General features: G+C 54.2%; 1 protein-coding gene across 1 annotated transcript; it reads left to right on the forward strand.

The window, feature by feature from the left end:
- Nucleotides 1-17,599: 17,599 nt before the first annotated feature.
- GFRA2 (GDNF family receptor alpha 2) lies at nucleotides 17,600-45,648 on the forward strand. Its single transcript, XM_063175244.1, has 8 exons — nucleotides 17,600-17,907; nucleotides 23,047-23,130; nucleotides 29,338-29,686; nucleotides 43,035-43,144; nucleotides 43,219-43,359; nucleotides 43,441-43,616; nucleotides 44,412-44,465; nucleotides 44,577-45,648. The coding sequence occupies exons 1-8, from the start codon at nucleotides 17,601-17,603 to the stop codon at nucleotides 44,703-44,705; spliced, it is 1,350 nt and encodes a 449-aa protein (XP_063031314.1). The 5' UTR covers nucleotide 17,600; the 3' UTR covers nucleotides 44,706-45,648.
- The last annotated feature ends 24,385 nt before the right edge of the window (nucleotides 45,649-70,033 follow it).

Here is a 70,033-nt window from a genome sequence, read left to right on the forward strand (position 1 = left end):
ATGTCCAGGTCACCTCAAACTCCCCAAAATTCACTGAGAGCAGGGGGTGGCCGGTGCATCCATGGTGGCACTGGACATGTCCCCTCACAGGGCCACCTGCCACGTGCAGGTCACGGTTCTCCCAAAAATTCGGTGACAGGAGAAGGTGGCCACAGCATCCATGGTGGCACTAGGATGCCACCAGCACGGTGGCTCTGCCATGTGCAGGTCGCCTCAAACTCCCCAAAATTTGGTGACAGCAGGGGGTGGCTGGTGCATCCATGGTGACATTGGGTCTGTCCCCAACTGGGGCCGCCTGCCATGTGCAGGCAAACTCAAAGTCCCAAAAATTCTGTGACAGGAGGAGGTGGCCGCAGCATCCATGGTGGCACTGGGCATGTCCCCTCACAGGGCCACCTGCCATGTCCAGGTCACCTCAAACTCCCCAAAATTCACTGAGAGCAGGGGGTGGCTGTGGCATCCACGGTGGCACTGGGTCTGTCCCCTCACAGAGCCACCTACCTTGTCCAAGTTACCTCAAATTCCCAAAAATTCTGTGACAGGAGGGAGTGGCCATGGCGTTCATGGTGGCACTGGGCGTGATCCCTCACAGGGCCACCTTGCCATGTGCAGGTCACTGTGAGCTCCCAAAAATTTGGTGACAGGAGAGAGTGGCTGCACCATCCATGGTGGCACTGGGATGCCACCAGCGTGGTGGCTCTGCCGTGTGCAGGTCCCAAAAATTCGGCGACAGCAGGGCGTGGCTGCAGCATCCCTGGTGGCCCTGGCTCTGTCCCCAAACAGATCCACCTGCCACGTGCAGGTCACCTCAAACTCCCAAAAACCCGGTGCCAGGAGGGGCTGGCATTTCTCCCCGTGCCTCCCAATCCGTCAGCGAGCAGCAGGGAAGGGCTCGGATTCCCCGGCAGAGGTTAAAGAGGCAAAATCAGCTCGGCAACAGCAGCGAGGGCAAAAATAGCCTGAGCTTTGCGTGGAGCTGTCGGGGCCCATCAGCGTCGGGGCGCTCCAAGGACTCCCGTGGCCCGTGGGCACTGTCAGCAGCAGCCCTGGGAACGCCATTCCCGAGGAATTCCCTGCGGGAAGGGCGAGAGGCCGGGCTGAACCCCGCGGGTTTGGGAGCAGCGAGCCCCGGCCAGCCCGGAGACAGAGCGAGGACGAGGACGAGGACGAGGACGAGGACGAGGACGAGGATGAGGATGAGGATGAGGATGAGGATGAGGACGAGGACGAGGATGAGGATGAGGACGAGGCTGAGGATGAGGATGAAGGGCTTTCCCGGCTCTGGGAAGAGGGAGGGACGCGGAATGTCCCCAAGGGCGTCCTCGTGCCCGCACTGAACCCGCCGCGCTGCCGGGGCTGGGGGCAAACCTTGCCCCGAGTGAAAAATAATAAAAAAATAGATTAAAAAAATCAGAGTCACATCGGCAAGGGCAGGAATTGAATTCCAGGCCGGGCTCGGAGCGAGCTGGGATGGTGGGAGGTGGCACTGGGTGGCTTTAGGGTCCCTCGCAAGCAAAGCGAGCTGGGAGTCTGTGATGGGTGGGATTCCAGAGTTTGGGGAGGGGAATTAATCTGAGGATTTATTGGGGGAATTAATCAGAGGAATTAATCAGAAGGGCTCGGTTTGGTGCACATCTAAGGAGGGGAAAAGCCCCGATCTGGGAATTCCCAGCCTCAAACTGGGCTCAGGGAGGTGATGCCTCACTCCCGCTCCATCGCTGGGATTCAGGAGTGCCAGGGCTGGGAGCAGAGATGAGGCCCCACCTTCCAGCCATCCCTGAGACCCAAAAATCCCCAATTTTGGGGCTCAGGTTGCTGCAGGCGCCCGAAATGGGGCATTTCAGAGCAGAGCCAGGACTCGGCAGAAAGGGAAGCAGCATCCAGGTGCGGATGTCCCCTGTCGCCACCCAGGTGTCCCTGAGGGGGACACACCCGAGCTGCTGAGGCTCCTCCCGGCGTTTTTAGGATGAGGAGCGGGCGGGGAGAGCGGCTCCGTCCCCAGGGATTACACCGCTAATGCCTAATCCATCACGGTAACAACCTTGACTCCCATTAATGTGATAACGCTCGGCGGAATTAAAGCCCGGAGCCGGGAGGGTGAGCAAATCCCACCCATGTTAATGGGGCTTAAAGGGAGGGAGGGAGGGATCCGCCGCTCCCATCGATCAAATCCGGAGTGGGAACAAAGCCAGGGAGGGCTCTGCATCCCCAGGGGACGCTGGAGCCATCGGGATCCTCTGGAGCCATCGGGATCTTCTGGAAATGGGAGAGAGTAGCAAGCCATCATGATGCTGCTGGAGGAACTGGGAGCACTGGGAGCTGCCTCCCTATAATCGGCTTTGCTGATTAACCTCGTCGCCCCACAAAGGCTGGGAATAAAGTTGTGGAGTTTCTTGTGGTTTTGCAGGTTTTTTGCATTTTTTTTTTTGGTAGGTTTTATTTTTTTGCTCGTTCCTCGCCTCCACCACGGTGAGGCCTTGCCGGTCTGCTCTGATCCCAAAACCCGGATCTGCATCCCACCCTCACCCCTCCGAGCCTCCTTTTCCCTCTGGGCAGCTCCAGACAGAGCCCCCTTTGTGCAGGGATGGCCGCAAAGGGACTGTCCCCTGCGTGTCCCCTGCGTGTCCCCTGCGTGTCCCCTCCTGCCACTGATATGGGAGGATCCGAGCTCCCCTTCCCCAAAACCCGGCATGAGGAGGGACAATGAGCTGTGGGGCACAGGGACAACGAACTGTGGGGCACAGGGACAGTGAACTGTGGGGCAGAGGGACAGTGAACTGTGGGGCAGAGGGACAGTGAAATGTGGGGCAGAGGGACAATGAAATGTGGGGCACAGGGACAATGAACTGGGGCACAGGGACAGTGAGCTGTGGGGCAGAGGGACAATGAAATGTGGGGCAGAGGGACAATGAAATGTGGGGCAGAGGGACAATGAAATGTGGGGCACAGGGACAGTGAGCTGTGGGGCACAGGGACAGTGAATGTGGGGCACAGGGACAATGAAATGTGGGGCAGAGGGACAGTGAACTGCGGGGCACAGGGACAATGAGCTGTGGGGCACGGGGACAGTGAACTGTGGGGCACAGGGACCACGAAATGTGGGGCAGAAGGACAATGAAATATGGGGCAGAAGGACAACAAAATATGGGGCACAGGGACAAGGAAATGTGGGGTACAGGGACAACGAACTGTGGGGCACAGGGATAATGAGCTGTGGGGCACAGGGACAATGAAACGTGGGGCACAGGGACAATGGACTGTGGGGCACAGGGACAACGAAATGTGGGGCAGAAGGACAACAAAATATGGGGCACAGGGACAATGAGCTGTGGGGCACAGGGATAATGAACTGAGGGGCACAGGGATAATGAACTGAGGGGCAGAGGGACAATGGACTGTGGGGTGCTGCCCCCGGTTTAGGGAGCTGCCAGGCTGTAAATTGGGCTGGAATAAATAAATTTAATTTTAAAGAAATGGAATAAATTTGGCCTCTCCCCAAATGAGAGGCCGGGGAGCTGCCGGTTAAACACTTCCAGATTAACCCCACGGAATCCATGACCCCAATCCCACCCCGAGCTAATTAAGGCGCTCAGCTAATTAGAGGGGGGGTTTCCCCACTGGATCCCACCCCCGGCAGGCTCTGGGGTGGGGGCTGAGGGGATAAAACCCGGGTGGAGCTGTGGGGACAAAAATTTCCATGGTGTCTCCTCAGGGGGACTGAGCCGAGCTCTGGCACAGCCCTGAGCCTGGGAGGGGATGGAGAGGGAGAGCCCTGGTCTGGGAATGCTTTCCTTGGCACCGAGGTGGCTCAAAGATGCGAATTATCCAGGGATCCGGGCAGGAATTATCCAGGGATCCGGGTGGGATTTACCCAGGGATCCGGGCAGGAATTATCCAGGGATCCGGGTGGGATTTACCCAGGTGGGATTTACCCAGGGATCCAGGCAGGAATTATTCAGGGATCCAGGCAGGCGTTATTATCCAGACATAAATTAACCAGGTGGGATTTTATCCAAGAATTATTCAGGCAGGATTTATCCAGGGATCCAGGCAGGAATTATCCAGACATGAATTAACCAGGGATCCAGGCAGGAATTATTCAGGGATTCAGGCAGGAATTATCCAGACATGAATTAAGCAGGTGGGATTTTTTTCCAGGAATTATCCAGGCAGGATTTATCCAGGGATCCAGGAGAGCACTACCCGGGGATCCAGGCAGGAGTTATCCAGACGTGAATTATCCAGACGTGAATTAACCAGGGATCCAGGTGGGATTTACACAGAGATCCAGGCAGGAATCATCCAGGCAGGATTTTTCCAGGGATCCAGGCAGGAATTTATTATCCAGACATAAATTAACCAGGTGGGATTTATCCAGGAATTATCCAGGCAGGATTTACCCAGGGATCCGGGCAGGAATTATTCAGGGATCCAGGCAGGCGTTATTATCCAGACATAAATTAACCAGGTGGGATTTTTTCCAGGAATTATCCAGGCAGGATTTATCCAGGGATCCAGGAGAGCACTACCCGGGGATCCAGGCAGGAGTTATCCAGACGTGAATTATCCAGACGTGAATTAACCAGGGATCCAGGTGGGATTTACACAGAGATCCAGGCAGGAATCATCCAGGTAGGATTTTTCCAGGGATCCAGGCAGGAATTTATTATCCAGACATAAATTAACCAGGTGGGATTTATCCAGGAATTATCCAGGAAGGAATTATCCAGGGATCCAGGCAGGAATTATCCAGGGATCCAGGCAGGAATTATTCAGGGATCCAGGCAGGCGTTATTATCCAGACATAAATTAACCAGGTGGGATTTTATCCAGGAATTATTCAGGCAGGATTTATCCAGGGATCCAGGAGAGCACTACCCAGGGATGCAGGCAGGAGTTATCCATGTGGGATTTTTCCAGGGATCCAGGCAGGAGTTATCCAGACGTGAATTATCCAGACATGAATTAACCAGGGATCCAGGTGGGATTTACACAGAGATCCAGGCAGGAATCATCCAGGTAGGATTTTTCCAGGGATCCAGGCAGGAATTTATTATCCAGACATAAATTAACCAGGTGGAATTTATCCAGGAATTATCCAGGCAGGATTTACCCAGGGATCCAGACAGGAATTATTCAGGGATCCAGGCAGGCGTTATTATCCAGACATAAATTAACCAGGTGGGATTTTTTTCCAGGAATTATCCAGGCAGGATTTATCCAGGGATCCAGGAGAGCACTACCCGGGGATCCAGGCAGGAGTTATCCAGACGTGAATTATCCAGACGTGAATTAACCAGGGATCCAGGTGGGATTTACACAGAGATCCAGGCAGGAATCATCCAGGCAGGATTTTTCCAGGGATCCAGGCAGGAATTTATTATCCAGACATAAATTAACCAGGTGGGATTTATCCAGGAATTATCCAGACATGAATTAACCAGGGATCCAGGCAGGAATTATCCAGACATAAATTAACCAGGTGGGATTTATCCAGGAATTATTCAGGCAGGATTTATCCAGGGATCCAGGCAGGAATTATCCAGACATGAATTAACCAGGTGGGATTTATCCAGGATTTATCCAGGCAGGATTTATCCAGGGATCCAGACAGGAATTTTCCATGTGGGATTTTTCCAGGGATCCAGGCAGGAATTATTCAGGAGGGTGTTACCCAGTGATCCAGGCAGGAATTATCCAGACATGAATTACCCAGGTGAGTGTTATTTAGGGATGCAGGTGGGATTTATCCAGGAATTATCCAGACATGAATTATCCAGGGATCCAGGCAGGAATTATCCAGGTGGGATTTTTCCAGGGGTTCAGGCAGGAGTTAACCAAGGATTTATCCAGGGATCCAGGCAGGAATTTTCCAGACATGAATTAACCAGGTGGGATTTACCCAGGGATGCAGGTGGGAGTTATCCAGGCAGGATTTATCCATGTAGAATTTTTCCAGGGATCCAGGCAGGATTTATCCAAGGTTCCAGGCAGGGAAGGAGCAGGAATTTGCTCTCCTGAGGAAGAGGCAGAGGGACCTGGCCACGGCCTGAAGCAGCTCCTGCTGCTGGGATCCCATCGGAGCGGGAAGGGGAAGGAGAGCAGCGGGATCTGTGTGCCAGGAATGGATTTTGGGAAGGAGAGCAGCGGGATCTGTGTGCCAGGAATGGATTTTGGGAAGGAGAGCAGCGGGATCTGTGTGCCAGGAATGGATTTTGGGAAGGAGAGCAGCGGGATCTGTGTGCCAGGAATGGATTTTGGGAAGGAGAGCAGCGGGATCTGTGTGCCAGGAATGGATTTTGGGAAGGAGAGCAGCGGGATTTGTGTGCCGGGAATGGATTTTGGGAAGTCTGGAAAAAACACCCAGAGTGACCCAGCTGGGGCCTGGCCAAGTGAGAAATGTCCTGGTCACTTCAGGGGAACGGGGACACCCCCAGCACTGGGACCCCCCTTCCTGCTGCTGCCCAGGGCCTTCATTGGGGTGATCCCAGTGGAGCATCCTCCTCCTCCTCACTCCTGCTTCCCAGGATGGGATCTTCATCCCTGGGGCTTGGAGGGGCCTGACCCCAAATCAGGGGTGGAGTGAGAGGTTCCAGCACCCCGCTGGGGCTGGGGGATGAGGATGAGGAGGATGAGGAAGGCTGCACTGTGGCCCTGCAGGAGGTGGTGACCCCATTCCCACTCCCAGTGCGGGGCAGAGGGGTCGGGCACCGGGAAGGATGGACAGTGCTGGGAGTGTCCCATGGGAATTTGGGGCTCTCTGGGTTGTGGATGTGACCCCAAAAACCCCACAGTGGGGAGGGCACGGCACCTGCTGGGTGCCCCTTTCTGGGTGGGGAACCCCTGGCACCGGGTGGCACCTTGTCCCCTTTGTCCCCATCTCGTGTTCCTATGGCTGTCACCCACCCACCCACCCAGGGATGTGGCACCATGTCCCTGCCGCCCCCAGTGTCCCTCTGCCACCCCCAGTGTGTCCCCATTTCCCGTTCCCAAGGTCATCCCTCACCCAGGGACCCTTCCCCACCCCATAGTTTCCCCCCTTCCCCATTCCCACGGCTGTCACCCACCCACGGATGTGGCACCTTGTCCCTGCCACCCCCGTGGCTGTCACCCATCCATCCCAAGGATGTGGCACCTTGTCCCAGTGTCCCTCTCCCGTTCCCACAGCTGTCATCCATCCAGCGATGTGGCACCTTGTCCCTGCAGCCCTCTGGTGTCCCTCTCCCATTCCCACCGTTGTCACCCACCCAGGGATGTGGCACCTTGTCCCAGTGTCCCTCTGCCACCCTCACGGCTGTCACCCACCCCAGAATGTGGCAATTTGTTGTCCCTGCAGCCCCCTGGTGTCCCTCTGTCACCCACCCAGGGATGTGGCACCTTGTCCCAGTGTCCCTCTGCCACCCTCACGGCTGTCACCCACCCCAGAATGTGGCAATTTGTTGTCCCTGCAGCCCCCTGGTGTCCCTCTGTCACCTATCCAGGGATGTGCCACCTTGTCCCTGCCGCCCCCCGCGTGTCCCCTCCTCTCCCCCCCCCTCGGCCGCAGCAGCTCGGGGGTCCCGGGGCTGGAATTTGGGGAGGGCTGGGGGGGTCTCGCCTTGGGCTCTGCGGCATCGCGGGAGCCGCGGGGGTCCCCGGAGGGGCCGGGCAGGTGCATCCCGGGATGGATGGATGGATGGATGGATGGATGGATGGATGGATGGATGGATGGATGGATGGATGGATGGATGGATGGATGGAGGGAGGGATGGAGGGATGGGGACCCGGGGACGGAGGATAGCGAGCACAGCCCCGCACCGAGCCCCCCCCGACCCCCGCCCCGGGCGGAAGGGCGGCCCCGGCGGAGGGGCGGGGAGGGGACGGCGGCCCCGCCGGCTCTGCCCCTTCGCCGGGGCTCGGCGGAGCGCAGCCGCCCCTCGCCGCGCCCCCTCCCCGGCAGCCGGAGCTCGGCAGAAGCCGGCGGGAGCCCGGCGGAGCCCGGAGCGCGCAGCGGAGCCCGCCGGGGATGCGGGAGGCGGCGAGCGGCTGAGGACCCGGCTCCGGCCGGGCGGAGCATCCCCCCTTCCTTCCCTCCGCTTCGGATTTGGGATCTACCTGACCGCCTTGGGAATTATTCACATATTTTTTTTAACCCCCCCCTCCCCCCTCTTTTTTTATATTTTTTTTTCTTTTTTTTTGCCTGATTTTTTTTTTTTTAACCATAATTTTTTCGCACACGTGGAGGAGCGCGTGGATTTCCTACCATGATCTTGGCAAACGCCTTCTGCATCGTCCTCCTCGTAGGTGAGTGAGCGGCCCCGGCGGGGGTGCCGGGGGCGGGGTGGTGGTGGCGGCTGTCGCCTGGCAGAGGTGGCGCGTCCCCAAGCCATGGGCGAGGGGCTGGGGCGGGGGGCGAGCCCCTCGGAGATGGCACCGGCGCTGCGGCACCGCAGAGAGGGGCTCAACTTCATCCCCTGCTCCCCGGCAACTTGGAGCGGGGAGGGGGATGCAGGGGGCACTCGGGGGGCTCAGGGGACGAGGGGGACGCGGGGGACACCAGCCCAGCCGCCCCCTCGGAGCCAGGGCGGGCGGGATCACCCCGCAGCCCAGCCCTGCCCGTCTCCCATGCCCGCTCCCCTTGGAGAACCAGGATTTGCGTTCCGGGAGAAATCTCCGCTTCTCCCCCATCTCGCTGCCCTCCATCCTCCCCACGATCATTCCAGAGCTTGGGAACGCCGTGTGGGCACTCAGCGGGCAAAGTTGGGCTCGCGGCTCCGCTTCCTGCGTGCGGGAATCGCCGTCCCCGCGTTCGGATCGCGCCGGAGCCGCGGGCTGGGCTCGGCTCGGAGCTTTGTGCCCGGAGATCGCTCCCGATCCCCGGCAGCCGCCGCTGGGAAGGGGAGAACCCTCAGACCGCGCTGGGTTTGGGGTGAAAATGAAAGGAAACGGGCGATGTTGGGGGTTCGGGCGTGCCGCGCCCCCCGGAGCCGTCCCCGGTTCCCGCAGCCCCGCGGCTGCCGGGGATGCGATCCCGGCTCGCTGCAGCGCCCGCAGAACTTCGCGGAGCCAGCCTGGGCTCGGGGACAGGCACAGGGGACAAGGGACAGGGACAGGAGGCCGCTGGGGGACACCTGAAGGTTGGCACAGCCTCGTTCCGTGGGGCTCGGGGTCCCGGTGGAACGGGGGGCACGGGCTGTGCCCGGCTCCCAGCGCCACCCCAGCCATGGAGGGGTGCCCCCCAAAGCCTTTGGGGAGGGGGAGCCTCTGTGCCCCCCGCCCGGAGTGGTGCCGGGCTCGGGTGGAGCCCTCAGACACAGAGAAAGGGACACGAGTGGGGACACCCCTGTGCAGAGGGGGGGAAAGAGTGCTCCAGCCTGGCTGGGGGCACAGCTGGACATGTGTCTGAGCACATCTGGGCGTGTCTGGGCACATCTGGATGGCTCAGGGGGAAATTTGGGGCGCAGGTACCTCCAGAGGGAGAGGGGTGCCCCACCTCAGGCATCCAGCGCAGGGCCCACCCGCCCTCACGGTAGGGTTGGCACTGAAGCAAGACCTTGCCCCCCATTTCTGGGTGTCCCTCTCCCATCCCTGGGTGTCCCCAAGGCTCTGGGGGCCCCGAGCAAGGAGCCTGCACCCCCAGATCCGTGAGCACGGTGTGGCTCCATGCTGAGGATCCTGGAGCAGGGAACATCCAGCTCTTCCCAGCCAGGACCATTCTGCGGGGTTGGCATCGAAGCAGGACCCTGCTCCCCATTTCTGGTGTCCCCTCCATGTCTCTGGGTGTCCCCAAGGTTCTGGGGACCCCGAGCAGGGACGAGATTTAGGGATGGGGTGACCACAGACGTGGCCTCGCTCTGAGAACCCTGGAGCAGGGAACATCCAGCTCTTCCCTGCCAGGACCATTCTGCGGGGTTGGCATCGAAGCAGGACCCTGCTCCCCGTTTCTGGGTGTCCTCCCCACACATTCCTGAGTGTCCCCAAGGTTTTGGGGATCCTGAGCACCCCCAGATCCGGGGGTGGGGTGACCACGGTGATCCTGAGGGTCCTGGAGCAGGGAACATCCAGCTCTTCCCAGCCGGGATCATTCTGTGGGGCTGGCATCAAAGCAGGACCCTGCTCCCCATTTCTGGGTGTCCCCAAGGTTCTGGGGACCCCCAAGCAGGGTCCCTGCACCCCCAGATCCAGCGATGGGGTGGCTTCGCTCTGGAGATCCAGCTCTTCCCAGCCGGGATCATTCCCGGGAAGCCACAAAATCCCTGCCCGGTCCTGGCCGGGAATCTGCGCGTTCCGGGGCGATCGTGGCCAGGAGAAACATTTCCCTCTAAAGCTGCCGAGTGTCCGGAGCTCTCCGGCAGCAGCAGAGCAGGAGAACATGGATTGGAGCTCGGGAAGAGGCGGCTGGAGCCGGGAGGAGCGGCAGGAAAAGAGGCCAGAGCCTTGTGCAAAGCCTCGCTGTGCTCCCGAGCCTGCCGAGGATCAGCCGGGAATTCTCTGCGGATGTTTCAGCGCCGGCAGTTCGGCTCTGCCGGGAGGGGTTTGGTTTTTGGGGGATAGAAAATCATCATCCCCCTCCTCAGTTTCCCCCTCCACCCAAACTCCTCGGTGGGAATGAGGAGCAGGGGGGGCTCCAGGGAAAGCGGCCAGGCTGGGAAAAGCCCCAGTCCTGCGGGATTTGGGGGCAGCACGAAGGGCTGTGCCCACCCTTCCCACTCCCGGCTCCACCGGTGCCACCCAGGGGCTGGCAGGAACCCGATCCCTGCAAAAATTTGGGAAAACGGTAAAAACCAGGAGGATTGGGGCCAGCCAGCCCACAGCCCTCATCCCTGCTGCTCCTGTGGGGTTCCCAACACGGCCCAGCTGGCACCGGGAGGGCACCCGAGGGTGTTCCAGGTGGTGCCAGGGTGAGGATGTGGCCCTGCCCTGCCCGCGGGGACAGGAATGCGGCCGGAGGAGGGGATTTGTGGGGAGAGGCTCCTGGAGAAGTGTGAGCTGGAGCTGGAGATGAGCTGGGAGAGGTTGGAACGTGGTGGAGCTCTGGAAGGGTTCTCCACACCCACCGGAGCTCTGGAATGGTTTTCTGCATCCCCTGGAGCTCTGGAACGGTTCTCCAAGCCCAACAGAGCCCTGGAGGGGTTCTCCATGTCCAGTGGAGCTCTGGAAGGGTTCTCCACACCCCCTCGGGCTTTGGAATGGTTCTCCACATCCACTGGAGCTCTGGAATGGTTCTCCAAGCCCAACACAGCTCTGAAACAGTTCTCCATGTCTGGTGGAGCTCTGGAACGGTTCTCCACACCCACCGGAGCTCTAGAATGGCTTTTCACACCCACCGGAGCTCTGGAATGGCTTTTCACACCCATTGGAGCTCTGGAATGGTTCTCCAAGCCCAACAGATCTCTGGAACGGTTCTCCACACCCACCGGAGCTCTGGAACGGTTCTCCACACCCACCGGAGCTCTGGAACGGTTCTCCACACCCACTGGAGCTCTGGAATGGTTCTCCACACCCAGTGGAGCTCTGGAATGGTTCTCCACGTCCAGTGGAGCTCTGGAACGGTTCTCCACACACCCTGGAGCTCTGGAATGATTGTCTACACCCACTGGAATTCTGGAATGGCTTTTCGCACCCACTGGAGCTCTGGAATGGTTCTCCAAGCCCAGCAGAGCTCAGGAATGGCTCTTCACACCCAGTGGATCTGTGGAATGGCTCTCCATGCCTGGTGGAGCTCTGGGATGGTTCTCCATGGCCACGGAATTCTGGAATGGCTCCACACACCCGGTGGAGCTGAGGGATGAATCTCCAGGCCTGGTGGAGCCGTGGGATGGCTTTCCACATCCCATGGAGCTCTGGAATGGCTCTCCATGGAATTCTGGAATAGTCTCCGTGCCTGATGGAGCTCTGGAACATCTCTCCACACCCTGTGCATCTCTGGAATGGCTCTCCATGGAGTTCTGGGACAGCTCTCCGTGCCTGGTGGATCTCTGGAACGTCTCCAAAGCCCTGGAGCTGTTTCCCTGTGGCCATGGCTGCAGCAGGATCAATTTTTTCCCAGTTTCCCATTTTTTGGATGCCTCAGGATGGGATTTCCTGGTGTGGGAAGGTGCAGAGTCCCAGGCCGTCACCCCAAGGCCCCATCCATGGTGTGTGGGGAGGCTCTGACGTTCCCAGCTCCGGGATCAGCGTTGGGGGTCCCGTTTCTCCTGTAGCCCCTCCATGGATCCCGTGTGGAATACAATCCTGCCAGGCCTGGCCTGGCCTTGCCTTCCCGAGGGGAATCTGCTGCTCCAGCCTGGATCTAAGGTGGCTCTGGCGGCTCCAGACCTGTCAGAACCCAGCAGGGGACATCGACCGGACCTGTGGGACCTGTGGGATCTGTTCCTTGGAGTGACCGCAGCCAGCGGAGCTGTCCCCACCTGGGCACTGCCCACCCTGCTCCTGCCCCTCCTCAGAGGCCCCCGAGGTGGGCAGGGCTGCCCAGGGACCCACTCTGGTGCACGGGATCCACTCGGGTGCCCAGGGACCTGCTCCAGTTTTGGGGACCCGCTCTGATGCCTGCTCCGGTGCCCAGGGGACCCTCTCCAGTTTTGGGGACCCGCTCCAGTGTGGGATCTGTGCGATCTGTTCCTGGGAGTGACGGCAGCCAGGGGAGCTGTCCCCACCTGGGCACTGCCCACCCTGCTCCTGCCCCTCCTCAGAGGCCCCCGAGGTGGGCAGGGCTGCCCAGGGACCCGCTCTGGTGCACGGGATCCACTCGGGTGCCCAGGGACCTGCTCCAGTTTTGGGGACCCGCTGTGATGCCTGCTCCGGTGCCCAGGGGACCCTCTCCAGTTTTGGGGACCCGCTCCAGTGTGGGATCTGTGCGATCTGTTCTGGGAGTGACGGCAGCCAGGGGAGCTGTCCCCACCTGGGCACTGCCCACCCTGCTCCTGCCCCTCCTCAGAGGCCCCCGAGGTGGGCAGGGCTGCCCAGGGACCTGCGCCAGTGCCAGGGAGCCGCTCCAATGCCCGCTCCGGTTTTGGGCACCTGCTCAGGTGCCAGAAACCCGCTCCAGTGCTGGGCACCCACTGCAGTGCCCACTTCAGTGCCAAGGGACCCACTCCCGAGGGAAGGGACCCGCTCTGGTTTTGGGGACCCGCTCTGGTTTTGGGGACCCGCTGTGGTACCAAAGACCCGCTCCGGTGCCCAGGGACCCGCCCCGGTGCCCGCCACTCCCAAAGGACACAGAGGGAAGGGCCCGTGCCCAGCCCCGGGGGTGGCAGGGGACCCACCCCGCCCGCCGGGGGGGACACGCGGGTGGCCCCTGTCGCGTTCCTGTAGGTGTCACTGTCCCCCTGCCAGACCCGCGCTGGGAAGGGGCTGCCAGCGGTGCCAGGCGGGAGGGGACAGGGACGGGGGGTCACCCATGCCCGCCACCCTCGGGGGGCACCATGGCGGCCGCAGAGAGGGGTGCCCTCCTCCAGAGTCCCCTCCAGGTCCTGCCATTCCCATTTTTCCCTGCTCCAGGGCTTTCCCTGGGAGCTGGAGGGTGGAGGAAGGGCGGGTAATGACAGCGGATCCTGTCCCCATCACCCTGGGCACGGGGGGGACCAGCGCTGCCTGTCCCCAACTCACCCGAGAGCGGCCAAGCCAGGCTGAGCCTGGGCCGGATTTAGCAGCGATATCTCCAAAAAGCAGATGTGGAAACGCTGGGGGTGGCTGCGGGAATGCGGGGGCAGGGTCCGAGCGGGGACGGGGACAGCGACAGCGACAGGAGCCGGCCGGGCTGGCCCGGTGCCACCCCGGGAGGGGGGAAGCGCCTGTTGGGAGCCGCAGCTGCCCCGCGGCCCTGCCAAGGCTCCGAAACCCATGAGTCAGATGCCCTAAAAATCCCGTGACGGGGTTGGGAACGATGAGCAGCCAAAGGCAGGCTCGAGAGTCGGGATGCAGCCGCTGCTCCACCGGGAAGGCGATCCAGGAACGGATCGGGGTCATCCATCCCTTAAGGATGGAACAAGGGACATCAGATCCCCCAGCCGAGGTGTGGGGTTAACCCTGCACCTTCCCATCCCCACCGGGCAATCTCGGCTGCGGGGGGAGCAGGAGATTCCTCTTCCACTTCCCTGGAAGTGCTGCAGGACAGGCTGGAGGGGCCCTGTGGACCTGCCAAGGCTCCGAAACCCATGAGTCAGACGCCCTAAAAATCCCGTGACGGGGATGGGAACGATGAGCAGCCAAAGGCGGGCTCGGGAGGGGAGTCGGGATGGAGCCGCTGCTCCCCTGGCTCCGGAGAGCTCCGGGAACGCGATCCAGGAACGGATCGGGGTCATGGATCCCTTCGGATCGAGCAAGGGACATCAGATCCCCCAGCCGAGGTGTGGGGTTAACCCTGCACCTTCCCATCCCCACCGGGCAATCTCGGCTGCGGGGGGAGCAGGAGATTCCACTCCCACTTCCCTGGAAGTGCTGCAGGACAGGCTGGAGGGGCCCCGCGGCCCTGCCAAGGCTCCGAAATCCATGAGTCAGATGCCCTAAAAATCCCGTGATGTGGCTGAGACCGATAAGCAGCCAAAGGCAGGGGCTGGGGATGGAGCCGCTGCTCCCTGGGCTCCAGTGAGCTCCGGGAATGCGATCCGGGAATGGATCGGGGTCATCGATCCCTTAGGATGGAACAGGGAACACCAGATCCCCCAGATGAGGTGTGGGGTTAACCCCGCGCCTTCCCACCGCCACCAGTTTTTCCCAGTTTCCCATTTTTTGGGAATCTCGGCTGGGGGGCAGCAGGGACGTCCCTGGAGGGGCTCGGAGCAGCTTGAGGTAGGGAAGCTCTCCCTGCCCGTGCTGGTTTTAAGGTCTCTGCCCACCCAAATCCTTCCAGGATTGTGAGATCCCATTCCAGCCCCTGCCATGGGCAAGGACACCTCCCACAATGTCAAGGTGGCCTCGGGCACTTCCAGGGATGAGGCGGCCACAGCTCCTCTGGGAATTCCATCCCAGACCCTCCCAGGGAGCAATCCCTTTCCTTTCCCCCCTTTCCTTTCCCCCCTTTCCTTTCCCCCCTTTCCTTTCCTTTCCTTTCCTTTCCTTTCCTTTCCTTTCCTTTCCTTTCCTTTCCTTTCCTTTCCTTTCCTTTCCTTTCCTTTCCTTTCCTTTCCTTTCCTTTCCTTTCCTTTCCTTTCCTTTCCTTTCCTTTCCTTTCCTTTCCTTTCCTTTCCTTTCCTTTCCTTTCCTTTCCTTTCCTTTCCTTTCGCTTTAACCCAAATTTCCTGGGGGTTTTAAACTGAAATCCCCAGGGGGTTTTAACCTGAATTTCCTGGGATTTTCATTTGGGGTTTTAATCTGAATTTCCTGGGGGTTTTTGTCTGAATTCCCTGGGCTTTTAATCTGAATTTCCTGGGTTTTTAATCTGAATTCCCTGCCCATTTTCCTTCTCGGGGGTCCCCATCTGCCCTATCTGGGGAACTCCTTTGGGACCTTCCTCCCTAACCATTCCCTCCTCTCTCTTCCTCACGGAGTTGGGCTGCCCACCTAGGGGTTTTAACCTGAATTTCCTGGGGGGTTTTAATGTGAATTCCCTGCGCTTTCAGTCTGAATTTCCTGCCCATTTTCCCTGCCAGGATCCCCATCTGCCATGACTGGGCTGCTCACCTGGGGGTTTTAACCTGAACTTCCTGGGGTTTAATGTAAATTCCCAGGGGGTTCTAATCTGAATTTCCCTGGGGGGTTTTAATCTGAAGTCCCTAAAGTGTTAATCTGAAATTCCTGGTGGTTTTAACCTGAACTTCCTGGAATTTTCATCTGGGGTTTTAATCTGAATTTTCTGCCCATTTTCCCTCCCGGGGTCCCCGTCTGCCCTATCTGGGGCGCTCACCTGAGGGTTTCAATTCTGAATTTCCTGGGATTTTCCCCATCCACCCTATCTGTGGGACTCCTTTAGTACCTTCCTCCCTAGCCATTCCCTCCTCTTCCTCCCTGTCCCAGATGAGATGCTGCGCTCGCTGGCCGGGCTGCTCCCCCATGCCCATGGACCGCGTGCGAGCCATGGAGCTGGGCTGCTCTCCTGGGGTTTAATGTGAATTCCCAGGGGGTTCTAATCTGAATTTCCCTGGCGGGTTTTAATCTGAAGTCCCTAAAGTGTTAATCTGAAATTTCTGGTGGTTTTAACCTGAACTTCCTGGGATTTTCATCTGGGGTTTTAATTTGAATTTCCCGCCCATTTTCCCTTCCGGCTTCCCCATCTGCCCTATCTGGGGTGCTCACCTGGGAGTTCCATATGAACTTCCTGGGGGTTTTAACCTGAACTTCCTGGAATTTTCATCTGGGGTTTTAATCTGAATTTCCTGCCCATTTTCCCTCCCGGGTTCCCCATCTGCCCTACCTGGGGTGCTCCATATGAACTTCCTGGGGGTTTTAACCTGAACTTCCTGGGAATTTTCATCTGGGGTTTTAACCTGAATTTCCTGGGATTTTTAATCTTAATTTCCTGGAATTTTCACCTGAATTTCCTGGGGTTTAAATCTGAATTCCCTGGGCTTTCAATCTGAATTTCTCACCCATTTTCCCTCCTGGTGTCCCCATTTAGCCTATCTGGGGCTCTCCTTCATTTCAATGATCGCCTTCCTCCCTGACCTTTCCCTCCTCTCCCTCCCTGTCCCAGATGAGATGCTGCGCTCGTCCCCCGTGCCCCCTGTGCCCCCCGTGCCCGCCGTGCCCATAGACTGCTCACCTGGGGGCTTTAACCTGAACTTCCCGGGGATTTCAATTCGAATTTCCTGTGGGTTTCAATCTGAATTTCCTGGGATTTTTAATCTGAATTTCCTGGGATTTTAATCTGAATTTCCTGGGATTTTAATCTGACTTTCCTGGGATTTTAATCTGAATTTCCTGGGATTTTAACCTGACTTTCCTGCCCATTTTCCCTCCCAGCACCCCCATCCGCCCTATCTGTGGTGCTCCTTGGGGTCGGTGCTTGTTGCTCACCTTCCTCCCTGACCTTTCCCTCCTCTCCCTCCCTGTCCCAGATGAGATGCTGCGCTCGCTGGCCGGGCCGCCCCCCGTGCCCCCCGTGCCCGCCGTGCCCGCCGTGCCCATGGACTGCGTTCGAGCCACGGAGCTGGGCTGCTCACCTGGGGGCTTTAACCTGAACTTCCCGGGGATTTCAATTCGAATTTCCCGTGGGTTTAAATCTGACTTTCCTGGGGTTTTAATCTGAATTTCCTGGGATTTTAATCTGACTTTCCTGGGATTTTAATCTGAATTTTCTGGGATTTTAATCTGACTTTCCTGGGATTTTAATCTGAATTTTCTGGGGATTTTAATCTGAATTTCCTGGGGATTTTAATCTGATTTTCCTGGGATTTTAATCTGAATTTTCTGGGGATTTTAATCTGACTTTCCTGGCATTTTAATCTGAATTTCCTGGCATTTTAATCTGACTTTCCTGGGATTTTAATCTGACTTTCCTGGGATTTTAATCTGACTTTCCCGGGATTTTAATCTGACTTTCCCGGGATTTTAACCTGACTTTCCTGCCCATTTTCCCTCCCAGCACCCCCATCCGCCCTATCTGTGGTGCTCCTTGGGGTCGGTGCTTGTTGCTCACCTTCCTCCCTGACCTTTCCCTCCTCTCCCTCCCTGTCCCAGATGAGATGCTGCGCTCGCTGGCCGGGCCGCCCCCCGTGCCCCCCGTGCCCGCCGTGCCCGCCGTGCCCATGGACTGCGTTCGAGCCACGGAGCTGTGCGCGGCCGACCCGGGCTGCAGCTCTCGGTACCGGACCCTGCGGCAGTGCCTGGCCGGGCGCGACCGGAACACGCTGCTGGCCAACCGCGAGTGCCAGCTGGCCCTGGGCGTGCTGCAGGAGAGCCCCCTGGAGCGCTGCCGCTGCAAGAGGGGCATGAAGAAGGAGCTGCAGTGCCTGCAGATCTACTGGAGCATCCACCTGGGGCTGGCCGAAGGTACGGAGGGGGTAAAGGAGGGGTTTGAAATGGGGGAGAGCCCAATGGGTCAGCGTGGGGTGATGGCGAGATCCCAAAGGAGAGTTTTGGGGTGGGGAGGCCTCAAGGGAAGGCCCCGGGGTGGTGCGGATGGGGAGATCCCGCAGGGGTGCCCTGGGGGTGATGGGGATGGGGAGAGCCCAAAGGAGCATCTTGGGGTGATGGGGATGGGGAGACTCCAATGGAGCATCTTGGGGTGATGAGGATGGGGAGACTCCAATGGAGCATCTTGGGGTGATGGGGAGACCCTAAAGGAGAGTTCTGGGGTGATGGGGTGGGGGAGATGCCAATGGATGAGCGTGGGGTGATGGGGATGGGGAGACCCTAAAGGAGAGTTCCGGAGAGTAAAGGAGACCCTGGGGGTGATGGGGAGACCGTAAAGGAGAGTTTTGGGGTGCGGGAGACCCTAAAGGAGAGTTTTGGGGTGGGGAAGATCCCAAAGGAGCGTTTTGGGGTGGGGGGCACCCCAATGGATGACCCTGGGGTGATGGGGTTGGGGACGGGCATGAGGACACCCTAAAGGATCACCTGGGGTGATGGGAATGGGGAGACTCCAATGGATCAGCGTGGGGTGATGGGGAGACCCTAAAGGAGAGTTTTGGGGTGCGGGAAATCCTAAAGGAGAGTTTTGGGGTGATGGAGATGGGGACACCCTAAAGGAGCACCCTGGGGGTGATGGATGGGGAGACCCTAAAGCAGTGCCCTGGGGGTGGTGGGGGTGGGGAGACCCCAAAGGAGCATTTTGGAGTGATGGGAATGGGGGAACTCCAATGGATCAGGATGGGATGATGGGGAGACCCTAAAGGAGAGTTCTGGAGAGTAAAGGAGACCCTGGGGTGATGGGGAGACCCTAAAGGAGAGTTTTGGGGTGCAGGAGATCCCAAAGGAGAGTTTTGGGGTGATGGGGTGGGGGAGATGCCAATGGATCAGCGTGGGGTGATGGGGATGGGGAGACCCCAAAGGAGCATTTTGGGATGATGGGAATGGGGAAACTCCAATGGATCAGTGTGGGATGATGGGGAGACCCTAAAGGAGAGTTCTGGAGAGTAAAGGAGACCCCGGGGTGATGGGGAGACCCTAAAGGAGAGTTTTGGGGTGGGGGAGATCCCAAAGGAGTGTTTTGGGGTGGGGGGCACCCCAATGGATGACCCTGGGGTGATGGGGTTGGGGACGGGCATGAGGACACCCTAAAGGATCACCTGGGGTGATGGGAATGGGGAGACTCCAATGGATCAGCGTGGGGTGATGGGGAGACCCTAAAGAAGAGTTCTGGGGTGGGGGAGATCCTAAAGGAGAGTTTTGGGGTGATGGGGATGGGGACACCCTAAAGGAGCACCCTGGGGGTGATGGATGGGGAGACCCTAAAGCAGTGCCCTGGGGGTGGTGGGGATGGGGAGACCCCAAAGGAGCATTTTGGGATGATGGGAATGGGAAAACTCCAATGGATCAGCGTGGGGTGATGGGGAGACCCTAAAGGAGAGTTCTGGAGAGTAAAGGAGACCCTGGAGTGATGAGGAGACCCCAAAGGAGAGTTTTGGGGTGGAGGAGAACCCAAAGGAGCGGTTTGGGGTGGGGACATCCCAAAGAAGTGTTTTGGGGTGAGGGAGACCTCAATGGATCAGCGTGGGGTGATGGGGATGGGGAGACCCCAAAGGAGCACCCTGGGGTGGATGGGGAGACCCCAAAGGAGCACCCTGGGGTGATGGGGAGATCCCAAAGGAGCACCCTGGGGTGATGGGGAGACCCCAAAGGAGTGTTTTGGGTTGGAGGAGACCCCAATGGAATGCCCTGGAGTGATGGGGATGGGGAGGGGGTTGCTATCTCTGGATAGAACAGATGTGGATCGCAGGGAGGAAAAATGGGCACCCCAGGAAATTCAGGTGAAAATCCCAAGAAATTAAAATTAAAACCCCAGGGGAGCAGCTCAGGTAGGGCAGATGAACGGCCCAGAAAAGAGGGATGGGCAGCCCAGGAAATTCAGGTGAAAATCTTGGGAAATTCCGATTAAAACCCCAGGGAATCCAGATGGGCGCCTCAGCCTCAGCCCCCAAACCCACCTGCATTTGTGCCAAAACCCCCCGGGCTGGTGGCAGAGCTCCCTGCCTGTTGGGCAGCGGGGTTGGGATGAGATTTTTAAGGCCTTTTCCAGCCCAGATCAGGCCGGGAATTCTGGAATTCTGTGGGTGTAGGTGTAGGAAAGCCGGAGCTGAGGATGGAGGAGTTGTACCCGAGGATGTGGGAAAACTGGGGAAAACTCTTCCAGATGATGGGAAAACTCTTCCAAAGGGTGGAAAACCTCTTCCAGAGGGTGAGAAAACTGGAAAAACTCTTCCAGAGGATGGGAAAACCAGAAAAATTCTTCCAGAGGGTGGAAAATCTCTTCCAGAGGATGGGAAAACTCTTCCAGAGGATGTGGGGGAGCCGTACCCAAGCCCAGGGCCCCCTTGGGTGAAATTCCCTTCAAATCTGGGTCAGCGCAGAAATCAGAGCCCCAAACCCGGCCCAGAGCAAGAATTACGCCTTAATTGTTTTCTCCCTCTCATTAGCTGCCCTCATTGAGCAGCTTCCCAGGGTTTTTTTTTTTTTTTTTGGAATGAATGAGGGAATTGGGACGGGAATTGCACCTGGAGGAGGAGGAGGAGGAGGAGGAGGAGGGAAGAGCAGCGATTAAACCGAGGTTTTAAGAGGCAGAAGCTTTGTGGCGATCCTTTACGGCGCTCAAAGGCAAATTTGTGGTTTTTAGCGGAGATTTTGGGGTTCCCCTCCCTCCCCTCCGAGCTCTCCCTGCTATTAGGGAGGCTCCAGCCTCCTTCCCGGGGGTTAATTGCGGCTCCAGGCAGGTCCGGGGCCCCGGTAATGCTCGGTAATTTCCCCGGCGAGCAGCAGGAGTCAAGCGGGTGTTTAATTATTTATGGCAGCGCTGGAGTTCGCCGGGGCCGCCGGAACGCGCAGGATTTGAGCGGGAGAGGCGGGGAGGGAATGGCCGGGAGAGGGTTTGGATCCTGATCCCGTTCCTGGGGAGGATCAGGGGGAGCCCCTGGGGGTGTTGTCCCCAAATTCCATCACCCTGAGAGCAGTGGTGGGAACCCACAGGGAGCAGTGACATCCCAGCAGGGTCCTTCCCCTCCCAAATTTCCTGGGAATGTCACTGAGGAGCAGGATTTGGATCCTGTTCCCATTCCCAGTGAGGATCAGGAGCTGCCCTTGGGGTGTTGTCTCCAAATTCCATCACCCTGAGAGCAGTGGTGACATCGCTGGGAAGCTGCAGGGAGCAGGGACATCCCAGTTCCCTCCCAGATTTCCCTCTCAGGTTTCCCAGGAATGGCCTGGAGTGGGGTTTGGATCCCGTTCCTATTCCTGGGGAGGATCAGGAGCTGCCCTCGGGACATTGTCCTCAAATTCCATCACCCGAGGGAGCCCATGGGGAACAAGGACATCTCAGTTCCCTCCCAAATTTCCTGGGAATGTGGATGAGGAGCAGGATTTGGATCCTGTTCCCAATCCTGATGAGGATCAGGAGGAGCCCTCAAGGCGTTGTCCCCAAATCCCATCACCCTGAGAGCAGTGGTGGGAGCCCACAGAGAGCAGGGACATCCAGGCAGGGTCTTTCCCCTCCCAGATTTCCTGGGAATGTCGCTGAGGAGCAGGATTTGGATCCTGTTCCCATTCCGGGTGATGCTCAGGAGTGGCCCTTGGGGTGTTGTCCCCAAATTCCATCGTCCTGATAGCAGCAGTGGGAGCCTGCAGGCAACAGGGCCATTCTGGTTCCCTCCCAGATTTTCCTCCTAGATTTCCCAAGAATGGTCTGGAGAGGGTTTGGATCCTGTTCCCATTCCTGGTGAGGATCAGGAGGAGCCAGAGCCACCCTCAGACCTTGTCCCCAAATCCCATCACCCTGAGAGCAGTGGTGAAATCGCTGGGAACCCATAGGGAGCAGTGACATCCCAGCAGGGTCCTTCCCCTCCCAAATTTCCTGGGAATGTCACTGAGGAGCAGGATTTGGATCCTGTTCCCATTCCCAGTGAGGATCAGGAGCTGCCCTTGGGGTGTTGTCCCCAAATTCCATCACCATGAGACCAGTGGTGGGAACCCACAGGGAGCAGGGACATCCCAGTTCCTCCCAAATTCTCCCATTTCCCTCCCAAATTTCCTGGGAATGGCCTGGAGCAGGATTTGGATCCTGTTCCCATTCCTGGGGAGGATCAGGAACTGTCCTCAGGGTGTTGTCCCCAAATTCCGTCACCCTGAGAGCAGTGCTGGGAACCCGTGGGGAACGAGGACATCCCAGTTCCCTCCCAGATTCTCCCATTTCCCTCCCAGATTTCCCTCCCAGATTTCCAGGAATGGCCTGGAGCGGGGTTGGGATCCTGTTCCCATTCCTGGGGAGGATCAGGAGAAGCCAGAGCCGTCCTTCGGGCGTTGTCCCCAAATCCCATCACACTTGGCACGGGGACAGCCCAGCCCAGCATCCCAGTGGGGTCTTTCCCTCCCAAATTTTGGGATTTCCCTCCCAGATTTTGCAATTTCCCTCGCAAATTTCCTGGGAATGTCGCCAGGCTCAGAGCAAACCCTCCTGCGTTGCTCCCCACTTGGATTTCCACACAGGGGATTTCTGAATTCTGTTTTTAGGGGATTTTGTCACAATAAAAGAACGCAGAGTTGAGAACAGGCTTTTAAGGGTTTTTTAGGTTTTTAAGGGAATTTGTCGCAATAAAAGAACGCAGAGTTGAGAATAGGCTTTTAGGGTTTTTTAAAGGTTTTTAGGGTGTTGTAGGTGTTTTTAGGGGATTCTGTCACAATAAAAGAACCCAGAGTTGAGTGGGACCCCAAAACTTCCAGCCTTGAACTCAGTACCCACCCCCTGGAATATCCCAATCCCAACTCTCTCCACTCCTGGAATCCTTTGGAATTGGCCACCAACACAACCAAAATTCCAAGAACCTCTCCCAAATCCCTTTTCCCTTTAATCCCAGTGCCTGGAACCCTTTTTGCTTTTCCCTCCCTGACCCAGGGTGGTTCCTGTGCCTGGAACTGCCTGAGATTATTCACCACAAGCTTTAATTTGCTTTTTTTTCTCCCTTTTTTTTTTCCCTGCCAAAGGAGAGGAGTTTTATGAAGCCTCCCCGTATGAGCCGGTCACCTCTCGTCTCTCTGATATATTCAGACTCGCTTCAATTTTCTCAGGTAATAAAAGCTCCGTGTTTTATCTCCCGCCTCGAGCGCAGAGCTGCTCCCAGCCAGGGGAATCCTCCATCCCTCCCCTCCCTCCACCCTCCTTTGCTCCTCCAGCCTCTCCTCCCCTCCTCTTCCCCACAAATTTGGGCTCCTGAGCATCATTTTTGGGGTGGTTCTTTCTGTTTCTGATCATCCCAGGCTGGGTTTTAGGGTTTTAGATCTTTGCCTCCAGTATTTATTTATTGTAGGGTCTCTCCAAACCAGATCCTGGTGTTTATTTATTGGAGGGTCATCCCAAACCAGATCCTGGTGTTTAATTATTGGAGGGTCATCCCAAACCAGATCCTGGTGTTTATTTATTGGAGGGTCATCCCAAACCAGATCCTGGTGTTTAATTATTGGAGGGTCGTCCCCAAGAGTTCATTCCAGTTTGGGTTTCTATAAAATGGCTGGAAAATGTGGAATTCCCGGGATTCCCTGAGTTTGTGTTGTCCCCAGCCTTTTCTCCTCCAGCCTCTCCTCCCTTTCTCTTCCCCACAAATTTGGGGTCCTGAGCATCATTTTTGGGGTGGTTCTTTCTGTTTCTGATCATCCCAGGCTGGGTTTTCGGGTTTTAGATCTTTGCCTCCAGTATTTATTTATTGCAGGGTCTCTCCAAACCAGATCCTGGTGTTGATTTATTTAGGGTCTTCCCAAAACAAATCCTGGTGTTTATTCATTCTAGGGTCTCTCCAAACCAGATCCTGGTGTTTAATTATTCGAGGGTCATCCCAAACCAGATCCTGGTGTTGATTTATTGGAGGATCATCCCCAAGAGTTCATTCCAGTTTGGGTTTCTATAAAATGGCTGGAAAATGTGGAATTCCCGGGATTCCCTGAATTTGTGTTGTCTCCAGCCTCTGCTCCCCTTCTCTTCCCACCAAATTTGGCCTCCTGAGCATCATTTTTGGGGTGGTTCTTTCTGTTTGTGATCGTCCCAGACTGGGGACTCCAAAGCTTCCAGCCTTGAACTCAGTACCCACCCCTGGAATATCCCAACTCAAATTCCCTCAGCTCCTGGAATCCTTTGGGATTGGCCACCGGGGTGGTGTGAGCACCGGGGTGGCCTCGCTGCTGCTGCCACCCCTTCCCTGTCCCCTCCCTGGGGACATCTCTGAGTGGGGCTGTGACACCAACGCTGTCACCGCTGTCCCCTGCATCCCTGGGGGAGTTTTCCAGCCTTTTCCAGGTGGATTCTCCCCTGGGGGAATTTTCCAGCCTTTTCCAGGTGGATTTTCCGTGGGTTTTTGGGGCGATGCTGCCACCCCCAGCCCGCCTTTTTTTGGGATTACATTGGTGTCAGAAAAACCCTCGGAGCTGCAAAATCCGGAACCTTTCCAGCTGGAAATCTGGGAAGCGGAGAGTCTGGAGCGGGGATTAGACACTGAATTATCTGGGAGGCGCAGGAAAAGCCACGAGGGAGATTTTGGGGATGGAGGAAGGGGTGGGGAACAGGCTGTGAACATCGAGGTGTCCTCGCTGCTGCTGCCACCCCTTCCTTGTCCCCTCATTGGGGACATCTCTGAGCAGGGCTGTGACACCGCTGTCCCCCACACCCCTGGGGGAATTTTCCAGCCTTTTCCAGGTGGATTCTCCCCTGGGGGATTTTTGGGGTGACGCTGCCACCCCCGGCCCGCCTTTTTTTGGGATTACATTGGCGTCAGAAAAACCCTCGGAGCTGCAAAATCCGGAACCTTTCCAGCTGGAAATCTGGGAAGCGGAGAGTCTGGAGCGGGGATTAGACACCGAATTATCCGGGAGGCGCAGGAAAAGCCGCGAGGGAGATTTTGGGGATGGGGGAAGGGGTGGGGAACGGGCTCTGAGCGCCGAGGTGTCCTCGCTGCTGCTGCTGCCACCCCTTCCCTGTCCCCTCATAGGAGACATCTCTGAGCAGGGCTGTGACACCGCTGTCCCCCACACCCCTAAGGGAATTTTCCAGCCTTTTCCAGGTGGATTCTCCCCGTATTTTTGGGATGACACTGTCACCCCCGGCCCGCCTTTTTTTGGGATTACATTGGCGTCAGAAAAACCCTCGGAGCTGCAAAATCCGGAACCTCTCCATCTGGAAATAGTCTGGAGCAGGGATTAGACACTGAATTATCCGGGAGGCGCAGGAAAAGCCGCGAGGGAGATTTTGGGGATGGGGTAAGGTGAGGAACGGGCTGTGAGCACAGGGATGGCCTCGCTGCTGCTGCCACCCCTTCCCTGTCCCCTCCCGGGGGCCATCAGCCCCGACCTGATGGCGAGCGCTGAAGCGAGCGCGTTCTTGGAGCTGTTCCTGGATCAGGAGCTGTTAATTGCCCGGAGGGGTAATTGGGAGCGGAGGAATGGCAAGGGCTGTGCAAGCCGCGCGTAACCTGCGCGTAACCCGCGCGTAAAGAGCGCGGAGCGCCCGCGGAGCCAGTGCTGCCCCCTCGCCACGGGATGCTCATCCCTGCTGGATCCCGAGGGAAATCACAGCCCGTGGAAGAAGGAGAGGCTCCAGCTGGGAATTCTCCACACCCAAATCCCCCAAATTCCATCCTCCTCCTCCTCCCCTGTCCCCAGTGGGGACACGCAGAGGGGACAGCTGGTGGCCCCAGCCCCCGTGCCCAGCTCCTCGGCGCCCGTTTCCGTCTCTGCTCATGCAATTTTCATGCTCGTGCTTTATTAATGAGCTCCCCACAGGAGCGCGGCGCTTCCAAAGCCGCGGCTCCATTAAGATGCAGCCGGGGCCCCGCAGGTCTCGGGCAGGGCAGCGGCGAAGCTCCCGAGCAGGAGACAATCGGCTGCCGCTTCCCTCGGATCCCCAAATCCCGGCTTGGCGCCGGGAATCTGCTGCTCAGCCCTCCCGGGGCTCGGGGTGATCTGGGGTGCAGGCAGGGCTCGATGCATCCCCAAAACCAGGGGAGTGAAGAGACCCTGGTGTTCCCCATCTCTTCGGTCCTCCTTTCCCCTTCTCTTCAATCCCCTTTTTCTCACCTCTTGAATTCCCTTTTTCCCATCTAAATCCACCTTTTTCCTGCCTCTCCAATCCCCCTTTTCCCACCTAAATCCTCTTTTCCCCACCTTTTCAATCCCTCTTTCCCCACCTAAATCCCCTTTTTCCCACCTCTCCAATTGCATTTTTCCCACCTAAATCCTCCTTTTCCCACATAAATCCTCCTTTTTCCCGCCCAAATCCTTATTTTTCCCACCTCTTCAGTCCTCCTTTTCCCCACCTCTCCAATCCCCCTTTTCCCACCTAAATCCTCCTTTTCCCACATAAATCCTCCTTTTTCCCACCCAAATCCTTATTTTTCCTACCTCTTCAGTCCTCCTTTTCCCCACCTCTCCAATCCCCTTTTTCCCACCTGAATTCCCCTTTTCCCACCTTAATTCTCTTTCTCCCACCTCTTCAATCACCTTTTCCCCACCTAAATCCTTATTTTCCCCACCCCCCCAGTCCACTTTTTCCCACCTAAATTCCCCTTTTCCCCACCTTTTCAACCCTCCTTTTCCCCACCTTAATCCTCCTTTTCCCCACCTCTCCAATCCCATTTTCCCCCTTGATGTGTCCATCCCCTGTCCTGTTAATTAGCAGCACCCTCCAATTAGGCCAATTAGGAGCCTTCCTTGGTGCCAGCAGAAGGAGGTGGTGGAGGAGAATCCATGGATTTGGCTGGGATGTGGAGGGAATGAGGGATGGAGGAGAATTCAGAAGCAGCACCTGGGCGGCTGCAGAGGATGATCCATCATTCCCAGCAAAAAAAAAAAAAAAAAAGGAAAACTCAGCGTTTGTTCCCAGGCTGGGGTTTGGCCTTGTCTGTCCTCTCCTGAGGGATTGGATTCCTGGGATGGGACTCCCAGGATGGAATTCCTGGGCTGGATATGGGATGGGATTCCCAGAATGGGATTCCTGGGATGGATGTGGGATGACATTCCCAGGATGGGCCTCTCAGGATGGAATTCCTAGGATGGGATTCCCAGGATGGATTCTGGATGGGATTCCTGAGATGGAACTCCCAGGATGGATGTGGGATGGGACTCCCAGGATGGATTCAGGGTGACATTCCCAGGATGAGATCTCTGGGATGGGATTCCCAGGATGGAATTCCTGGGCTGGATATGGGATGGGATTCCCAGAATGGGATTCCTGGGATGGATGTGGGATGACATTCCCAGGATGGGCCTCTCAGGATGGATTTGGGATGGAATTCCTAGGATGGGATTCCCAGGATGGATTCTGGATGGGATTCCCATGATGGGATACCCAGGATGGCTTCGGGATGGGATTCCTGAGATGGAGCTCCCAGGTTGGATGCAGGATGGGATTCCTGGGATAGGATTCCCAGGATGGATTCAGGGTGACATTCCCAGGATGAGATCCCTGGGATGGGATTCCAAGGATGGATTCTGGATGGAATTCCTGGGATGGGATTCCCAGGATAGATTCTGGATGGGATTCCCATGATGGGATTCCCAGGATGGATTCTGGATGGGATTCCCATGATGGGTTTCCCAGGATGGCTTCGGGATGGGATTCCTGAGATGGAACTGCCAGGATGGATGTGGGATGGGATTCCCAGGATGGATTCAGGGTGACATTCCCAGGATGAGATCCGTGGGATGGGATTCCCAGGATGGATTCAGGGTGACATTCCCAGGATGAGATCCCTGGGATGGGATTCCCAGGATGGATTCAGGGTGACATTCCCAGGATGAGATCCCTGGGATGGGATTCCCAGGATGGATTCAGGGTGACATTCCCAGGATGAGATCCCTGGGATGGGATTCCTAGGATGGATTCTGGATGGGATTCCCATGATGGGATTCCCAGGATGGATTCTGGATGGGATTCCGAGGATGAGTTTCCCAGATGGATCTGGGATTGATCCTCTCTTGTCCCTCTCATCCCTGTCTGGAGCTGTCCCACTTTTGGGGAGCCCCAGGAGGGGCTGTGGGGGTCCACCGTGGAGTTGAGCTGATTATTCCACTTTTGGAGTTGAAGAATTATTAATTAATTAATAATTAATAACCATTCTTTGAAGAATTGACAAAAGGAAAGGAATGTTGCAAATTACAAAATTCACAGCCTGGATTCTGCCCAGCGGGTCCCAGTTGGGGATTGTTGATCCTACAGATTGTGCCTGGAATGGGATGGGGTCAGCCCAGGGATGGGCTGGGCTGGAGATGCTGGGAGGTGACACCGATGTCACGGGGATGACACAATGCCGGTCGCATCTTCCCCAGGTCCAGGGCACTTCCCCATCCTGGGTTTGAGGGCATCTCTCTGGGTTTTGAGGGCATCTCCCCGGGTTTTGAAGCCATCTCACCAGGTTTGAGGGCATCTCCAGGGGTTTAAGGCCATCTCCCCGGTTTTGAGAGCTCTGCCTGGGTTTGAGGGCTTTTCCCAGCCCCAGCTTTGAGGACATCTCTCCAGCTTTGAAGGTTCCTCCCCATCCCAGGTCAACAGCATTTCTTCATCCCAGATTCGAGGACATCTCCTCAGTTTTGAGAAATTCTCCTCATCCCAGGGTCAAGGATATTTCACATCCCAGGTTTGAGGGCTTATTCACAGGTTTCAGGGCCTCTTCCCATCCCAGGTTTGAGGGCATCTCCCAATCCCAATTTAAGGATGATTTTGAAGGCATCTCCCAAGCTTTGAGAGCATCTCCCTATCCCAGTTTAAGGATGTTTTTGAGGGCTTCTCCCAGTCCCAGCTTCAGGCTGTTTTTGAGGGCATCTCCCCAGCCTTGAGGGCATCTTCCAGTCCCAGATTAAGGGTGTTTTTGGAGGCATCTCCCCAGCTTTGAGAGCATCTCCCAGTCCCAGCTTCAGGCTGTTTTTGAGGGCATCTCCACAGCCTTGAGGGCATCTCCCAGTCCCAGTTTAAGGCTGTTTTTGAGGGCACTTCCCAATCCCAGTTTAATGGTGGTTTTGAGGGCATCTTCCCAGCTTTGAGGGCATCTCCCAATCCCAATTTAAGGATGCTTTTGAAGGCATCTCCCCAGCTTTGAGCGCATCTCCCAATCCCAGCTTCAGGCTGTTTTTGAGAGCATCTCCACAGCCTCGAGGGCATCTCCAGGAGTCAAGGCCAACTCCCCCACCTCAATCCCATCTTCCCACACTCCACCTCCCCAGCTTTACCACATCCATCCACCCACCCATCCATCCCTCCCCACCTTCCTGACCCCAAATATCCTCTTCCCTGCGTAGGAATGGACCCGGCCACCACCTCCAAGAGCAACCACTGCCTGGACGCGGCCAAGGCCTGCAACCTCAACGACAACTGCAAGCGCCTGCGCTCGGGCTACATCTCCACCTGCAACCGGGAGCTGTCGGCCACCGAGCCCTGCAGCCGCCGCAAGTGCCACAAGGCCCTGCGCCAGTTCTTCGACCGCGTGCCCGGCGAGTTCACCTTCCGCCTGCTCTTCTGCTCGTGCAGGGACCCGGCGTGCGCCGAGCGCCGCCGCCAGACCATCGTCCCCTCCTGCTCCTACGAGGACAAGGAGAAGCCCAACTGCCTGGACCTGCGCGGCGCCTGCCGGGCGGATCACCTGTGCAGGTAAAAGGGGGTGCCACGGGGGGTTTTGGGGTGTGGGGCAGGTGTTGTGTCACCTCCCTGGGGTTGGTGTCACCACCCAGTCAGCAGCGTCGCCTCCCTGGCACTGGTGTCAGCACCCAGCTATCAGTGTCACCTTCCTGGCATTAGTGTCACCCTCCTGGTCATCAGTGTCGCCTTCCTGGCATCGGTATCACCTCTTGGCATCAGTGTCACCTCCCTAGCACTGGTGGCACCTTCCCAGTCATTAGTGTCAGTCCCCAGCCATCAGTGTCACCCTCCTGGCATTGGTGTCACCCCCTGGCCATCAGTGTCACCTCCCTAGCACTGGTGTCACCTTCCTGGTCATTAGTGTCAGCCCCCAGCCATCAGTGTCACCCTCCAGGCATTGGTGTCATTGCCCTGGCCATCAGTGTCACCTTCCTGGCATCGGTGTCATCCCTTGGCATCAGTGTCACCTCCCTAGCACTGGTGGCACCTTCCCAATCACCAGTGTTGGCCCCTGGCCATCAGTGTCACCTTCTTGGCATTGGTGTCATTGCCCTGGTCATCAGTGTCACCTTCCTGGCATTGGTGTCACAGTCCTGGCATTGGTGTCATTGCCCTGGTCATCAGTGCCACCTTCCTGGCATCGGTGTCACCACCTGGTCATCAGTGTCACCCTCAGTATCAGTGTCACCCTCTCAGCATCAATGTCACCTTCTTGGCATTGGTGCCACTCCCCACTATCAGCGTCATTGCCCTGGCACTGGTGTCACCCTCTCAGCATCAGTGTCACCCCCAGTATCAGTGCCAACCCCCAGGCTCTGTTTTCGCCTATGTTTGGCTCTGGAAGTGGCACTGGGACACTGCCCTGGGGACATCCAGGGGACAAACCCCAGGGATGGAACTGCGTCCCCCAAACCTTCCCCGGCTGCTGAATTCCCGCTGTTTCCCCTGGGCACTGAGGTTCCTGCTCCTTCTGTCACCCGTTTGTCACCGGGCACGACCCCTCCTGTCCCCCCCGGGAGCCGGATCCGCTTCCCGACGGCCCCACCAGGAGCGGGATCTTCTCCCGTCAAGGTGATGGAGCTCCCCGGCGCTCAGCAGGGAAATAAATGCGAGCTCCGGGTCTTCCTCGGGCTGCGAGCGGAGATGTTTGAAATGTGGGAATGTGGCTTTTTATCAAAAAGTAATCCGAGGAGCCGGTGGCCATGAATAAAAGATACCCGGGAATGGCAGCTCCTCTCCATCAGCGCGCTCCGAGGCGGATGCTGCCGACGGATCCGCGCTCCGAGAGGGATAACGGGGCCGGGAGAGCTGGGGGGGCTGCAGAGCTTTAATTCCTGCATGGAATGAAATCCCCACACCAGGAGGGAAAGGGGGAAAGAGGGAAGAGGCAGCGGCTGCTGGGAGGTTTTGTTTGCTCCAAGGTGGGAATGTGGTTTTTTGGGAGACGGGATGGGGGCTCTTGCTCTGGAAAATGCCCAAATCTGGGATTTGTTTTTGTTGGTTTTGCTGGAAGCTCAGGGATTTTTTCCTTGGGATGGCGCAGGGATGCATTCCTTGGATCTGGGTTTTCAGGAGAAAATCTCAACCCGTCCGGTCCCCTCTGGCATCTCCAGCTGGGAATGGTGGGGCACAAAACCCCTGTGTCCCGTCACCCTGGGGAATGAGGCAGGGATTTCCCATTTTCCAGGAGTTTATCCAGCCAAAACTCCTGATCCTGGAGGACAAGGACAGGGCCATGGGATTTCCAATTATCCAGGAATTTATCCATCCAAAATTTCTCCATGTCCCTCATCCTGAAGGACAAGGCAGAGCCATGGGATTTCCCGTTATCCAGGAATTTATCCATTCCCAAAATCCTCGGTGTCCCTAATCCTGGAGGACAAGGCTGTGCCATGGGTTTTCCCATGAGTTTATCCAGCCAAAACTCCTCCATGTCCCCTGATCCAGAGGACAAGGCAGGACCATGGGATTTCCCATTATCCATCCCAAACACCTCCATGTTCCCTGATCCCAGAGGACAAGGCTGGGCCGTGGGATTTCCCGTTTTCCATGAGTTTATGCATCTAAAACTCCTCTTGATCCTGGAGGACAAAGCAGGGCTGGGCTGGGCCATGGCATTTCCCATTATCCAGGAATTCATCCAGCCAAAACTCCTCCATGTCCCCTGATCCAGAGGACAAGGCAGGACCATGGGATTTCCCATTATCCATGAGTTTATCCATCCCAAACACCTCCATGTCCCCTGATCCCAGAGGACAAGGCTGGGCCGTGGGATTTCCCATTTTCCATGAGTTTATCCATCCCAAACTCCTCCATGTCCCCTGATCCCAGAGGACAAGGCAGGACCATGGGATTTCCCATTATCCATCCCAAACACCTCCATGTTCCCTGATCCCAGAGGACAAGGCTGGGCAGTGGGATTTCCCGTTTTCCATGAGTTTATCCATCCAAAACTCCTCCTGATCCTGGAGGACAAAGCAGGGCTGGGCTGGGCCATGGCATTTCCCATTATCCAGGAATTCATCCAGCCAAAACTCCTCCATGTCCCCTGATCCCAGAGGACAAGGCAGTGCCATGGGATTTCCCATTATCCAGGAATTCATCCAGCCCAAACCCCTCCATGTCTTCTGATCCTGAAGGATGAGGAAGGCCCATGGGATTTCCCGTTTTCCGGTAATTTCTCGATCCAACATCCCAGCCCGATGCTCATCCCGATCCGACAGGGGCCTGGCGAGTCTCTGGAGCCAGAGAGATCCCAAGTGCTTCCACAGCCAGAGGTGACAGGAGATGAGATAATTCTCCTGCCAGAGTAATTAACCTGCCAGGATAATTAATTAACCCTCCTGGCTCAAAGCCCAATGAGGGAAAACCCTCTCTGGCGGGCTGGGATTTTTCCTGCACGGAGATTGATCCAGGGGCTGCTGCTCCTGTAGGGCAAGAATTCCACACCAAAAATAAAGCAGAATAATTGGAGGAGAGGGAAAATGAATATTCCAGCATGGAAAACAGCCCTGCCAGAGCTTTTCCTGCCTCTCTGTGCTGCTTTCCATCTGTGTGGGGCTGCTGGGGTCGGACACCAGCCCTGTCCCCTTGGTCACAAAGGTCTCAAGGAAGCCACCAGCTGCTCCATCCTGCTGGGAATGGCTCTGCATGTGGAATGTTCTGGATGCAGGAGGGGTTTAACCCTTCCCTGCCGTCCTTCGGAGGGTCTGAGATGTCCCTCCTTGTGTCCCCTCAAGGACTCAGATCTGGGCGAAGGGACAGGATCTTTGGAGAGCAGGATCTGGGCTGAAATCCCAGGTTTTTGCTCCACATAAATCCATTCCAACAGCCTCAAACCGGGCTCAAATCCCACGGGAGCTGCCCCAGGACTCCGGGAGCAACTGAGCCGTGATTTATGCAGCTTGGGATGCTTTCTCCGCCTCTTCCCAGCTCAGGAAGCTTTCCCCATCTTTTTCCCTCACCTTTTCTCCCATCACCTTTTTTTCTCCCCACCTTTCCCCTCCCCCTTTCCCCCCACATTTTCCCCCAGCTTTTCCCAGCTTGGGAAGCTTCCCCCTCATTGTTTTCCCCCATCATCTTTTTCCCCCCACCTGTTCTTCCCACCGTTTCCCCCCACCTTTCTCCTCTAGCTTTTCCCAGATCGGGAAGCTTTTCACCCATCACCTTTTCCCCATCACCTTTTCCCCCCATTTTCCCCCCACCTTTTTCTTCCCATGTTTTTCCCCAGCTTTTCCCAGCTCTGGAAGCTTTTCCCCATCATTTTTTCCCCATCATTTTTACTCCATAATTTTTACCCCATAATTTTTACCCCATCATTTTTACCCCATCATTTTTCCCCATCTTTCCCCATCTTTCCCCCATCTTTTCCATCTCGAGAAGCTTTTCCCCCATGATCATTTTCCCCCATCATCTTTTTTCCCCCATCATCTTTTTTCCCCCATCATCTTTTTTGCCCTTTTCTCCCATCTTTTCCCTATTTCCCCCCATCTTTCCCCCCATCTTTTTCCCCCATCTTTTCCCTATTTGCCCCATCTTTCCCCCCATCTTTTTCCCCAATCTTTTCCCTATTTTTAGCCCATCTTTTCCCTATTTTTACCCCATCTTTCCCCCCATCTTTTTCCCCCATCTTTTCCCTATTTCCCCCATCTTTTCCCTATTTTCCCCCCATCTTTCCCCCCATCTTTTTCCCCCATCTTTTCCCTATTTCCCCCCATCTTTCCCCGCATCTTCCCCCATCTTTTCCCTATTTTTACCCCATCTTTTCCCTATTTTCACCCCATCTTTCCCCCCATCTTTTCCCTATTTTTCCCCCATCTTTCCCAGCTCGCAGGAGCTGACAAAGTCCCGGAGTTTTTGCGGCTGATTGCAAGGGACAGGTTTTAGCTCCCGGAATACAAAAACCTTTGGCGAAGCGCAAACCTCAGCGAAGGGGAAAGGGAAGGGAAGGGGAGAAAAGAGCTGATTTCAGCAGCTGCAGCTGGCTGGATTTTTCATCTTGCATCAGCAAGTCGGGAGCACAAATAATCTGCTCTTACACGCTTCAGTGGTGCCGGTGCCGGAGAAATTCCCAGCCTCCACTGGCTGGAGCTCCTCGGCATCCAAAGTGGGGACGTTGGGTCATTTCCTGGATTTTTAGCCCAGTTTTTGGTGTGTTTAAAGCCAGAGGAGATCAGGGATGCTCCCTCTCCCAGGGTATTTGTGTGCAAAGGATTTTGGCCAAGGTGGGGATGTTGGATCATCTCCTGGATTTTTACCCCAGTTTTGGGTAGGTGAGGGATGCTCCCTCTTACAGGATATTTTTTGTGAAGAGGATTTTGGCTGGGATTGGAGCATCCAAAGTGGGGATGTTGGGTCATTTCCTGGATTTTTATCCCAGTTTTGGTGTGTTTGAAGCTGAGGGGGTCAGGGATGTTCCCTCTTACAGGATATTTTTGTCAAGAGGATTTTGGCTGGGATTGGAGCATCCAAAGTGGGGATGTTGGCTCATTTCCAGGATTTTTATCCCGGTTTTTGGTGTGTTTAAAGCCAGAGGAGATCAGGGATGCTCCCCCTCCCAGGGTATTTGTGTGCAAAGGATTTTGGCCAAGGTGGGGATGTTGGATCATCTCCTGGATTTTTACCCCAGTTTTGGGTAGGTGAGAGATGCTCCCTCTTACAGGATATTTTTTGTGAAGAGGATTTTGGCTGGGATTGGAGCATCCAAAGTGGGGATGTTGGGTCATTTCCAGGATTTTTATCCCGGTTTTTGGTGTGTTTAAAACCAGAGGAGATCAGGGATGTTCCCTCTTACAGGATATTTTTGTCAAGAGGATTTTGGCTGGGATTGGAGCATCCAAAGCGGGGATGTTGGGTCATTTCCCTGATTTTAATTTCTGGTTTTGGTGTGTTTAAATCCAGGGGGGTGAGGAATGCTCCCTCTTACGGGATATTTGTCAAAGGTTTGATTGGGGTTGGAGCATCCAGGGTGGAGATGTTGAGTCGTTTCCCAGATTTTTATCTCTGTTTTCAGTGTCTTTAAATCCAAAGGGGGTCAGGGATGCTCCCCCTCCCGGGAAATTTTTGTGTCAAGGATTTTGGCCAAAGTGGGGATGTTGAGTCGTTTCCCGGATTTTTATCCCAGTTTTTGTTGTGTTTAAATCCAGGGGGGTGAGGAATGCTCCCTCTTATGGGATGTTTGGTTGTCAAGGGTTTTGATTGGGGTTGGAGCATCCAAAGTGGGGATGTTGCGTCATTTCTCTGATTTTAATTTTAGATTTTTGTTGTGTTTAAATCCAGGGGGGTCAGGGATGCTCCTCCTCCCGGGATATTTATGTGTTAGAGATTTTGGCCAAGGTTGGGCTGGAGCTCCTCAGTGTCCCAACTGGGGATGTTGGGTCATTTCCCAGATTTTTATCCCAGTTTTTGTTGTGTTTAAATCCAAGGGGGTCAGGGATGCTCCCTCCTCCCAGGATATTTCTGTGAAGAGGATTTTGGCCAAGGTGGGGATGTTGGGCCATTTCCTGGATTTTTTTATCCCACTTTTTGATGTGTTTCAATCCAGGGGATTCAGGGATGCTCCCTGCCCCTCTTGGGATATTTGTGTGTCAAGGATTTTGGCCAAGGTTGGGCTGGAGCTCCTCAGCATCCAAAGTGGGGATGTTGGGTCATTTCCCAGATTTTTATCTCTCGCTTTCATGTGTTTAAATTCAAGGGGCGGGGGGTCAGGATTTTTGTCAACGATTTTGGCTGGGGTTGGAACATCCAAAGTGGAGATCTTGGGTCATTTCTTAGATTTTTTAATCCCACTTTTTGGTGTATTTAAATCCAGGGGAATCAGGGATGCTCCCCCTCTCGGGACAGTTGTGCACCAAGCATTTTGGGCAGGTTTGGGCTGGGGAAGGAGGGAGGGAGGGGATCCAGGCTGGCTGGGGATTGATGGAGCACCGAACACGGGAAGGGAACGCGGCGGCGGCTGCGGGCGCGGCCGTTGTTTGTAATGGATGTTCCCTTGATAAACAGCAGCTCAACTCCTCATTACTCCCTGTAATGAGAGCCTGTCTGGGAAGAAGAAGGAGCGGGGAAAAATTGCTCCAGGATTTAATGGGAGCTGGGAGAGCTCAGGTTTGGAGGGGAGCGGAGGAGCCTCCAAACCTGGTTTGGAGAAATCTGTGAAAATCCCCAAATCTGGTGGATTTCCAAGTGGAGGGGCAGCACTGGAGGGTCCCCCATGTATGGAGGTGGCTGGGGAAGAAGAGAAGGAACACGGGAAGAAGAAGGAACACAGAAAAATTTCTCCAGGATTTAATGGGAGCTGGGAGAGCTCAGGTTTGGAGGGGAGCGGAGGAGCCTCCAAACCTGGTTTGGAGAAATCTGTGAAAATCCCCAAATCTGGTGGATTTGGAAAGCCAAGGGGCAACACTGGGGGGTTCCTCGTATGAGATGGCTGGGGAAGAAGAGGAGAGAGAGAAGGGAAAGAAGAAGGAGCAGGAAAAATATTCTCCAGGATTTAATGGGAGCTGGGAGAGCTCGGGTTTGGAGGGGAGTGGAGGAACATCCAAATCTGGTTTGGGATTGGGAAATGAGTGAAAATCCCCAAATCTGGTGGATTTTGAAGAGGAGAGGCAGCACTGGGAGCCCCCTCACTTGTGGAGGTGACTGGGGAAGAAGAGGAGAAGGAGCAGGGGAGGAAGAAGGAGCTGATAAAAATTGCTCCAGGATTTGACGGGAACTGAGAGAACTCAGGTTCAGAGGAACAGGATGGGGAGAAGCCTCCAAACCCAGTTTGGGATTGGGAAATCTGTGAAAATCTCCAAATCTGGTGGGTTTGGAAAGCCAAGGGGCAGCACTGGGAAGTCCCTTACATGAGGAGAAGGCTGGGGAAGAAGAGTAGAATGGAAAAATTTCTCCTGGATTTAACCGTACCTGGGAGAGCTTGGAGAAATCTGGGAAAATAAGTGGAAATCCACCAGATTTGGGGATTTTCATGGATTTCCCAAACCAGGTTTGGAGGGGCAACATTGGGGGGGTCCCTCACATGAGGAGGCGGCTGGGGAAGAAGAAGAGAAGGAGGAGCAGGGAAAGAAGATGGAACAGGGAAAAATTGCTCCTGGATTTAACAGGAGCTGGGAGAAATTGGAGAAATCTGTGAAAATCAGTGAAAATCCCCAAATCTGGTGGATTTCGAAGTGGAGGGGCAGCACTGGAGGGTCCCCCATGTATGGAGGTGGCTGGGGAAGAAGAGAAGGAACACGGGAAGAAGAAGGAACATAGAAACATTTCTCCAGGATTTAATGGGAGCTGGGAGAGCTCGGGTTTGGATGGGAGCGGAGGAGCCTCCAAACCTGGTTTGGAGAAATCTGTGAAAATCCCCAAATCTGGTGGATTTGGAAAGCCAAGGGGCAACACTGGGGGGTTCCACGTATGAGATGGCTGGGGAAGAAGAGGAGAGAGAGAAGGGAAAGAAGAAGGAACAGGAAAAATATTCTCCAGGGTTTAATGGGAGCTGGGAGAGCTCGGGTTTGGAGGGGAGTGGAGGAACCTCCAAATCTGGTTTGGGATTGGGAAATGAGTGAAAATCCCCAAATCTGGTGGATTTTGAAGAGGAGGGGCAGCACTGGGAGCCCCCTCACTTGTGGAGGTGACTGGGGAAGAAGAGGAGAAGGAGCAGGGGAGGAAGAAGGAGTAGGGAAAAATTTCTCCAGGGTTTAACAGGAGCTGGGAGAGCTTGGAGAAATCTGTGAAAATCAGTGAAAATCTCCAAATCTGGTGGATTTTGAAGTGGAGGGGCTGCACTGGAGGGTCCCCCATGTATGGAGGTGGCTGGGGAAGAAGAGGAGAAGGAGCAGGGGAGGAAGAAGGAGCTGATAAAAATTGCTCCAGGATTTGACGGGAACTGAGAGAACTCAGGTTCAGAGGAACAGGATGTGGAGAAGCCTCCAAACCCAGGTTGGGATTGGGAAATCAGTGAAAATCCCCAAATCTGGTGGGTTTGGAAAGCCAAGGGGCAGCACTGGGAAGTCCCTTACATGAGGAGAAGGCTGGGGAAGAAGAGTAGAACGGAAAAATTTCTCCTGGATTTAACCGTACCTGGGAGAGCTTGGAGAAATCTGGGAAAATAAGTGGAAATCCACCAGATTTGGGGAGTTTCATGGATTTCCCAAACCAGGTTTGGAGGGGCAACATTGGGGGGGTCCCTCACATGAGGAGGCGGCTGGGGAAGAAGAAGAGAAGGAGGAGCAGGGAAAGAAGAAGGAGCAGGAAAAATATTCTCCAGGATTTAACAGGAGCTGGGAGAGCTTGGAGAAATCTGTGAAAATCAGTGAAAATCCCCAAATCTGGTGGATTTCGAAGTGGAGGGGCAGCACTGGAGGGTCCCCCATGTATGGAGGTGGCTGGGGAAGAAGAGAAGGAACACAGAAAGAAGAAGGAACATAGAAACATTTCTCCAGGATTTAATGGGAGCTGGGAGAGCTCGGACTTGGAGGGATAGGGTGTGCAGAAGCCTCCAAACCCAGTTTGGGATTGGGATTTCTGTGAAAATCCCCAAATCCGGTGGATTTCCAAGCGGAGGGGCAGCACTGGGGGGGTTCCCCGGCATGAGGAGGAGGAGGAGGAGGCTGGGGGAGGGCTCGGCTCCCTGCGGGCTCTCACCACGAGAATCAGTCAATTCTCGCTGAATAATTAACTCGAGAGGCTTCCCGAGTATTGACTTAATGTGACAGCGAGTCTGTCTTGAGCCGGGCTTTGCTTGTGCAAACACAATCTCCTGTTGGGCTCACTTAGCGGCTCAATGGGACAGAACGGGCCCGCAATTAAAATCAAGCGGTGCCTGCGCTCCGTCCTCCCCTTCCCGGCTGGAGAAGGAAACAAATCCACCCCAAAAAAGGCCTTTGAGTCACCGATCTCAGCGCTGGAGCAAAATTTGGTGGCCTGAAAAACGTGGAGAATTAAATTAATTTATTAATTTGTTAATTAGGAGCTGCCGGCTTTGAGGTTCTGCCCTTATTGTTTTGCCTCTTGCTGGGTTTTCTCCGCTTCGGGAGTTTCTCGCTCGGTTTGTTGTGGGTTTGGGGTTTTCCTGCCGTGTCCATGGAGGCTGGAAAAGTCCTCCAGGATCAGGGAAAGTCCTCCAGGAGCAGAGTCCGGGCTTTGGTCCCCACTTGTCCCCAGCCCAGAGCTCTGGGGGTCACCTCCAGGGGTTCCTTGGGCATCTCCAGGGGTTCCTTGGATACCTCCAGGGGTTCCTTGGGCACCTCCAGGGGTCCCTTGGGCACCTCCAAGGATTTCCTGGGCATCTCCAAGGATTCCCTGGGCATCTCTTGGTCATCCTTAGGCACCTCCAGGGATTCCTCGGGCATCTCCAGGGGTTCCTTGGGCACCTCCAGGGATTCCTTGGGCACCTCCAGGGGTTCCTTGGGCATCTCCAGGGGTTCCTTGGGCACCTCCAAGGATTTCCTGGGCATCTCCAAGGGTTCCCTGGGCATCTCTTGGTCATCCTCAGGCATCTCCAGGGGTTCCCTGGGCACCTCCAGGGGTTCCTTGGGCATCTCTAGGGATTCCTCGGACACCTCCAGGGGTTCCTTGGGCACCTCCAGGCCATCCCTGATCATCTCCAGGAGTTCCCTGGGCATCTCCAAGGGTTTCCTGGGCGCTTCCAGGTGATCCTCGGGCATCTCCAAGGGTTTCCTGGGTATCTCCAGGCATTCCCTGGACACCTCCAGTGGTTTCTTGGGCACCTCCAGGGGTCCCTTGGATGCCTCCAGGAATTCCTTGGATACCTCCAGGGGTTCCTTGGGCACCTCAAGGGCTTCCTTGGGCATCACCAGGTCATCCTTGGGCATCTCCAGGGCTTCCTTGGCCACCTCCTGGCATTCCCTGGATGTCTTCAGGGGTTCCTTGGATACCTCCACGGGAACTTTGGACACCTCGAGGGGTTCCTTGGGCACCTCCAGGTCATCCTTGGCCACTCCAGTTTTTCCTTGGGTATCTCCAGGCATTCCCTGGATGCCTCCAGGGGTTCCCTGGACACTTCCACCCATGGAGACTCCAAACCCCCCACGTGCAGCCCCTTCCCAAGCCTGACCCCCTTTTTTTCCATGCAGAAATTCCTCTGGAATCGAGGCCGAGAGCCTCAGAACGACAACAAAAAATTCCCTTTTTCCCCTCCAGCCTCCCGCAGCTCAGCCCGGAGCAGGTGACTCCTCTCCCCAGACAACTTCTCCTGGATAAAACAAATCCATCCATTGATCTTTCCTTCCCTCCCCTGTGAACTCCTCGCTCGATTTGGCAGCGGGTCATCCACCAAAGCCGACTTTTATATTCCAGCTTCCCTCTTTCCTCCAGCTGCTCCCCCTCCCTGGGACCCTTTGAATTTACCTGGGAGCGTTTGGAGGGGAATTTTTTTTTTTTTTTAATCTCAGCATCTCTCCAGCTTCAAAAGAATCCCTCTCCAGCAGGATGGGAATGTTGGGAGGGCGATGCCCAGCGGGATTTTCGTGTCTCGCCGAGTTTTTTCCGTGTTGTCGCAGCTTCCTGAACATCCCCAGCTGGGCAGGAGAGGGGGAACAGATTTTTCCCAGCTTTTTTTTATTTTTAATTCCCTCAGTCCCCATAAATTGCCCGTGAAAAAAAAAAAAATCCACTTCAGGAGGAATCCCGGTGTCTTTTCCATGAAATATTCAGGAGCAGGATGCTGTTGGGTTTGATGTGTGCTGAGTTATCACCGTGGCTGAGGGGGATGGGAGTATTTAACACTCAATTAAGCGCTTTAAAAAAATCACAAAAAAAAGAAAAAAACCCAAACCCATCCCAAAACCTCCGTGTTTGGTAAATTTTAATGTCAGAGCCGGTGGGGTTTTGGTGGTGCTGAATTCCTGCAGAAAAACAGGGAATGGGAGAGGAGCTGGAGGCAGCTGGGCTCTGTAGGGATGATTGAAGTCCCCTAAATGGACAGCAACAAAAATTCCCTAAATTTGTCGTTTATGCACCTGGGATAAAAGAACAGGCACAAAATGTCCCATAAATTTGGGATATTGGCACCAGGTGTTTGTGTAGGAATGCTCAGAGTCCCTTAAACTTGGGATTTAAGCACTTGGGATAAATGTACAGGTGCACAGAACTCCAGAAATTTGGGATTTATGCACTGGGAATTAAAGGTATGGAATTAAAAAGTCCCTTAAATCCAGGATAATTAAGGGGATCCAGGGATCCACGTCCTTGGGAAGTGCCTGGATTTGGGAGCAGGCCCTGTTCACCCTTGGGATCCTTTCCTGTCAATTTTCCTGCAGGAATCCAAGAGGAGCAGTTTGGAAGCCCTTGGATGGCAGATCTGAGTGTGTATCCAGAATTAATGTTTAAAATCCCTTTTCTTCCACTCCTTTGGGTTTTTTTTTTGGTTTTTTTTGGTTTTTTTTTTTTTTTTTTGGGGAGGAGGAGGCAACTCTTAGGAAAATCCTCCTCCATCCCTCACCCAGAGCCAGCCCAGCTCTTCCCAACTTTTCCAAGCCATCCCCACCTGCCTCCTCCAGCTGCCAGCAGCGATTTGGCACCGATCCCTCCTTGTTCCCGCTAAGACGGACTTGGCTCCTTCTCCTTTCCCTTGTTTTCATTCTCTTGGAGCTCCTGAAAGCCAAAACCCGCCGGGCTGGGGCCGAGCTTTTATTCCTGGCAGTGAATCCCATCCAGCGGCTTCCAAAGTCGCCGTGTCCAACGGGAAGAGTGACATCTGGCTTGGATATTCCTGAAGGATTTCCCAGCTGCATCTTCATGGATTATGAAAGGAATAACATTTGCCTGGGAGGATGCTCCGGGCCAGGAGTGGAGCCCTGCGGAGCAGCAGTGACAAATTTTCCTGGCGCTCGGCGCTGAACTCGCCGCACTTCCTGCAGGGAATTGACGTCCCTTCGCCTCGGATTTGGGAAGAGAGGGAAATGCTGTCGGAAAGTTTTATTCCTCTCCCGCGGAGAAGCTGGGGGAAGGAGCAGGTTTTTTGGATTTCTGCCATTCCCACCCTGGAGCTGAGGTTTGGCTGCAGGGAGGGTGGAGCGTTCCCCCCAAAAATAAAAATGCTGGAAAAGCTTTTCTGGGCTTTGTGCAAGGGAAATTCCCTTCCAGGAGTTGAGCACCTGCCCTGGGAATGGGAGTGGGATGGAGCCGCTCCGCTCTGTGGGGAGTTTTCCATGGGCTGAGTCACAAGGAAGGAAAATAAACATGAAAACAACGCTCCTGGTGGGGAAGTTTTATTTCCAGGAAGAAGGAGAGGGAGAAAGTTTCCTCCTTGCCTCACGCACCATGGCAGAGCTGCAGAATCCTGGTTTTCCCTGAAATCCCTGCTTCATCCTGAGCTCTTTGTCCTTTCCCATTCTCCCATCCCCATCACAGAGCAGCCCCTCAGACCACCCCAATTCCGTCCCTTCCTGAGGATGGTGGGGGAGTTTTATTTCCAGGAAGAAGGAATAGGAGAACGTTTCCTCCTTGCCTCATGCACCATGGCAGGGCTGCAGAATCCTGGTTTTCCATGGAATTTCTGCTTCATCCTGAGCTCTTCCTCCTTCCCCATCCTCCCATCCCCATCACGGAGCAGCCCCTCAGACCACCCCAATTCCGTCCCTTTTCGAGGACACTCCCCTTGTGTTTTTGCTGTTCTTTGGGATCTGTGGCGTGGATGAGCACAGCTATTCCCAGGATCCTGTCTCCTCTTGGGAGCACTTGGATAACCAAGCTGGAGAGCCTGAATGGCCCTGGAATTTCACAGCCCGTGTGGGGATATTGGGAATGGGGAATTTTTATTCCGTTCAAAAATTCCTGCTGGCCGCAGAGTCACTCTGGGACGGAATTGGCGCTGAAATCCCGTTGTTTTCCCACTTTTCCTCCTCTGCAGATCCCGGCTGGCCGATTTCCACACCAACTGCCAGGCCACCTTCCAGTCCCTGACCAACTGTCCTGGTGACAACTTCCAGGCGTGCCTGGGCTCCTACGCAGGGCTCATCGGTGAGTGCCGGGAGTCGGGATCGGGAATGGATTTTCCCGCTGGGATTTCATCCCCGTTCCCTCCTCCTCGCCAGGCTTTGACATCACCCCCAACTATGTGGATGCCAGCACCACCAGCATCACCATCTCGCCCTGGTGCTCCTGCAAGGGCAGCGGGAATATGGAGGAGGAGTGCGAGAAATTCCTGCGGGATTTCACGGAAAATCCCTGTCTCCGTAAGGCGCTTCCCCGCCCCACCCCACCCCTTTTCCCTCATCCTATCATTCCCACCCTTCCTAAATCTCTCCCGCTGCCAGGAAACGCCATCCAGGCTTTTGGGAACGGCACCGACGTGAACCTGGCTCCCAAAATTCCCAATCCCGCCGTGACGGTGCCGCCGAAGGTGGAGAAGAGCCCGGTGCTGCCGGACGACGTCAACGACAGCAACACCGCCTACGACACGAGCGTCATCAGCACCTGCACCTCCCTCCAGGTGGGGCCCAGTCCCTGCCGCAAACTGGGAGCACTGGTGGGGTGTGGGACAGCGGCTGCATCCTGTGGGATTGGGGAAATGTCTTGCTTGGACTCATCCAGGGGCTGGAGGGATCCGGGCACTGTTCGGGGAGGGAAATGGGATTCCCTGCTCATCTTACCCCTCACCTGTCGAGGTTGATCTCTGAGCCTGACTTCTTCTCGTTTGGGAGCTGGAATTCCGTAGTTTTTGGGAAATCTGGAAAATCCGTGTTGTCTTGCCGAGTGCTGGGCTTGGGCGTCCATGTTTTGTTCCATGGGTGGAAAAGGAGTAGGAGGGAAATGGGATTGGGGATGTTCCAGGGATGGGAGGGAAATGGGGTTGGGGAATGTCCCAGGAATTCAGGGAAATGAGATTGGGAAATGGCTGGGGATGTTCCAGGAATGGGAGGGAAATGGGGTTGGGGAATGTTGCAGGAATGGGAGGGAAATGGGATTGGGAAATGGGATTGGGGAATGTTCCAGGAATGGGAGGGAAATGGGATTGGGGAATGGCTGGAGATGTCCCAGGAATGCAGAGGAGTAGGATGGGGACTGGTGGTGTATCCCAGGATTCCAGGCAGGATTCCTGTCAGGATCACAGTGAGGCAGGATCCACCGAAGCCCCTGGGCTCCCTGTGGAGATGGGATGAACCATTCCCAAATCTCCCAGTGCTCCATCACCTGCTCTGAGCTGATTCCTGCAGGGAAATTCGGGATCCCAAACCAGCTCCAGGGGCACATTCCTCCCCTAACCATTCCCAATTTCTCCTACCAGGAACAAGGCCTGAAGCCCAACCAATCCAAGGAGCAGAGCTTGTGCTACTCCCAGGTACTTGGGAATTCTCTCCCAAAGCAGACATCTTGGGAACGCCACCCTGGTGGTGTCTCCCAACTTTGGGATGCTTTTCCCTAAAACCCCTCTCTTTTCCTTCCTCCCCAGGCCCAGCTGACCACGGATGTGATGCCGGACCAGAAGACTTTCATGGATCCCAAGGCGGGAAGCAGCCGGCAGCGGGAGAGCCGGATCCTGCTCCTCATTCCCATCCTGATCCCAGTTCTGGGGCTATAAAAGGGGTGGGAAGGAGCGGCCGGTGGGACGGGGACGCTCGGACCAGTGCCCACCAGTGCCACCAGTGCCCACCAGTGCCCACCGCTGCCGCGTTCGTGCCGGAGACTGGAACGCTCCCAAATCCCGGGAATGCCGAGCTCCGGAGAGGCAGGAGGAGCCTCCACCACGCTGGGAAACTTTGGTGGTTTTCTTCCTACTTTTTGTTTTACCCGTTTTTTTGGGGGCATTTTTTTTTTTTTTTTTGGTCTTTTCTGGGTTGGTTTTCAAGGAAAACTCCCTGGACTGGGCCTGGAATGGGGGTCTGGAGCTGCCAGCGGTGCCGGGGAGGGGGGAAAAAGGTCGGAGAAAGGATTTGGGAAAGGTGAATTTCAGGATTCTTTGCACTGGGGTGGCCACAGGGACAACGAGGATTCCGCATGGGAACATCCTGGAGGATGAAGGCGCCATCGGGAGCCACCTCGAGGGGACTCCTGCTGCTCTTCCCATTGGATTTTGGGGGATTCTGGTTGGGATTTTTCCTCGGAGAGTTTCCAAATGGAAGAGAAAAGAAACTGGTGTGAAACGTGTGAGGTTGTGCTGATGTTTTCAATCATTCCAGGGGAAGAGGTTCTATTTTCTTTTTTTTTTAATTTTTTTTTTTTTATTTGGAATTTGGGTTGGGAGTGGAATTTGACCCACCCAGGGTCGGAATTCCCTATTTTCCCTCTCCACTTTATTTCCTATATACATATAACATATGGATACTCCCATATACATAACCCTACCCATGCTGTGGCTTTTTAATTCCCATTTTTCCCTTTATTTTCCCTCTTTTTTTTAAATTTTTTTTTTAATTCCTCCGATTCCCACAACAACTTCCAAATGTATTCTTGGAAAATTTATTTTTTTTAACGATGTCTATAATGGAAAAAAAGAAAAACCAAAATAAACCAAGGAGAACAAACCAAGGAATGAAGCAGCCTTAAAATCCAGAATTCCATAAAAATCCCCATATCTGGGGGCAGGGGAAAAACAGGAACCCTTCAGCTGCAGGAATGCCAAGATTTGGGTTGGAATTCAACAATTCCCCGCCTTTTTTTTCCTGCAGGAGACAACAAACAGGAAAAAATTCCCAAGGAGCTGCCACATTCCCATTTTCTGGTGGTATTTTGGGAATTTTTATGTGCAAGAATTTCAGGTTTCAAATTCCAGTCCCTCCCTTGATGGGATTTGGAATTTTTTTTCTCCCAAGACAACCTGGCAGTGCTGAAAATGTTCGGATTTGGGGCCCAGGAAGAGTGAGGGGCTGGATATTTTTATTTATTTGGGATTTTTGTTTGGTGCAGTGGATTTTTATTTGGGGAGCAGAAATATCAATTCCCATCCAGCTGTGCCCATGGAAAAAAAGGGATTTTGGGAATCTTGGGAATGGTAAAATTGTTGAATCACAGAATTCCAGATGGGATGGAGTTTTAAATAATCTCATTCCAACCTCTGCCGTGGACTGGGACAATTCCCATTATCCCAGCTTGTTCCAAGGAGGTCTTGGACGTTCCAGGGATGTGGAAAATGGGATGGAAGGATCCCAGAGCTGTTTGCCAGGAGCTGGAGCTGGCAGAGAGGGGAGGGAGGGATGAACATTCCCTTTTCCAGCATGGAAAATCCGACGGGGGCATGTGGGAGCTGGCACAGGAAACATAAACAAATCCTGTCCCTCCTGGAATTCCTGCCGCAATCCCAGGCTGCTTTTTTCTGGGATGGGGCAGCTCTGAGCCAGAGCCGGGTGTAGAGCAGCCAAGAAAAGGGATGTGGGAGCTGCAAAGCAAAATTTGGGATCCCTCCTGGGGGTGATTCCCAAATCTGGGCGTTTCTCAGTTTGGGAGCCTTGAGTGCTGCTGGGTTTCCTTGGGAAAGAGGCTGGAAAATCCAGCAGGGATTTTTCCCTGGGAACGCTGGGAGTGCTCTGGGATTTTCCTGAAGGAGTGGGAGCTGCTTGGAAAGGTCAGGGAAGCGTCTCCATCCAGCAGCACTGAGCATCCCCAGTGTTCCCTGCCCAGGAATTGTGATCCATGGAGATCCTGGGGTTACTGGGAGGTACTGGGAGTGGGGATTTGCTCCAGGATTCTCTCCAGGAATGGTGATCCCAGTGTTCCATCTAGGAATGGCAATTCCAGCACTGGGAATGGGGTCTTGATCCAGGATCGCCACCAGGAATGGCAATTCCAGCACTGGGAGCAGATTTCTCCCAATAATTCCTCCAGGAATTCTAGCACTGGTATGGGGATTTGCTCCAGGAATGGTGATTCCAGGATTCCCTCTGGGAATGGCAGTTCCTGTACTAGGAATGGGGAATTGATCCAGGATTCCCTCTGGGAATGGTGATCCCAAGATTCCCTCTGGGAATGGTGGCATCAACACTGGGAATGGGGTCTTGATCCAGGATTCCCTCCAGGAATGGCAATTCCAGCACTGGGAGCAGATCTTTCCCAATAATTCCTCCAGGAATTCCAGCAGTGGTATGGGAATTTGCTCCAGGATGCCCTCCGGGAAAAGGATTTGCTCCAGGATTCCCTCTGGGAATGGTGATTCCAGGATTCCCTCTGGGAATGGCAATTTCAGCACTGGGAATGGGGTTTTGCTCCAGGATTCCCTCTGGGAATGGTGATTCCAGAATTCCCTCTGGGAATGGCAGTTCCAATACTGGGAATGGGGTCTTGATCCAGGATTCCATTTAGGAATGGCAATTCCAGCACTGGGAATGGGGTCTTGATCCAGGATTCCCTCCAGGAATGGTGATTCCAATACTGGGAATGGGGTTTTGCTCAAGGATTCCCACCAGGAATGGTGATTTCAAGATTCCCTCTGGGAATGGTGGCATCAACACTGGGAATGGGGTCTTGATCCAGGATTCCCTCCAGGAATGGCAATTCCAGCACTGGGAGCAGATCTTTCCCAATAATTCCTCCAGGAATTCCAGCAGTGACATGGGAATTTGCTCCAGGATGCCCTCCAGGAAAAGGATTTGCTCCAGGATTCCCTCTGGGAATGGTGATTCCAGGATTCCCTCTGGGAATGGCGGTTCCAAAACTGGGAATGGGGTCTTGATCCAGTATTCAATTTAGGAATGGCAATTCCAGCACTGGGAATTGATCCAGGATTCCCTCTAGGAATGGTGATTCCAATACTGGGAATGGGGTTTTGCTCCATGATTCCCACCAGGAATGGTGATTCCAGAATTCCCTCTGGGAATGGTGATTCCAATACTGGGAATGGGGTCTTGATCCAGGATTCCCTCTGGGAATGGTGATTCCAATACTGGGGATGGGGTTTTGCTCCAGGATTCCCACCAGGAATGGTGATTCCAGGATTCCCTCTGGGAATGGTGATTCCAGAATTCCCTCTGGGAATGGCGGTTCCAAAACTGGGAATGGGGTCTTGATCCAGTGTTCCATTTAGGAATGGCAATTCCAGCACTGGGAATGGGGAATTGATCCAGGATTCCCTCCAGGAATGGTGATTCCAATACTGGGAATGGGGTTTTGCTCAAGGATTCCCACCAGGAATGGTGATTTCAAGATTCCCTCTGGGAATGGTGGCATCAACACTGGGAATGGGGTCTTGATCCAGGATTCCCTCCAGGAATGGCAATTCCAGCACTGGGAGCAGATCTTTCCCAATAATTCCTCCAGGAATTCCAGCAGTGGCATGGGAATTTGCTCCAGGATGCCCTCCAGGAAAAGGATTTGCTCCAGGATTCCCTCTGGGAATGGTGATTCCAGGATTCCCTTTGGGAATGGTGGTTCCAGCACTGGTAATAGGGAATTGATCCAGGATTCCCTCTGGGAATGGTGATTCCAATACTGGGAATGGGGTCTTGATCCAGTATTCCATTTAGGAATGGCAATTCCAGCAGTGGGAATGGGGAATTGATCCAGGATTCCCTCCGGGAATGGTGATTCCAATACTGGGAATGGGGTTTTGTTCCAGAATTCCCACCAGGAATGGTGATTCCAGAATTCCCTCTGGGAATGGTGATTCCAGCAGTGGGAATGGGGAATTGATCCAGGATTCTCTCCAGGAATGGTGATTCCAATACTGGGAATGGGGTTTTGTTCCAGAATTCCCACCAGGAATGGTGATTCCAGAATTCCCTCTGGGAATGGTGATTCCAGCAGTGGGAATGGGGAATTGATCCAGGATTCCCTCCAGGATTTGTGATTCCAGGATTCCCTCTGGGAATGGCAGTTCCAGCAGTGGGAATGGGGTCTTGATCCAGGATCCCTTCCATGAATGGTGATTCCAGCCCTGGGAATGGGTTTTGTTCAAGTATTCCCTCCAGGAATGGCCATTCCAACATTCACTTCAGGAATGGCAATTCCAGCACCGTTCTGTGCCCGGGTTTGGAGTCATTCCCATCCCCTCTCTGCTTAGATTGCCAAAATCTCCCCAAATCCACCCCAAACCCTGGAGCTTCCTCCGCCACATTCCCAGCACATTAATTACAGCAGAGGAGAATTCCCGTGCTTTGTGTGGAAGTGGAAAATGCTGGGATGTAAAACCCCGGCTGCCAGGATGGATAATTAACTCTGGAGATAATTCCCTCTTCATTTGGACTCAATTACTTTCCCGATAGGAGAAAGCGCTGAAAACACAATTTTTTTTTTTTAATTTTTTTTTTGGGAGGATGTGGCATAAAATAATAATGGGAAAAATCCACTCAAGCTTTTCCCAGGAGAGCTTTTCCTTCCTGGGATAAAGCAGAGGATAAATCCCAATTAATGCCTCAGAATTCCAGCTTGGCATCACCCTCCTGTCCTTGGAATTGGGGGAATTTGGCGTTCGATTTGGGGGAATTTGGGGGAATTTGGAGTTTGATTTGGGGGAAAAAAGAACATTTTGGGGGGTTTAGGATGGATCAGCTGGGGTGGGAATGTCACGGGGTTTGCTCCAAGGAGGAATTACTGGGAAATGAGGTTTTTTGTGGGATATTTTGGAATTTTGGAGGAGTTTTAAGGAATATTTTGTGTCCCTGGGGTCACCTTGCGGTGCCCTCACAAAAACTCTACAAATCCTCAAATCCCAATGGATAATTCCATGAGGAATTCCCCCATTGCCAGCCGTTCCAAGGGGAATAAAAAGCTATTTAACCTCTTTGGAAAGCAAAGTATTTCCTGGAATATTTCACATGAATTCCCAAGCTTTTTCCTCCTGGCCGTGTCCAGATTTCATGATGGGCATTTTGGATCCTTAAGGAATTTTTGCCTCTCCAGGTGTTTTTATTCCTTCTCTCTGTGCCCGGGGCTGTAAATCCCAGCTGGGTCCTTCCAAAGGAAATATTCCAAGAGGGATTTTTCAATTTTGTTTTGCATCCAGGTTTTTGGAGCAGTTTAAAAGTCCCCATGCTCCTCGGAGGAAATGCCAAGCAGTGGGAGCAGGGAGGAAAAAATAGACGGAAAAGGGTTTTAGGGAGGGTTTTAAAAATAGCGGATCTTTGGAGGAGAAATCTGGGAAGGCGTCAGGAGGGAGCCTCAAACCTGAGGGGGAAAGAATTTTCTGGAAAATTTGGATTCGTTCATTGCTGGATTGGGGCTGTCTTGGTGTTTTGGCGTTTCTCCACTGAAAATCCAAGGAAAAGGGGTGGAAATGTGGGATAGGGATGGGAGGATTTGCAGATGTTTGGGATTGGAGGGGGAACATGGCTGGGTTTTCATGCAGGGGATTCAGGAGAGCTGGAAAAAGGATGGAGGGACAGGACAGAGGGAGTGGATTCCACTGCCACAGGGCAGGGATGGATGGGATTTTGGGAAGGAATTCCTGGTTGGGAGGGTGAGGATGGAATTCCCAGAGGAGCTGTGGATGCCCCTGGATCCCTGGGAATGTCCAAGACCAGGTTGGGATAATCTGGGACAGTGGGAGATGTTGGAACTGGCTGATCCCTAAAGTCCCTTCCAACCCGAAGCATTCCATGATTGATTCTCCCAAAAACTTTGCTGGACAGACCGAACCATCCAGTGGAAGTGCCCAAGGCCAGGCTGGGAATCTGGGATAGTGGGAGACGCTGGAACTGGCTGATCCCTAGGGTTCCTTCCAACCCAAAGCATTCCGGGATTCCATGATTCTCCCAAAAACTTTCCTGGAGAGACCAAACCTTCCAGGGGAGGAGGTTTCAATCCCAGTAAATTCCAGTAAAACGCCTGTCTCGAGGCTCCTTGGCGGGAAAAAAAAAAAACCAAACCAGGATAAATGACAGCCGTGGAAGGTTTCCTCTTTAACCTCTGGCCTCGGGAAGAAATCCATGAAAATGAGGAAAAGCTCCCGGGATTTACACGGGGTTAAAGACAGCAAATCCTGGGATGTGCCAGCAGTAATTCCCTGCCAGCTGGGATGTTGCCCTGCCGTGGGAGGAGGGGCACAACCAGCAGCCTTTTCCAGGAGAGGAATTCACAGAATCACGGGATGCTCCAGCTTGGGAGAGACCTTGAAGCTCCTCTCATCCCACCCCTGCCAGGGGCAGGGACACCTCCCACGATCCCAGGGCGCTCCAAGCCCCTGCCTTCCAATTCCTTGGATCTGGGTGCCTTTTAGAATGGCTGGAAAACCAGGAAAAGCTCTCCCAAACCTCTGCAGGGGGAGGTTTTGTTGTCCTGGCCGGGGCAAGGCTCACGTGGAGCCTTTTCTGTGCCCTCCTGAATTATTCCAGAATTATTCAGGAATTATCCCTGCCTCCCGCTCCAGCGCTGCATCTTTGCATCCGTTAATTAGGCTCGGTGGGTGAAATGAATCCCGGCCCTAATTCCCTGTCTGGATATTCATTATGGAAGCAGCAGCAGCAGCCGGGATGTCAAGGAGGATTAAGGCAGGAGCTGGGAAGTCACAGGTGGCTCCAGCACGGATTTCAAACCCGCGCACGGAAAACCTGATGGATCCCGCTGGAATTAAACCCAAAATCATCCCGAATTCCCTGGGGCAGCATGGAAAAATTCCTTCCCAGCGCTCCCACTTCCCCCCAGGCTGGCGTTGAACTGGTCACAGTGTCAATGATCAATGGGGTTGGATCCCCCAGGAATTCCTCCAGGAATTCTCGCGGCCCCATTCCCAGAGCTCGAGGCATAAAGGCCGCATTTTCCAGAGGATGCTCCAGCCCCTGGATGATCCCCGAGGAGCCCGGGCAGGAACAAGGGCTCCGCTGTCTCCATCAGCCCCGCGGCCCCGGCCTCCTCTGGATGACCCCGCGCGGTCACTCCTGGAGAAAATCAAGTGCATAGGAAGCGGGAAGGGGGGGAAAAAACTTGGAATTTCCCCCCGCTGGATGCGCTCCCAACCCCTCCCCGTGCCTTGATGGGGATGGGGGTCGAGCACCGGCCGCACTTGGAGCGTTTGGGAATCAAGCCCAGCGCTCATCCCGGGGATTTGGGATGAATTCCCAGCCCCATTCCCGGCGCGGCAGAGCGGAGGTGTCCCGATATCCCGAATTCCCGGTGTCCCGGGGAGGCAGCTCCGGGCCGGGCTTTAATTAAGCGCTGAACATGACGCCGGTTTTAATTCCGTGCGTTCGGAGCTGCCCACACACCCCCGGTTGCCGTGGCAACCTTAATTTGTTTTGGAGCCTTCGCTCGGGTGGATTTGGGAATTTTTTTTTTTTGTTTGTTTGTTCATCGCCTTTTCCTTCCCCCTCCTTTTCCTTCCCCCTCCTTTTCCTTCCCTCTCCTTTCCTTCCCCATCTCCCAATTCCATTCTTCCCATTCCCTCTCTCCCGACTTTCCCCCCTTATTCTCTCTCCCCCCTCCAATTCCCTAAATGAAAAAGCATCAAAAATTCCATGCATGGAATAAAAAAATTCCATCCACATCCCACAGCCTCGGATTTCCCGGGATTTATCCCAAATTATCCCAGCTGCCTTCCCAAAGCATACTCAGCTCCCAAAACCTGAAGAGATCCATGGTTTCCCTTTCCCACACCTTGTCTTGGGTGGAAAACTGGGAATAAATCTTTTGGAAGGCCTGGCTGTGGTGCCGGGATTCCTCGGAATGTTTGGAAGGGATTTTCAGCATTCCTTGGAATGTTTGGAAGGAAATTTTAAGGATGCCTTGGACTGTTTGAAAGGCACTTTTGGGATTCCTTGGAATGTTTGGAAGGGATTTTTGGGATTCCTTGGAATATTTGGGAGGAGTTTTTGGGGTTCCTTGGAATGTTTGGAAAGGGATTTTCCATCTGCTGAACTGGTGAGGGAGAGCAATTAAGGGAAAGGACCAAGGGACGCTCATTTCCCAACTCTCTCCATCCATAAAATCCAATGGCAAAGGGATCAATCCACAGATTTCCTTGGGAATGTTGGAAAAGCAGCATTTGGGGAAACTCCTCCTCTAATTAGGGTAATTAGGAGGAGCGGCTTCCAGAGCCATCCATGCCTCATCCTGGGAGAAGATGGGTTAGGATTCAATTCCTGTTTTAGGATCCAATTCCCATTTTAGGATCAATTTCCCATTTAAGGATCCATTTCCCATTTTAGGATCCAATTCCCATTTTAGGATTCCTTTCCTATTTTAGGATCCAATTCCCATTTTAGTATCCATTTCCCATTTTAGGATCCAATTCCCATTTTAGAATCCATTTCCCATTTAAGGATCCAATTCCCATTTTAGGATCCCTTTCCTATTTTAGGATCCAATTCCCATTTTAGGATCCAATTCCCATTTTAGGATCCCTTTCCTATTTTAGGATCCGATTCCCATTTTAGGATCCATTTCCCAGGTTAGGGTCCAATTCCCATTTTAGGATTTAATTCCCATTTTAGGACCCAACTCCCATTTTGGGATCCAATTCCCATTTTAGGATCAAATTCCTGATTTAGGATCCATCCCAGAATGGATTATGGGACGTTTTCCTAAAAGGTCTTGAAGCACTGGGATTTTTGGGATTTTTGCTTCCCACTCCTGGCTGGAGCAGGATTGAGCCTGGAATTCTGTCCTGCCCTGCTCTGGGAGTTAAAAGAGGATCCATGAACATCACAGGGAAGAGGAAAAACTGGGAATTTTTGTCCTTCCAGTGGGAAGCACGCACGACTTTTCTCCTCTCCAGTGGAAAATTCCCATTTTTTGAGCTCCTGAGCCTCACCCCAAATCCCAGATTTTAAACCAACACTCGCCTTCACCTCCCAGAAATCCGTGGATTTGCCCAGGCCGTGTTTTCATGTGGATTAATGATTCCAACACGGAATTTCTTGTTCCATAATGGATAAATTCCCTGTTCGGGGAGTGCCAGCCGTTATTAATTAAGCCCAGCCCAAGGATTTGTTTGCTTTGATGTCTAAAGCTGCAGCTTTCCTTTTTTTTTTTTTTCCTCCCTGCTTGTTAAACTTAATCAAAAGCAATCAAAAACGCTTCCCTAAATTAGAGCAAATTAATTCCCAACAAAAGGAGAAAGTCTCCGGTAGCACAAATGGAAAAGGAATTAAAAATAATTGGAGATGGGAGTAGGGGTAATCTAAATTTAAATATCAGCTTTGGCTCCTGGGCTGTGTTTTGGAGGGGTGGGGCAGGGTTAGGAAAGGTTTAAATACTGCTTTTGGTGCTGGGTTTAATTCTGGGTGGGATAGGAAAGGTTTAAATGCTGATTTTGATTCTGGGTTTAATTTTGAATGGATAAAACAAGAATGGTGCAGGGTTTTAATCTGAGTTTGGTGCTGGATTTCATTCTGCGTGGGATAGGAAAGGTTTAAATGCTGGATTTGGTTATTGGGGTTTATTTTGGATGGGTTAGGACAGGTTTAAATGCTGGGATTGGTGCTGGATTTAATAGGCAAGGTTTTAATCTGAGTTTGGTGCTGGGTTCAATTCTGGATAGGATAGGAAAGGTTTAAATGCTGGGTTTGGTTATTGGGGTTTATTTTGGATGGGTTAGGACAGGTTTAAATGCTGGGTTTGGTGCTGGATTTAATATTGGATGGGATAGGAAAGGTTTCATTCTGAATTTGGTGCTGGGTTTAATTCTAAATGGGACAGGAAAGATTTAAGTGCTGGATTTGATTATTGGGATTTATTTTGGATTGGATAGGAGACATTTAAACGCTGCTTTTGGTGCTGGGTTTAATTCTGGATGGGATAGGAAAGGGTTAAATGCTTGATTTGGTTATTGGGGTTTATTTTGGATGGCTCAGGACAGGTTTAAATGCTGTGTCTTGTGCTGGATTTAATTCTGGATGGGATAGGAAAGGTTTTAATCTGAGTTAAGGGCTGAGTTTAATTCTGGATGGGATAGGAAAGGTTTAAATGCTGGATGTGGTTATTTGGGTTTATTTTGGATGGGATAGGCCAGATTTAAATGCTGGGTTTGGTCACATTCCTGAGCCAGAACTCCCAGATCCCAGTGAATTCCCGAGGCTCCTGTGTCCGTGTTTATCCCTGTTTATCCTTGATCCTCCCTGGCACCACCTGCTGCCGCGTGGGAAAAGCTGGGAAATCGCGGCTGCCCACGAAATCTGGGAGCAGGAACCCAGGAGTTGTTCCCAGTGCCTGGAAAAACGGGATTTGGGGAGGAGGAGTGGCAGCCTGGGTGTCAGCAGCTCGGGGAGAATCATGGAGTCGTGGAATTCCAGAGCGATCTGGGTGGGAAGGGACCATAAATCCAACCCATGTCCAACCATAAATCCCTGGGCACTTCCAGGTGTCCAGGGGCAGCCCCAACTTCTCTGGGAATTCCAGCCCAGCCCCTCCTCACCCTCCCAGCCAGGAATTCCTGCCCAATATCCCATCCATCCCTGCCCTCTGGCAGTGGAAGCCATTCCCTGTGTCCTGTCCCTCCATCCCTTGTCCCAGATCTTCTCCAGCTCTCCTGGAGTCCCTTCAGGCTCTGGACGGGGCTCCAAGATTTCCTTGGATCCTTCCCTTTTCCCACCTTTCCTTGGACACTCCCAGGGATCCAGGGGCAGCCACAGCTTCTCTGAGAATTCCATCCCAGCCCCTCCCCACCCTCCAAGTCAGGAATTCCTTCCCAAAATTCCATCAGATCTCCCTTTTTCCAGTGGGAAGCCATTCCCCGTGTCCTGTCCCTCCATCCTTTGTCCCCAGTCCCTCTCCTGGAGCCCCTTCAGGCCCTGGAAGTGGCTCTGAGCTTTCCCTGGAGATTCCCTTTTCCAACAACTCCAGGTCTTTGCTCATCCCAGGACTCTGTTGGATTGCTGGATCAAACGGAGCTTCTCATCCCCCAGCATCCCAAATTCCTTGTCCAACCCATCCCTGGGCTTGGAGCCACCTGGGATGGCGGGAGGTGTCCCTGCCCATGGGACTGGCCGGGATTTAAGGTCCTTTCCAACCCAAACCGTTCCAAGACCCCATTGTGACACAGAACCGCGAATTCCTGCTCCGAGACCAAGCTCTGGGGGATTTTGGTTAAAGGCAAAACGAATTCCTGAAATTGAGAAGCAAGCATTTAATGGGAGTTTGAATTTCTCCAGTCGTTCCATAAACAGCCAGTGAGGAAACACCCCAAATCCACCCCTTCCCCTTGGAATTCCTTTCTCCAAACCACGCTGGGGGCCACGCTTAAACCATTGGATTATTCTCCAAGTGGGGCTTCATTGGAATAATTACCAATATAGCAGGATGGGATGTGCCTGAGCTTGTCTGGCCCTTGGTGCTGAACCAAACAGCAGCACTGTGATGTTTCACCCCACAGACACTTTGGGCTGTGGGTGTGCGGTGTTTCACCCCACAGACACTTTGGGCTGTGGGTGTGTGGTGTTTCACCCCACAGACACTTTGGGCTGGCTGGGTGTGTGGTGTTTCACCCCACAGACACTTTGGGCTGGCTGGGTGTGTGGTGTTTCACCCCACAGACACTTTGGGCTGGCTGGGTGTGTGGTGTTTCACCCCACAGACACTTTGGGCTGGCTGGGTGTGTGGTGTTTCACCCCACAGACACTTTTGCCTGGCTGGGTGCTGCAGCTGGGCCCGTGGGGACAAGTGCAGGCCTGCAGGAGCTCTGGTGGTGCTGGGATGGAGCTGCCCCCCATAACAGGGGCTGCTCCTCAGGTTTCCCTCTGTGGAGAAGCTTTGAGGCGATGGGGAAGGAAAGGAGTCGGTTCTGATGGAGGTTTTGGACCCAGAGCTTTATTCTGGCCCACAGGCCTCTGAATGCAGCACCAGCTCCAACAGAACTCCCTGAGCCCGTGGTTGCTGCTCCTTTGAACCCCGGGGAGAGGGGCAGGGAAGGGGCAGGGAGCCACCAAGCAGGGACAGGAGGGGAGGGACAAAGGGACAAAGGACACCTGGATGGCCCAATGCCCCCAGGGGTAGAGGGCATCCTTTGGATCTGCCAATTCTGGAATGCCAGGACTGACAGACAGTGCTGGGAGGGGGAAGGAGAGGTGACTGACACACCTGGCAGGGAATTATCAGGGAGGGACCCAAGGTTCGGGGGTAAACCCTGAAATCACAATGCAACAATTCCCCAGCCTGTGCAGAGCTGGGCTCAAGGTTTGCATTTCCTGGAGTCACAGGGAGCCATAAATCAGCCCCAAATCCTCATATCCAGCCACCTGCTGACCTCTCCCTGTCCCCAGTGAAGGTTTGGAGCACTAAGTGTAAAATTGAAAAATTGGAAGTTTTTTTTTGCTCGATTGGAAGGAAAACCCAGGGGTAGAGGGCATCCTTTGGATCTGCCAATCACTCGATACCTTCTGGAATTCCAGGACTGACAGAGGAATTCCAGGATTGACAGACAGGGCTGGGAGGGGAAGGCAGAGGTGACTGACACACCTGGGAGGGAATTATCAGGGGAGGAACCCAAGGTTCTGAGGTAAACCCTGAAATCCCAACGCAACACCCCAATACTTGGGGGTGACAAAGCAGCCCTGGGTGGGTGCTGAGGAGCAGCCCCAGGCTGGAGGTGCCAGGAGCTGCCCAATGCCCCCCCAGGGGTAGAGGGCATCCTTTGGATCTGCCAATCTCTCGACGCCCTTCTGGAATTCCAGGATTGCCAGACAGCGGCTGGGAAGGGTCAGAGAGGGGGAAGGAGAGGTGACTGACACACCTGGCAGGGAATTATCAGGGGAGGAACCCAAGGTTCTGGGGTAAACCCTGAAATCACAACGCAACAGGGCTCCCCAGTGCCAGACACCCGGGATAATCCGTTCAGGCACCGCGGGAATTCGCTGCCACCAAGGGCTGTCCCCGGTGTCACCCGCGCTCAGCGTCAGGACCCGCTCCTCGTTAGCGCCAACGCCGAACACATCCCGCTGCTTTCCCGTCTCCGGGAGAGGGGAAGAAACCCTTCCTGACAGCTTGGATAACCTTTCCCTGCTCCCGTTCTCACTCGGGAAGCGCTGACGCTCCCGGCTCGGGGCAGCTGTGAAGAGCAGAGGGCGGCGAGCGGGGGGTGGGAAGTGTGGCTAAAAATACGGCGAGTCTGGCACGTTCTGCTTTTTCCTTGGAATTCAGAATCCCTCCTGTGCTGCTCCAAGGGTGGCCCTAATTAGGGGTGTCAGAGCATGAACAGATTTTTTGGGGTGTGGGGATTTTTTTTTATTCCCCTTTTCCCACCGCAGATTTTTTTTATTTTTGGGGTGGGGGGTATTGACAGCAAATCACCCTCGGAAAGAGGAGAATGGCTTCCCACTGCCACAGGGGATTTTGGGAGATTCCCAGAGAAAACTGTGGCTGCCACATCCCTGGAAGTGTCCCAAGCCAGGCTGGAATCACCTGGGATAATGGAAGGTGGGACAGGATGGGATTTAACTCCATTCCCATCCCAACCACTCTGGAATTTCATTCCTGGCGCCATTTCCTGCTCCAACAATCAACTGGCAGGAGGGCCAGGAGCCTTTGTGTCCCCTCCTGGTGCCGGTGACGTCCCTGCAGAGGAAAAGCCCCCAAACAAAGCCAGGAGTCGTCAGTTAATTGCGTTTTAACGGCAAAATAATTCTGTGAGTCAAAGCCATTGATTGACTCGATCCCGTCCTTCTGCGGGGGCTGAGGATTCAGGGATTGTTTATTCCCATTAAATTCCTGCCAGGGAATTTATTCCCATTAATTCTCCCGCCAGGGGATGCAGGAGAAGGTGATGGGAGGCCCACAAAGGCTGCTTGGTTTGGGGTGGATTTGGGGTTTTGGGGTTGTTTAGGGAGGAACCCAAGAACTGCGGCATCCTTGATCCCCAAATCCGTGTCCTTGTCCTTTTTCCACAGGATGGATCCCAGCTTCGGGGTCCTCCCTTGACCTCCTTGATCCCAGAGCAGCCAGTGGGAGGCGAGACCCTTCTGGAAGTGCCTTTTTCCCCCCTTTTTCCCCCCGTTCTGACTCGGGTGACTCACACAGCTCCTCCACAGAAAGCTTTTCCTCGGGGGAGCCGCAAAATCCGCGGCGCTTGAGGAACAGCGGAGCTTCAAACCTCGCCTTGTGTTGGCAAATGCCAGGCTGTGAATCTGGCCCGGGATTTTTTCAATTAAGCTTTTCTTTTCGGGGTTGTTTCTTTTTTTTTTTTTTTTCTGTGTTTTGTGGGTTTTTTTTTTTTTTCTTCTCCTCTCTGTGAGGCGAATTAATTGATATTTGCTCAGTGTGTCAAAATAGCTGCGGTGCGTTGGAGTGCCGCGCTCGGATCGGGGAGGGAAGGGAAGGGAGGGTGACTCAGTGGGAAGGGAATTAAAAGCAGCAGCTCCTGCTCAAGGCCAGGCTCAGTTCTGCTCCGAGGAACGGGAGGGGAGCACGTGGATTGCAGGGAAACTGTTCCCAGGAAACCGGCCCCGAGCTGCTTTGGGGGGGATTCACCTCGTTTTGCCTCTTCCCAGGGTTTGATGGAAAAGTTGGAGTGCAGGGTTGGGGGCTGAGGCAAAGTGGGCTGGGATTCCTGGAGAAGCTGTGGAAGTGTCCAGGGCCAGGTTGGAGCCACCTGCAGTAGTGGTTGGAAATGGATGGGATTTAAGGTACTTCCAACCCAAAATATTCCAGGATTATTTTCCCCGTCCGTCTGTGGGTGCTGCAGTGGGTGGTTGGAAGTAGATGGGATTTAAGATCCTTCCGACCCAAACCATTCCAGGGTTTTGTTCTCCCATCCCTCTGTGGGTGCTGCAGGAACAGCCCTGGACATTGGGAATCTGCTGGGAAGGAGAGCCTGGAGTGCCAGGACACAGGGAATGGCTTCCCACAGCCAGAGGGCACAGGGGGATGGGATTTTGGAAGGAATTCCTGGCTGGCAGGGTGATGAGGGGCTGGGCTGGAATCCCCAGAGCAGCTGTGGCTGCCCCCACATCCCTGGAAGTGTCCAAGGTCAGGCTGGAGCAACCTGGGATAATGGGAAGTGTTGGGATTGGAACTGGATGGGATTTAGGTCCCTTCCCAACCCAAAGCATTCCATGATTCTCTGATCTTCATCTTCCATGGAGGATGAGGAGGGGCTGGGCTGCTGGATTTGGGAATGACCTGGATCCATTCTCATGGCTGGATAAACACATCCCGGGATTTGTTTGTTCTGGAAGAGACTCTGTTCCTTGGGGGGATGAACCCTCTTAGAAATTTTAATTCTATCTAAGATAATAATTAAGAATCTAACAATTCTATAATTTTATCTCACCTGGATCATCCCAGGCCCCACCTGGCAGCAGGAAAAACCCCTGGATATGTTGAATTCCAGCTTTCCCAGCTCCCATTGCAGAAAACCAGAATCCCCAGTTCCAGGGACTCTGACTTTCCCCATTCAATCCTGTTTTTTCTGTGCCCTCCCTCCTCCTGCTCTGCTCCCATTTATCTGCCCTCATTTGTCACCTTGATCTGTTCCCAATCCCCCACCGGGGCTGTGGAGTTGAGTGTGGGATTAGGGGGAGTTTAATTGGATCTCCCTCCCACCATCAGCTCCAATAAAACTTTATGGAAAGATAAAAATCTCCCAGGGCTTTCCGGAACAAAAGGGGCCGGGGAGGGGACCCGGATCACTTTTTCCACTTCCCATTTCATTTTTTATTTTTTTTTCCGGTTAAATTCTCTGCCAAGCCGTGTTTGAGGCTGATTAAGCAGGGGAGGGAGGATTTCTGGGAGCTGTGTTATCCCATTTTTCCGTGTGTAAGCACTCGCTGGCTGCTGCTCTCGCCCTCTCGCCGTGATTCCCCCTGACAGGAAGATGAATTGGGCTCCGGCCGGGGAGAAAATAACATTTATTTCACATGGAAAAAGTGCTGAGCCGCGGGAGAAGCGGGAGCAGGGAGGTCAGGATGGGGGAGCAGGGATGGGAAAGGAAGGATGCGCCTGGATTCGGGATGCTTGGATGTAGAACCCTCGGTTATCCCAGGTTCAGGGCTCAGGATTAACATTCCATGCACTGGGAATGTGTTATCCCAGTCTATGGAACATCCCTGGTCATCTCCAGGCATTGGGAATGTGTTATCCCGGTTTAGTGGAATGTCCCTGGTCATCTCCAGGCATTGGAAATGTGTTATCCTGGTTTAGTGGAATGTCTCTGATGATCTCCAGGCATTGGGAATGTGTTATCCTGGTTTAGTGGAATGTCTCTGATGATCTCCAGGCATTGGGAATGTGTTATCCTGGTTTTGGGAATGTGTTATCCCGGTTTGGTGGAACATTCCTGATCATCTCCAGGCACCAGGAATGTGTTATCCCAGTTTGGTGGAATATTCCTGATGATCTCCAGGCACCAGGAATGTGTTATCCTGGTTTAGTGGAATGTCTCTGATGATCTCCAGGCATTGGGAATGTGTTATCCTGGTTTAGTGGAATGTTCCTGGTCATCTCCAGGCATTGGGAATGTGTTATCCTGGTTTAGTGGAATGTCTCTGATGATCTCCAGGCATTGGGAATGTGTTATCCTGGTTTGGGAATGTGTTATCCCAGTTTGGTGGAACATTCCTGATGATGTCCAGGCACCAGGAATGCGTTATCCTGGTTTGGTGGAATGTCTCTGATGATCTCCAGGCATTGGAAATGTGTTATCCCGGTTTAGTGGAATGTCCCTGGTCATCTCCAGGCATTGGAAATGTGTTATCCTGGTTTAGTGGAATGTCCCCGGTCATCTCCAGGCATTGGAAATGTGTTATCCTGGTTTAGTGGAATGTCTCTGATGATCTCCAGGAATTGGGAATGTGTTATCCTGGTTTAGTGGAATGTCTCTGATGATCTCCGGGCACCAGGAATGTGTTATCCTGGTTTAGTGGAATGTCTCTGATGATCTCCAGGCATTGGGAATGTGTTATCCTGGTTTTGGGAATGTGTTATCCCAGTTTGGTGGAACATTCCTGGTGATCTCCAGGCATTGGGAATGTGTTATCCCAGTTTATGGAACATCCCTGGTCATCTCCAGGCATTGGGAATGTGTTATCCTGGTTTAGTGGAATGTCTCTGATGATCTCCGGGCATTGGGAATGTGTTATCCTGGTTTAGTGGAATGTCTCTGATGATCTCCAGGCATTGGGAATGTGTTATCCTGGTTTGGGAATGTGTTATCCTGGTTTGGTGGAACATTCCTGGTCATCTCCAGGCATTGGAAATGTGTTATCCCAGTTTATGGAACATTGTGGTAATCTCCAGGCACTGGGGATGGGTTATCCCAGTTTGGTGGAACATTCTTGCTCATCTCCAGGTATTGGGAATGTCCCCGATGATCTCCAGGCACTGGGAATGGGTTATCCTGGTTTAGCAGCTCCTGCTGAACATTCCTGAGAATCTCCAGGCACCAGGAATGTATTTCCAGCCTGGAATTTCCATGGGAAGGCATGGTGTGGTTTTCTGGGGACCTGTGGCCCCTCCAGCCTCTCCCATCCTGAATCCCCATCCCGTTGTGCTCATCCCGTCCCATCCCATCCCATCCCATCCCATCCCATCCCATCCCATCCCATCCCATCCCATCCCATCCCATCCCATCCCATCCCATCCCATCCCATCCCATCCCATTTTCCCAGCACACAGAGAAGATCCTGCTGTCCTCATCCCGCTCCTTTTCATCCAGGGATGATTGAGGCCTACCAGAGGGATCTGGGATGGGTGGGAGCTGATTGAGATTGCCTGGCTCTGGAAAATCTGGGAATGATCCCAATTCCCTCATCCTCCACCACGGAGACCCAAATCTTTCTCTGCTTGGGGCTTTCCCAGCCCAAAGCAAAATTCCCTGGAAAAATGGGAAGTGACACCACTCCAGAAGAGCATGAGGAGCTGCTGGATCCTTGCAGAGAAATCCAAATAAAATCTGGGAAAAATCTGCCCTTTCCTTGCTGGTTTTGCCCCTCTCCCTTATCCCAGGAGCTGTTCCTGGTAGGGAAAAAAAAATCCAAGCTAATCATTAGGGTGGGAATTGTTCCCATTCCTGTTAAAAATAATCCTGCTTGGTTTTTTTTTTTTTTCCCTGCTGCTTTTGAGTCTTTTGGGTTCTCGGCCCAACTTTTTCTTCTCCTGCAGTGACATTTGGAGGGGAAAGTGGGAGAAGTGTGAAAGGAGGAGGCGGAACAAAGGAAGGGCACGAAAATATGGAAAATTGGGGGTGGATGGCGGGGAAAGAAGGAGGGGAGTGCTTGAGGCTCTTGAGGAGTGAAATTCCCATCCCAAAACCCCCCCAAAAAACAGGGAAAAGGCTGCAGGGAAGGTGCTTGACCCTGCAAAGAGGATCCTGCTGGGAATTGAGGGGTGGGGAATGGGGCTGGAGCATCCAAAGGGGGAATTGGAGAACCCTGTGGAGGTGGGAATGTTGATGTTGGAACATCCAAAGGGGGAGGTCAGGGTTGGAGAACCCTTTGGAGCTGGAGATGTTTGGGTTGGAGCATTTTGGAGCTGGGAATGTTGGGGTTGGGGCATCCATAAGGGGAGGTTGGGGTTGGAGACCCCCTTGGAGCTGGGAATGTTTGGGTTGGAGAACCCCTTGGAGCTGGGAATGTTTGGGTTGGAGGAGAATCCCTTGGAGCTGGGAATGTTTGGGTTGGAGAATCCCTTGGAGCTGGGAATGTTTGGGTTGGAGAACCCCTTGGAGCTGGGAATGTTTGGGTTGGAGGAGAATCCCTTGGAGCTGGGATTGTTGGGGTTGGAGAATCCCTTGGAGCTGGGAATGTTTGGGTTGGAGAGCCCCTGGGAGCTGGGAATGTTGGGGTTGGAGAACCCCTGGGAGCTGGGAATGTTGGGGTTGGAGGAGAATCCCTTGGAGCTGGGAATGTTTGGGTTGGAGAACCCCTTGGAGCTGGGAATGTTGGGGTTGGAGAACCCCTTGGAGCTGGGAATGTTGGGGTTGGAGAACCCCTGGGAGCTGGGATTGTTGGGGTTGGAACATCTTTGGAGCTGGGAATGACGGGTTTGGAGCATCCCTTGGGGCACATTTCCCATTTTTTTCCCCTTCTCTTCTCGAGTTTCCATGCCTGTCCCAGCCCACTCTGGAATTCCCTTCCCTCCAAACCCCTTTGGGAAGCACCAGGCCGGGAACTGGAGACAATTCCAGGCCGAGAGAAAATTCCTCTGCCGGAATCAGAGAGGACCTGGATTCACTGCCAGCTCCTCTGGGGACAGCGGCGGGGACAAAGGGACATTGTCCAGGCCTTTCCGGCCCCAAATCTGGATTTTGTCAGAGTTTTTTTTTTGTCAGAGTTTACCGGACCCCAACTGGATCTGCTGCAGGCCGAATATCCCATTGTGGAACAGGGGTTGGAACTGCTCTGGTGGGATCGATTTTTACCAGATTTGAGCTTTTAAAATGTGTATTTCCACACAGAATTATTCCATGCCTCAGTTTTCCCTCTGCTGACTGCTCCGACTCTTTGTTTTCTTGTTCCCCTGCTCCCATAATTCCGATTGTTTGGGCTCAGCCAGTGAAACTTTGGGGCTTTCACTGCCTTTGGTTGGGATCTCTCTGAATCCCACCTCGCCCTGATGCTTTTTGGGGCTGCCCTGTGCAGCTTTTCCACCCCAGAGCTCATTCCAGAGGTTTTCCTGCTTGGAGAGACCACTCCAAGGGAGTTCCAGAGCCTTCATTGCCCAATTCCCGTTTTCCAGGGAAAACACAATGCTTTTCCCATCCAGCAACTCCATCCGCTCCCAGGAGCTGCTCCAGAGGGAAAATCCCAATTCCCTTCACCTCATGGGGCCTGATCTGAGCAGTCCCAGCCATGCCAGGCTGGATCATCCCATCCCCGACCCTGGGGGTCTCCAGGCTCAGCTCTTGGAGTGAAAAATGAGGAAAAAACACGGAATTTTGGCTGATCAGTGCCAGATTGGGGGTGCGGGGCTGCGATCAGCACTGATCCAGGGATGCAAATCACCCAGGAGCGACCCTGCAGCATCAAGAGATGAATTAATTGCCGGCGAATCGTTAATGAGGCGTCGTGAGTCAGCAGCGGTTTGATCTCGGGCACGCGAGGAAGGAGCTGCTGCAGGAGGGTTTGGATTGAAGTTGGAAAAGCTTTTGGATTGATGTTGTTGGGAAAGGGTTTGGATTGATGTTTTTGGGAAAGGGTTTGGATTGATGTTGTTGGGAAAGGTTTTGAATTGATGTTGTTGGGAAAGGGTTTGGATTGATGTTGTTGGAAAAGGTTTTGGATCAAATTTGTTGGGAAAAGGTTTGGATTGATGTTATTGGGAAAGGGTTTGGATTGAAGTTATTGGGAAAAGGTTTGGACTGAAGCTGTTGGAAAAGAATTTGGATTGATGTTGTTGGGAAAGGGTTTGAATTGAAGTTGGAAAAGGGTTTGGATTGAAGCTGTTGGGAAAGGATTTGGATTGATGTTGTTGGAAAAGGTTTTGGATCGAATTTGTTGGAAAAAGGTTTGGATTGATGTTGTTGGGAAAGGGTTTGGATTGAAGCTGTTGGGAAAGGATTTGGATTGATGTTGTTGGAAAAGGTTTTGGATCGAATTTGTTGGGAAAAGGTTTGGATTGATGTTGTTGGGAAAGGGTTTGGATTGAAGCTGTTGGGAAAGGGTTTGGATTGAAGCTGTTCCAGCCCCGCCATCCCAAGGGTGGGGACGGGCTGCAATTACAAATGAGGCTCCTGGAGAATCCCCAAAACCTCAGAGTTTCCAAAGGAAGCATCCCAAACCTTTTGGTGGTATTCCCAGCTCTCTAGGATGCTTGGGATGGCGCTGTCGTTGACCCCAGGTCATCCCATGCCACCATTCCCACCTGGAGCTGCTCCAGCTCCTTTGGAATCCACACCAGGAAAGTCCAGCCCAGGCCTGGTGTGGCTGTGAGGGCTTCTGGGTGTGAATCCTGTGCCAAATCTTCCTAAAATTATCCCTTAAAATCCACTTCCAGCAGTGCCACGGTGCTCCCAGTGCTGCTCTGAGCCTCCCATGGGGTTGGGAATGTGACCTCCACAGAGGGGTTGGTGGCACTGGGGACATCCCTGGGCGTTGTTCTCCATTCCCACAGTGGGGTTGGTGGCACTGGGGACATCTCTAGGCATAGGTGCCCTTCACATAAAGGGCTTAATGGCACTGGGGACACCTCTGAGCATTGGTCCCTCTTTCCCTCAGAGGGATTGGTGGCACTGAGGACATCTCTGGGCATTGTTCCCCTCCCCATAAAGGGCTTGGTGGCACTGGGGGGACATCTCTGGGCACCAATCCCTCTTCCCACAGCAGAGGTGGTGGCACTGGGGACACCTCTGGGCGTTGGTCCCCTCCCCATGAAGGGCTAGTGGCACTGGGGACATCTCTGGGCACTCATCCCCTCCCTATGGGCAGGTTAGTGGCACAGGGAACATCTCTGGGCACCAATCCCTCTTCCCACAGCAGAAGTGATGGCACTGGGGACACCTCTGGGCATTGGTCCCCTCCCCATGAAGGGCTAGTGGCACTGGGGACATCTCTGGGCACTGATCCCCCTTTCCACAGTGGGGTTGGTGGCACTGAGGACATCTCTGGGCATTGGTCCTCTCCCTATGACCAGGTTAGTGGCACTGGGAACATCTCTGGGTACCAATCCCTCTTCCCACAGCAGGGCTGGTGGCACTGGGGACGCCTCCAAGCACTGATCCCTCTTCCCACAGCAGGGTTGGTGGTCCTCTCCCTGTGTAGAGATGGTGGCACTGGGGACATCTCTGGGCATTGATCCCTTCCCCATAAAGGGGTTGGTGGCACTGACGACACCTCTGGGCATTGGTCCCTCTTCCCACAGTGGGGTTGGTGGTCCTCTCCCTGTGTAAAGATGGTGGCACTGGGGACATCTCTGGGCACTGATCCCCCTTTCCACAGTGGGGTTGGTGGCACTGAGGACATCTCTGGGCATTGGTCCCCTCCCTATGGGCAGGTTAGTGGCACAGGGAACATCTCTGGGCGCCAATCCCTCTTCCCACAGCAGAGGTGGTGGCACTGGGGACACCTCTGGGCATTGGTCCCCTCCCCATGAAGGGCTGGCTAGTGGCACTGGGGACATCACAGCAGGGCTGGTGGCACTGGGGATGCCTCCGAGCACTGATCCCTCTTCCCACAGCAGGGTTGGTGGTCCTCTCCCTGTGTAGAGATGGTGGCACTGGGGACATCTCTGGGCATTGATCCCTTCCCCATAAAGGGCTTGGTGGCACTGAGGACACCTCTGGGCATTGGTCCCTCTTCCTACAGTGGGGTTGGTGGCACCGGAGACACCTCCAGGCACTGTTCCCCTCCCCATGGAGCAGTTGGTGACACTGGAAACACCTCTGGGCACCGATCCCCTCCCGACGGTGGCACTGGGGACATCTCTGGGCATTGGTCCCCTCCCCATGGAGGTGTTGGTGGCACTGGAAATATCTCTGGGCACCGATCCCCTCCCGACGGTGGCACTGGGGACATCTCTGGGCATTGGTCCCCTCCCCATGGAGGTGTTGGTGACACTGGAAACACCTCTGGGCACTGATCCCCTCCCGACGGTGGCACTGGGGACATCCCTGGGCATTGGTCCCCTCCCCATGTATGGAGGGGTTGGTGGCACTGAGGACACATCTGGGCATTGGTCCCCTCCCTACACAGGGGTTGGTGGCACTGGTCCCCTCTCCCCAGAGTTGCCTCTCCAGGCAGGGAAACCTCTGGAACGAGCAGAAAATCCAACATTTCCAAAGCTCTCCAGCATTCCCGCAGCCCAGGGGCGGCGGGCGAGGGCGGGCGGCTCCTCTCAGCCGGGTAATGGCTCGTGGCTGACAAGGAGCCTCTGTTCTCCTCCTCGGAAAAGCTTTTAAGAGCCCCGGGAAGGAGGACGGACAATTACGGGAAGGTTCTCGCTCTCCGCGGGGCGTTGCGGATCGCTCGTGGATGTTTTGTTGAGCAGGGATGTAAAAAAAAAACCTAAAAAAAAAAATAAAAAAAAAGGGATTTTTGGAGAAAGGAAAAAGCGGCGCGGTCAGAGGCGGCCCTGGCGCTGCTCCTGGGGTTAATGGAGCTCCGTAATTAGCGCTGTCATTAGCGCTGCTCATCAGGGCAGGGGGAGGGGCTCGTCCGCAAAAATCCTGGAGAGATCCAAAGGGTAAAGCCGGGGAAGAGGGGGAAGTGAGCCAAGGAATTTTGGGGTTGGCTCAAAGGGCGAATGCAGCCGGGTCTGTGGCCTTTGCAAGGGGTTGGTGACACTGGGGACACCTCAGGCCATTGGTCCCCTCCCCATAGAGGGGTTGGTGGCTCTGGGGACATCTCCAGGCCTTGGTTCCCTCCCAGAGTTGGAGTTGGTGGCACTGGGGACACCTCTGGGCCTGCAGCCTTCACCAAGGGTTGGTGGCTCTGGGCACATCTCAGGCCATTGGTCCCCTGCCCATAGAGGGGTTGGTGGCTCTGGGGACATCTCCAGGCATTGGTTCCCTCCCAAAGTTGGAGTTGGTGGCTCTGGGGACATCTCTGGGCACTGGTCGCCTGCCTATGGAGGGGTTGGTGGCACTGGGGACACCTGTAGGCATTGGTCCCCTCCCAAAGTTGGGATTGGTGGCACTGGGGACATCTCTGGGCCTGTGGCCTTCACCAGGGGTTGGTGGCACTGGGGACACCTCAGGCCATTGGTCCCCTCCCCATAGAGGGATTGGTGGCTCTGGGGACATCTCCAGACCTTGGTTCCCTCCCAAAGTTGGGGTTGGTGGCACTGGGGACACCTCTGGGCCTGCAGCCTTCATCAAGGGTTGGTGGCACTGGGGACATCTCTGGGCACTGGTCGCCTGTCTATGGAGGGATTGGTGGCACTGGGGACATCTGTAGGCATTGCTCCCCTCCCAAAGTTGGGATTGGTGGCAGTGGGGACACCTCTGGGCATAAGTCCCCTCCCCACAGAGGGGCTGGTGGCACTGGTCTCCTCTTCTTAGAGAGGTTGGTGGCACTGAGACATCTCCAGGGCCCCTCCCCACGGGGACAGCTGAGGTCTGGCAGGAATCCCAAGCTTTTCCCAGGATTTTTCCCAGCTGGAATTGTGTCAGGAGCAGCTCCCAGAGCAATTTCAATTTTCCCCGTGAAATTCTCACTGCTCGGAGGTGCCATCCTGATTTATTCCAGGGATTTCCAACCTGCTGGAGCCGCTCCCGGGATCCCCAGAGAGCTGCACTGGAGGCTCCCATAAATCCCAGGAAATTCCGGGATTCCAGAGGCTGGAAAGCCCCAGTCCTTCCCAGGAAATTCTGGGATTCCAGAGGCTGGAAAGCCCCAGTCCTTCCCAGGAAATTCCAGGATTCCAGAGGCTGGAAAGCCCCAGTCCTTCACAGGAAATTCCAGGATTCCAGAGGCTGGAAAGCCCCAGTCCTTCCCAGGAAATTCCGGGATTCCAGAGGCTGGAAAGCCCCAGTCCTTCCCAGGAAATTCCAGGATTCCAGAGGCTGGAAAGCCCCAGTCCTTCCTAGGAAATTCCAGGATTCCAGAGGCTGGAAAGCCCCAGTCCTTCCCAGGAAATTCCGGGATTCCAGAGGCTGGAAAGCCCCAGTTCTTCTCTGTCCATCACCCGGCATTGGCGTCATTCCCGATTTCCCGCTGAGCCACCAGTGGGGAAAGTGGCATTGGGGGATTTTTCCCCCTCCTCCCACGCTGTGGTTTTCCGCACGGCTGGGAATTGTGGCTGTTTCCATGTGTTTTCACTGGAATCCTAATTCTGGGGAAAAAAAAAACCCTTTACATATGGAACTGATTTAATTCCCTTTCCCTTGGCTCTGCTTTCCCTTCAATCTGGCACCGCTTTCACTTTTCCAGGGACAAAATTCCCTGTGAATCCCTGGAGAGGAAAAGTGGGAGCAAAGCAAAATTCCCGAAGCCTGGATGAGGATTTTTTTTTGGGATCAAACCACTCGGATGCAACCATCCCTGTTCCATTTTCCAGGGGCAAATTCCCTGTGAATCCCTGAGATTCCTCCTGGAGAGGAAAAGCGGGAGCAAAGCAAAATTCCCAGAGCCTGGATGAGGCTTTTTTTTGGGGATCAAACCACCCGGATGCTGTGGTTAATTC

This window comes from Melospiza melodia, chromosome 23 (assembly GCF_035770615.1).
Source record: "Melospiza melodia melodia isolate bMelMel2 chromosome 23, bMelMel2.pri, whole genome shotgun sequence".
Classification (NCBI taxonomy): Eukaryota; Metazoa; Chordata; class Aves; order Passeriformes; family Passerellidae; genus Melospiza; species Melospiza melodia.

What these genes read in the sequence shown, in the direction of transcription:
- GFRA2 (XM_063175244.1), top strand. Translation starts at nt 17,601, where the DNA reads ATGCTGCGCTCGCTGGCCGGGCCGCCCCCCGTGCCCCCCGTGCCCGCC. An exon ending in CGGGCGGATCACCTGTGCAG is followed by an intron (nt 29,687 to 43,034) that starts GTAAAAGGGGGT and finishes CCTCCTCTGCAG; the next exon opens with ATCCCGGCTGGCCGATTTCC. An exon ending in CACGGAAAATCCCTGTCTCC is followed by an intron (nt 43,360 to 43,440) that starts GTAAGGCGCTTC and finishes TCCCGCTGCCAG; the next exon opens with GAAACGCCATCCAGGCTTTT.